The sequence below is a fragment of the Triticum urartu genome, chromosome 6 (assembly GCF_003073215.2).
Source record: "Triticum urartu cultivar G1812 chromosome 6, Tu2.1, whole genome shotgun sequence".
NCBI classification, from domain to species: Eukaryota; Viridiplantae; Streptophyta; class Magnoliopsida; order Poales; family Poaceae; genus Triticum; species Triticum urartu.
This window is the reverse complement of record NC_053027.1, coordinates 380,127,207-380,198,763: the sequence shown is the minus strand read 5'-3', so window position 1 is coordinate 380,198,763 and position 71,557 is coordinate 380,127,207. Positions and strand designations below refer to the sequence as shown.

General features: G+C 45.7%; 3 protein-coding genes across 5 annotated transcripts; 2 read left to right on the top strand and 1 right to left on the bottom strand.

Moving 5' to 3' along the window:
• The first annotated feature begins 19,847 nt into the window (after positions 1-19,847).
• LOC125517630 (AP2-like ethylene-responsive transcription factor PLT2) lies at positions 19,848-24,782 on the top strand. The gene is made up of 9 exons (XM_048682836.1): positions 19,848-20,280; positions 20,400-21,033; positions 22,184-22,266; positions 22,432-22,440; positions 22,531-22,619; positions 22,737-22,810; positions 22,906-22,956; positions 23,159-23,235; positions 23,725-24,782. Exons 1-9 carry the CDS (start codon positions 20,055-20,057, stop codon positions 24,459-24,461), a joined length of 1,980 nt encoding a protein of 659 aa, XP_048538793.1. The 5' UTR covers positions 19,848-20,054; the 3' UTR covers positions 24,462-24,782.
• Positions 24,783-28,423: 3,641 nt separating this feature from the next.
• LOC125513613 (protein TIC 20-I, chloroplastic-like) lies at positions 28,424-31,650 on the top strand. 2 transcript variants are annotated; one of them, XM_048678775.1, is made up of 3 exons: positions 28,424-28,608; positions 29,492-29,692; positions 30,704-31,650. In XM_048678775.1, exons 2-3 carry the CDS (start codon positions 29,521-29,523, stop codon positions 31,348-31,350), a joined length of 819 nt encoding a protein of 272 aa, XP_048534732.1. In that variant the 5' UTR covers positions 28,424-28,608; positions 29,492-29,520; the 3' UTR covers positions 31,351-31,650. The 2 variants fall into 2 exon arrangements, with proteins under 2 accessions (XP_048534732.1, XP_048534730.1); XM_048678773.1 differs by having other exon boundaries at positions 28,438-28,608; positions 29,486-29,692.
• A 778-nt stretch (positions 31,651-32,428) lies between these two features.
• Positions 32,429-35,851, bottom strand: LOC125513612 (UDP-rhamnose/UDP-galactose transporter 6-like). Of its 2 annotated transcripts, none has more exons than XM_048678772.1 (6): positions 35,599-35,851; positions 34,607-34,795; positions 34,298-34,482; positions 34,022-34,222; positions 33,755-33,916; positions 32,429-33,052 (listed from the first exon to the last, which is right to left on the bottom strand). In XM_048678772.1, the coding sequence occupies exons 2-6, from the start codon at positions 34,740-34,742 to the stop codon at positions 32,723-32,725; spliced, it is 1,014 nt and encodes a 337-aa protein (XP_048534729.1). In that variant the 5' UTR covers positions 34,743-34,795; positions 35,599-35,851; the 3' UTR covers positions 32,429-32,722. The 2 variants fall into 2 exon arrangements, with proteins under 2 accessions (XP_048534729.1, XP_048534728.1); XM_048678771.1 differs by having other exon boundaries at positions 35,603-35,849.
• Positions 35,852-71,557: the final 35,706 nt, after the last annotated feature.

Here is a 71,557-nt window from a genome sequence, read left to right as displayed (position 1 = left end):
GCGAATATCAAGACGTCTTTCCAGAAGAGCTTCCAGGAATGCCTCCGCACCGGCCAGTTGAATTCGTCATCGATCTTGAGCCTGGCACGGAACCGGTTTGCAAGCTTCCTTACAAGCTCGGACCTGAAGAGTTGAAGGAGCTGAAGAAGCAACTTGATATTCAAGAGCGAATGGGTCTCATCTGACCTAGTTCCTCTCCATGGGGTTGTGGAGTTCTTTTTGTGAAGAAGAACGATGGAACGGACCGACTTTGTGTTGACTACCGTCCATTGAACAAGAAGACTATCAAGAACAAGTACCCACTTCCCAACATCAACGAGCTGTTCGAACAACTCAAAGGTGCCCAAGTATTCTCCAAGCTTGATCTCCGTATGGGTTATCACCAGATTCGAATCCGTGAGCAAGATATTCCCAAGACAGCTTTCAGGACAAGCTATGGTTCATATGAATACACTGTCATGTCTTTTGTCCTCGTCAACGCTCCTCCAACTTTCTCTCGCATGATGAACTTCATTTTCAACGCCTACACCAATGACTTCGTTTTGGTCTATCTCGACGACATTCTGGTCTTTTCGAAGAACAAGGAAGATCATGCCAAGCACTTGCGTTTGGTGCTCGATAAGCTCAGGGAACACCAGTTCTACGCCAAGTTCTCAAAGTGCGAGTTTTGGCTCGATGAGGTTCTATATCTTGGGCATATCATCTCTGCCAAGGGCATTGCGGTGAATCCTGAGAAGGTGTCTGCAATTGTGAATTGGGAACCACCTCAGAACGTGAAGCAACTCCGTAGCTTCCTCGGTCTCGCAAGCTACTGTCGAAGGTTCGTTGAGAACTTTTCAAAGATCGCGAAGCCTCTTTCAAACCTTCTCCAGAAGCACGTCAAGTACGTTTGGTCTCCGGAATGTGACATCGCTTTCAACACTTTGAAAGAGAAATTGGTCACTGCTCCAGTTCTGACTCCTCCTGATGAATCCAAACCGTTCGAGGTCTTTTGCGATGCCTCTCTTCAAGGTCTTGGTGCAGTGTTGATTCAAGAGAAGAAAGTGGTGGCTTATACCTCTCGCCAGTTGAAGCCCAATGAGAAGAACTACCCCACTCATGACCTCGAGTTGGCGGCAGTTGTGCATGCTCTTTTGACTTGGAGACATCTCTTATTGGGAAGAAAAGTGGACATCTTCACTGACCACAAGAGTCTCAAGTACATCTTCACTCAGCCTAATCTCAACCTCAGGCAGACTTGATGGGTCGAAATGATTCAAGAGTATAATCCAAGTATCGAGTATACTCCAGGCAAGGCCAATGTGATTGCTGATGCATTGAGCAGAAAGGCTTATTGCAACAGTCTGATTCTCAAGCCTTATCAACCCGAGCTTTGTGAAGCTTTCCGCAAACTCAATCTGCAAGTTGTTCCTCAAGGTTTCCTCGCCAACCTTCAAGTCTCTCCTACCTTGGAAGACCAGATTCGCCAAGCTCAGCTTCTTGATGCTATGGTGAAGAAGGTGAAGATTGGGATTGCCAAGAGTCAACCCAAGTACAAGTGCTACCGCCTTGATGACAAGGATACTCTCTTCTTCGAGGATCGTATTGTTGTGCCCAAAGGTGATCTTCGTAAGGTTATCATGAACGAGGCTCATAATTCACTCCTCTCCATCCACCCTGGGAGCACGAAGATGTATCAGGACCTCAAGCAGGCTTATTGGTGGACTCGAATGAAGCACGAGATTGCTCAGTTCGTGAATGAGTGTGATGTCTGCAGAAGAGTGAAGGCAGAACACCAAAGGCCAGCTGGTCTCCTCCAACCTCTTGCCATTCCAGAATGGAAGTTTGACCACATTGAGATGGACTTCATGACTGGGTTTCCAAAGTCCAAGCGTGGCAATGATGATATATTCGTTGTCATCGACAAACTCACTAAAGTGGCTCACTTTCTGCCTATCAAAGAGTCTATCACTACAGCTCAATTGGCGGAGCTGTATACCTCTCGAATTGTCTCGCTGCACGGCATTCCTCGGGTGATCTCTTCAGACCGTGGCAGCATCTTTACCTCCAAGTTTTGGGATTCTTTTCAGAAGGCCATGGGCACCAACATCCGCTTCAGCACAGCTTTCCATCCTCAAACTAGCGGTCAGGTCGAGCGTGTCAACCAGATTCTTGAAGATATGCTCAGGGCTTGTGTGATCTCCTTCGGCATGAAGTGGGAAGATTGTCTTCCATATGCTGAATTCTCTTACAACAACAGTTTTCAAGCAAGTTCGGGCAAGGCCCCATTCGAAATTCTGTATGGAAGGAAGTGTCGTACCCCTCTCAATTGGTCTGAAACCGGTGAACGTCAACTTCTGGGAAATGACTTAATCACAGAGGCAGAGGAGATGTGTAAAGTCATTCGAGATAACCTCAAAGTAGCGCAATCGCGCCAGAAGAGCTACTATGATAGTAAGCACCGTGATTTGGCTTTCGAGATCGGAGATCATGTTTACCTCCACATCTCTCCAATGAAAGGTACTCGTCGCTTCGGTATCAAAGGGAAGCTTGCCCCTAGATACGTGGGACCTTTCAAGATCGTCAGCAAGAGAGGCGATCTCGCCTATCAACTCGAGCTTCCTTCAAACTTTGCAAATGTGCATGACGTGTTCCATGTCTCTCAGCTCCGTAAGTGCTTCAAGACTCCTGAACGCACCGTCAACTTCGAAGACATTGATCTCCAAGAAGATCTCTCTTATCGTGAGCACCCCGTTGCTATTCTTGAAGAGACTGAACGCAAGACTCGCAATAAGTCAATCAAATTCCTCAAAGTCAAGTGGTCACACCATTCCGACCGTGAAGCCACCTGGGAACACGAGGATCACCTCCGTTCTGAGTACCCGGCGTTCTTCCAGTCCTAGATCTCGGGACGAGATCCTTTCGTAGTGGTGGAGTGTTGTAACACCCCGGATATGATTTACCCAATATGTAATCCAACTCTTGCCGTTTCCAGCGTTAAGTTATTTTATTTTCTCGGGTTCGGGTTTTTGTCTCCGTGTGTTGTTGTCGTTGTCATACATCTCATATCATGTCATCATGTGCATTGCATTTGCATACGTGTTCGTCTCATGCATCCGAGCATTTTCCCCGTTGTCTGTTTTGCATTCCGGCGTTCCGTTCTCCTCCGGTGGTCATTTCTACCTTCTTCTCCTGTGTGGGGATTAAACATTTTCGGATTGGACAGAGACTTGCCAAGCGGCCTTGGTTTACTACCGGTAGACCGCCTGTCAAGTTTCGTACTATTTGGACTTCGTTTGATGCTCCAACGGTTAACCGAGGGACCGAAAAGGCCTCGTGTGTGTTGCAGCCCAACACCCCTCCATTTTGGCCCAAAACCCACCAAAACCCTCTCCATCATCTAGAGCGTTCGATCACAATCGCGTGGCCGAAAATCGCACCTCTTTTGGACACTCCTAGCTCCCTCTATTCCTATAAATACACCCCCTCTGAAATTCGCGGTTCCCCTCTCCCGAAACCCTAAAAATCGTCCCGCCGCCGCCGGACACGTCCGGCCGCCGCCGGACAAAGTCATTCGCCACCGCCAGCCGCTCCCGCGCCGCCATGTGGCCCCAGCCACCGCCTCCCGCCGCCGGCCCGCGAAGCCCGTGCGGGGCCCCCGCGGCCCAGTCGCCTCGCCCTGCCGCCCGGCTCCTCCCACCGCCCGCACCTACCGGGCGCGCCGCCCGCGCAGCTCGCCGGCGTCCTTCGGCCTTCGCCGCGCCGCCGCAGCTCCCAACTCCGGTGCCCTGCTCATCGCCGGCGCTCCGCGCGTCGCCCCACGCCGCGGTCGCCGTCCTCCACCGCCTCGCCGCCTCCTCGTGATTCGCGCCAGGTTCCCCTCCGGCCGGTGAGCTCCTCGGCAAGTCCGGTGACATCTCCGGCCGATACGGGGATTCCGGCGAACCTCGGGGCACGTGCACCCCGGATCTGGATCTGAGATTTGAATCTCGGGGTTGAGTTTTCGTCCCTAACCCTAATTATATTGCCATGTTCATCGTGTCATAACTTTGCATCCGTAGATCCGTTTTGGGCATATAGCATATCAAAATGTTCGTCTCAGAGAGTACATCATTTCATCTCATTGCATCATTTTTATTTGAGTTCATCTTGATGCCCGAAATACTGTTGGAAGAGTGTTATTTGAGATAATTGTCAGATCTGCTGCTCCATATAGCTATTTGTCATTTTTGCCATGTTTAATGTGTGCATGATATGCTCATGAGCTCTACATGTGTCTTGTTATATGCTTTGTCATCTTTCCAGAGGTGCTATCCGTGTATTTTTGTGATGTTTGTGGTGACTAGCACAAGCTTACAAAATGGTGCATTCGTTAATGCTGATTTCAGGGACTTAGCAATTCCACTAAGTCCTTGATCTGTTTTTATCAATATGCCATATGTTCATGTTGTTTCCTAGTGATCCGTACCTCTTTTGAGGATGATCAGTAAGGATGTTTTATTAATCTTGTAGTGTTATATCCATCCATGTATTTGTTTGCAATTATGGAGCACCCTAGCTTGAGTCAATCGAGCTCTACTTTTGCTATTTCGTGAATCTGCGCAAATTGTCTACTTGTTAGCGATTTTGCCGAGGATGTTGTAGTTGATCCGTGCATGCCATGTTGTTGTTCTTGCCATGTCTAGCTTGTATAATGTGTATTCTTGATGGGTGTATGATTAGATTGTCATGCCTTGCTCTGTAGTGAGTGCATCGAGCTCGTAAACATGCCTACTTGATATCTGATTTGCATGTTCCAGTTTTTTACTAAGTCTGTGATCTGATTATGTTTTTGCCATGTTCACATGCTTGCAATTGTATTTTCTGATCCCTTTTGGCTCAAGGTCACTAAGGGACTTTTGTTAACCTCTTTGATTACCTCCATGCCATGCCTTACTTTGCCATGTTGAGTTCCTGTAGCAAATAGTTTTCTTGCTCCAAAGTGTGCTACCTGATCTGAAATTCCAGACAAGTGTTAATTTCACCAAGTCTGAGATCTGTTTACCAATTGCACTTTTGCCATGCTTGTTTGAACCTGTTAATGGATGAATTGGTCGTAGCTTAGTGTTCATCTTTTGTTAAGGGATCCCTGCCATGTATTTTGTTGCCATGTTTGAGGGTTGTAGCATCTTTATCTTCTTGCATTTAGATGGCTACTTGCTGTTTATCGCATACCAGTGCCATATTTGAATTGCTTGCCATTTCCAAACCGTGTCTCCGATTCCGCTGTTCTTTATATCGATTTCAACCGAAATCACCTCACCTTTCCAGTGGCACTCTTAGATTTCCAAGTTGAGGCCAGGTTCATTCATTCCTTTGTCAAATCTTGCATATGCATCGCATATCGCATCCCGCATAGCATACCATGTTTGCATCATATTGTTTGAGCTTCGCACGTGGTTGATTGTGTTCCTTTTGCTTGTTTGTATTGTTTGGGTAGATCCGGGAGACGAGTTTGCTAACGAGGAGCCCGTTGAGTTTGCTTTCGAGGATCCAGTCAATTCTGACAACTTTGCAGGCAAGATGATCATACCCTCGAAATCACTTCTATCTTTGCTTTGCTAGATGCTCGCTCTTTTGCTATGCCTATGCTACGATGCCTACCTCTTGCTTATCGTGCCTCCCAAATTGCCATGTCAAACCTCTAACCCACCATGTCCTAGCAAACCGTTGATTGGCTATGTTACCGCTTTGCTCAGCCCGTCTTATAGCGTTGCTAGTTGCAGGTGAAGATTGGAGACCGTTCCTTGTTGGAACATTATTTTCTTGTTGGGATATCATTATATTATCTTGTTATCTTAATGCATCTATATACTTGGTAAAGGGTGGAAGGCTCGGTCTCTCGCCTAGTGTTTTGTTCCACTCTTGCCACCCTAGTTTCCGTCATATCGGTGTTATGTTCCCGGATTTTGCGTTCCTTACGCGGTTGGGTAATAATGGGAACCCCTTGACAGTTCGCCTTAAATAAAACTCTTCCAGCAATGCCCAACCTTGGTTTTACCATTTGCCACCTAGCCTCTTTTTCCCTTGGGTTTCCGGAGCCCGAGGGTCATCTTATTTTAAACCCCCCCGGGCCAGTGCTCCTCTGAGTGTTAGTCCAACCGAGCGATGTCCGGGGCTACCCGGGGCAACTCTGGGCTGGCCTACCCGACGTCTGGCTCATCTGAGTGTGCCCTGAGAACGAGATATGTGTAGCTCCTATCGGGATTTGTCGGCACATTCGGGCGGTGTTGCTGGATTTGTTTTAACTTGTCGAAGTGTCTTGTAGAACCGGGATACCGAGTCTGATCGGAATGTCTCGGGAGAAGGTATATCCTTCGTTGACCGTGAGAGCTTGTCATGGGCTAAGTTGGGACTCCCCTGCAGGGATTTGAACTTTTGAAAGCCGTGCCCGCGGTTATGGGCAGATGGGAATTTGTTAATGTCTGATTGTAGATAACTTGAACCTTAACTGAATTAAAATGAATCAACTGTGTGAGTTACCGTGATGGTCTCTTCTCGGCGGAGTCCGGGAAGTGAACACGGTGTTGGAGTAATGCTTGCCGCAGGTTGTTCTCTAGTTATCCGTCCGTGCTTTGCCTTCTCTTCTCGCTCTCTTTTGCGAACAGGTTAGCCACCATATATGCTAGTCGCTTGCTGCAGCTCCACATATTACCTTGCCTTACCTATAAGCTTAAATAGTCTTGATCGCGAGGGTGCGAGATTGCTGAGTCCCTGTGGCTCACAGATTACTTCCAAACCAGATGCAGGGCCTGATGACTCCATTCCAGATGATGCGCTTGAGCTCAAGTGGGAGTTCGATGAAGCTTCCCGTTGTTACTATGTGTCTTTCCCTGATGATCAGTAGTGGTGCCCAGTTGGGGCGATTGGCACCGTGTCGCATGTTGGGTTGATCTTTTATTTTGGCACTGTAGTCGGGCCATGAGTGATTGGATGATGTAATGCTATTTTTGTACTTTGTTTGATGTGGCGAGTGTAAGCCAACTATGTACCTTCCCCTTTTATTATCTATTTACATGGGATGTTGTGAAGATTGCCTTACTTGCGACATTGCTTTCAATGCGGTTATGCCTCTAAGTCGTGCTTCGACATGTAGGAGATATAGCCGCATCATGGGCGTTACATACCGCTCGGCGAAAACGGTACTACCGCGGTAGGTGCATGTGTAAAAAATTACATCCGCCCCTACTACCGCAAAGGGGCGGCACTAGCCTGGTGGGCAGCGGTACTGCGGCTCCAGGGGAGCGGTACTACCGTGGGCACCTACGGTACAACCGCGCCACCGCGCGGTACTACCGCGGATGCCTACGGTACTACCATTTTCCTGGGAGCAGTACTACCGCGACCAACCACAGCAGCCAGACAAGGGAGGTAAGAAAACGGAGGAAGCTCCAAGGAAAAAGGAGGGGATAAGAAGGAGACGTGTACGTGATGATTCCACCCAACCCTTTCCAACGCGGACCCCCTTTTAATAGTACAGCTTTCCTACGACTCAAATCCACTAAAAAGAAACGTAGAAAAGACGCCGTCTTCATCAGTCTTCGAGGGGCACCCAATCGTCTTGTGCCTAGCAATGAAGTGTCTGGAATACTCAAGGCACACGATTAGTCCGCAAATGCATTGTCATCAATCACCAAAACACTTAGGGATAAATATGCCCTTACACCTTGTTTTTATCTAGATGATGTAATGTTTTATTCATGTATTGTGTGAACTGGCGATTGTAAGCCAACTATGTACCTCTTTTCCTTATTCATTACATGGGTTGTGTGAAGATTATCCCACTTGCGACATTGCTTACAATGCGGTTATGCCTCTAAGTCGTGCTTCGACATGTGGGAGATATAGCCGCATCCTGGGCGTTACAGTAGCACACAAACTGTTACTCCGGTAAACAGGAGTTGCATAATCTCATAGTCATAGGAACATGTATAAGTCATGAAGAAAGCAATAGCAACAAACTAAACGATCAAGTGCTAAGCTAACGGAATGGGTCAAGTCAATCACATCATTCTCCTAATGATGTGATCCCATTAATCAAATGACAACTCTTTGTCTATGGCTAGGAAACATAACCATCTTTGATCAACGAGCTAGTCAAGTAGAGGCATACTAGTGACACTCTGTTTGTCTATGTATTCACACATGTATCATGTTTCCGGTTAATACAACTCTAGCATGAATAATAAACATTTATCATGATATAAGGAAATAAATAATAACTTTATTATTGCCTCTAGGGAATATTTCCTTAAGTATCTGGAACTCCTTCTCGACCGCCTAGCCGATGGAGAATGGGCTGGCAGCGTGGATCTTGCTGACGGCGGTCACCATCACCGCGTGTTGCTGTAGGAGGAAGACCTGCTGCTCCAAGGCCGGCGTGGACGCGATCACCCTGTGGCTCGAACGAGGCTGGTGCCCGTGGTCGAAGCAGGGGGCGGCGTCGGAAGCCATGCGCTGTGCTGCGCTCGGAGCGGTCGGGGAAGACGAGTCGCTCGCGAACGGGGCGGACCGCACCGGCCCACCGCCGAGGCCTACGGCAGGGAGACCCACTATCGCCATTCCTCTTCATCCTCGCCATAGACCCGCTGCAGCACCTGCTTGCGGAGGCAGTGGAGCAACGACTGCTGCAACAGATCCCAGGGCGAGAGTTGAAGCTTAGGGTTAGCCTGTACGCCGACGACGTTGTCGTTTTCATCAACCCAACCCATCAGGAGGTCGACTCCCTGCTGAACATTCTCCACGATTTCGGGCGCGCCACGGGGCTCTATATCAACACTGGAAAATCGACGGCTTCTTCGATCAGCTGCGACGATCTCAACCTTGAGGACGTGCTTCACAATTTTGGCGGCTCCATAGCGCACTTCCCCACTAAGTATCTAGGGCTACCGCTTACAACTGGCTGGCTCCGGCTCACGCACCTTCAGTTCATCATAGACAGAATCAAAGCCCGGCTTGCGAGATGGAAGGGTAGGCTGATCCACATCGCGGGACGGCGCGTGCTGGTCCGCTACGTCCTCAGTTCCATGCCTACCTTCGTGTTAACCGTTCTGCAGATACCCAAGAAGATCCTCAAGGAAATCGACAAGTGCCATCGCCGCTTCCTCTGGAAACAAGATGATGAGATCACCGGCGCCAGCTGCAAGGTAAACTGGGTGGCGGTCTGCACGCCAACGGCAAACGGGGGTCTGGGAGTCCCTGACCTCCAGCGCTTCGGTCAAGCCCTTCGACTCTGTTGGCCATGGTTCTCATGGCGCCACCCTGAGAGGCCTTGGGTGGGCTCCGATCTGCCTTGCAATGCCGACGACCTCTCGCTTTTCACGGCGGCTACCGCGGTCAGCATCGGGGACGGCGCGTCGGCATCCTTCTGGCACTCGCCGTGGCTGGGACCGGGCACGCTCGCCCAGCAATTCCCGCGGCTGGCCCAGCACGCCCGAAGAAAGAACAAGACGGTAAAGGCCGCCCTCGCGGTGGACGCCTGGATCGAAGACCTAGCTCACGGCCGCACCGCCGACCTGCTCCATGACTTCCTAGCCATGCACAGGAGGGTACGCGGCGCTGCCGGTAACCTACAAGTCGACACCCCTGACTCCATCAGCTGGACAAAAGAGTGATCGGGCCAATACTCAGCAAGATCGGCCTACTAGATGCAATTCCAGGGCATGACATCTTCGTGTTTCGACAAGATCATCTAGAAGGCTTGGGTCCCCAGCAAGATCAAGATGTTCGCATGGCTCATGCTCTAGAACAAGCTATGGTGCAATGACAGGCTCCAGCGCCGCGGTCGGAAGAATGAGTACTTCTGTCAACTATGCATCCGGAACCTCGAATCCTCAAATCACCTGTTTTGGGAATGCCCAATGGCAAGGAGGGTCTGGGAAACAGTCAGTACATGGACGGGCTGCTCCTCCCTGGCGCCAAACGAGAGTTGGCACAATCAACAACACACGTCCATTGTGCTTGGCGCCCTGGAAAGATCCGCAACAAAATGGCGTAAAGGAAACAACACGCTCGTGTTGCTCACCTGCTGGGAGCTATGGCAGGAACGAAACAACACCACTTTCAGGAGAAGTATACCAAGTGTCTCCAATATCATCAGGAGGATCACAGACTGCATCGAGCTATGGCGAGTCGCGGGCGCAACCTGCATCGAGAGCCCCTTCGCAGATCCGCCATGAAAAGTAAACCCTAGGTTACCTTGTCACTTGAGAATTGCCGGTATGTGGCAAGCCCTTGGATCCTCACCACCTTTGTTTTCTTCATTGCTTTCTACTAATGATCAATGAAATGTCAGCATAGATCTTTGATAGAAGCTGATTACCCTGAGGCGTCATCGGTCAGCGCGAGGCTGATTGCGGAATCCAACCCTGGCCAGCCTTCGACCGTTCTTGTAGATTAAGCAGCCAGTGCCCCGCGTGCGTGCAGACGGAACGCGTGGACACGCGCGCATGGACGCCAAAAATACAGCCGCTAGCATACAGACGAGCCAGCGCTTGATTTGTTAGACCATAGGCGCATGTGGTTCGGCCCGGCCGGCTTCGTCTCGTCTCGGCCTCTTTGGACACACAGGAAAAAAATAATAATTTTTAACAATTGATACTAGCAATTCTTAACACGAACTCGAGCTAGGGAGGTAAACGCGTTCCTTCACCGTCAGATTAGCTGGTCAACTTTTTGTTTGTTCAACGCATGCGACGCATGCATGCATGCAGGCAGGCACAAGGAGCGAGCCGTGCAATTTTTCACTTTTAACCGCTCCTTTTTGCAGTGTTTCCCGGCGCTTTGACGGTCAAAGGCTCAAAGCTTGGGCAGGAAGCACGGCAACCGAGCCCCCCCGGACGGACCCGACCTGGCGCTGAATATTCTATGGCCAGCGCGCCACGATTCGAATACTCTAGCTCGCGCCGTTGTACCGCGGCATAGAGCGCGGCCGAGGAGGATCCCATGTAATGTAAGCTAGGTGTGCATGCAGATGTGTTAGCACCCCTGGCTCCAGTGGGCCAGGGTCACAGCTAGATGCCGGACCTGACAGCTCCAGAGCCCAAGGCCCAACGAGAAGGAACCGGAGGCCCAACCAGAGAATGATGGGAGGGCAGTGGGTGAACGCGGCCCGAGCCTATAAGGAAGCAGCGAGTGAGACAGAGGAGGCATCGAAGATCGATCAAGGCACGGCACGGCACGGCGGCGGCTACCTACTACCTTAGAACCCTAGTTCCTCTTTCCCCATCTCCAATTCGGCACCTTGGTGCTTGTAATCTTCAAATCTTGTGAACCACCACCATATTCTGAGAGTAATACTAGTGCCGTGTTAACACTTGGTACTCAGAGCCAAGGCCCGATTTCGCTTCTGTCCTGGCGGCGTCCATCATCGAGACGCGGAAGCAGCGAGCTGACCGGATGCAGCGGGATATGGAGCCTATTACCAAGGGCGACCTCAAGGATTTCTTCACGGAGCTCCGAGCGGAATGGAGAGAGGATATCAAGTCAACGGTCGCCGCCGAGCTCGCATCCTGGAGGCCCGCGATCGACTCCCAGATTGCTGATCTGCAGGAGGCGGTCGGCCTGCTCAAGAGCAACAAGGGCACCGACGCGGGGGAGGCGTCAGCGACAGATCACCTCGATCTGTCGGCGCGGAAGAGCAATTTGTCTTCGGACGAACCTCAGGGGCGCACTTCTCCTCGGGCCGATGGCCACGGCACTGCCTCACCTCCACGGACGGCGGTCGACGGGGTGCTTGTCAGCCCGCCGGCCCCTCCGGCCAACGGTACGGTCAATCCCCAAACCCCGGTACCTGTTAGTGATCCAGCGAATTTTGCTCCGTTCTTTGCTTCCCATGCTCCTAGTCCACCATCAATGCCGTTTCCGGTGTTCGATGGTGAGAATCCCCTTCTCTGGAAGGACCTCTGTGAACAGTATTTCGCCATCTACTCGATTCACGAGTCTGTCTGGGTCCAGATGGCTACTCTGAATTTTTCCCCTACTACAGCAGTGTGGTTACAGTCTGTTAGGAAAAAAGTCATGAACCTGAATTGGGAGGGGTTATGCAATTTGCTATCCACCCGTTTCGGTCGGGATCGACACCAGCTCTTGATTAGACAATTTTTTGCCATTAAGCAATCTAGCACAGTCCAGGATTACATTGAGAGATTTGAGCATTTGATGAACCAATTATTATCATATTCTGATGAAATTCATCCTTTCTACTTTTTGACACGCTTTATCGGTGGACTCCGGGCGGATTTGCGAGCGGCGATCATGGTCCAACGCCCGGCTGATTTGGATACGGCATGTGCTCTCGCCTTGGTCCAGGAGGAGGTGCACGACGGGGTTCGAACAGAGGACTTCCGTCCCTCGACTTCGGTGTACCGCGCTGCGCCACGCCTTCCTCTTCAGGCGGTTCCAACCCATCAACCTCGGCCCCCTGCAGCACCAACCGCGGTTGATCGCCGCGGTGTCGACACGGCTCGCGCGGCACCGGTGGAACAGCCACGTCAAGCACCTGCAGAAACCAATCCGATCAACACTCTCCGTGCATACAGAAGGGCTCGTGGTTTGTGCTTCAAGTGTGGGGAGCGGTGGAGTCGCGACCACACTTGCCCGACAACAATTCAGATGCATGTATTAGAAGAATTTATGGATTTCATGGGGATCGCACCATCGGAAGGGGAGGGCCCGAGCACTGAACAAACTGAAACTGAAGAAGCAGTGTATGCAGTGTCTTTGCAGGCGTTCAATGGCAATGATTCTTCGAAACTGCTACAATTTACTGCAGTTCTTCAAGGACAAAATGTGGAGGTGCTTGTCGATTCTGGTAGTTCAGCTTCTTTTATCAATTCCCGTTGCGTTCCTCAACTACAAGGGTTGCAGGCGCTGCCTAGGCCGGCTCGGGTGAAAGTGGCAAATGGTACTGAACTCCGCTGTGAACTGGAAGTGCCCAACTGCCCCTGGACTGTACAAGATCATCAATTTTCCACTTCTTTCAAAGTTTTACCTCTGGGAGGGTTTGACGTTATTGTTGGCATGGACTGGTTGGAAGAGCTGAACCCCAATATTGACTGGATCCACAAAACAGTGACTATCAAGTCTGGGGATGATCTGATTCAGTTGCAAGGACATGTATTCACTGACAACACCTGCCCCACCATTTCTTCTGAGGAATTACACTTCATGTGCGTTCAAGGAGAAGTGGACCACTTGGTGTACCTTTGTAATGTTGCCGACAAACCCAAACAACCTGAGAAAGAATCAGTACCCCCACCGCCTGAAATTCAGCAGCTCTTACAAGAATACTCTGATGTGTTTGCAACACCACAAGGGCTTCCACCCAGCCGAGCGTGTGACCACCGGATCCCCCTATTGCCGGGTGCTACACCAATTAGCATACGGCCTTACAGACACACTCCCGAAACGAAGACAGAAATTGAAAGACAAGTCGAAGAGCTTCTTGCATCCGGCCTTATTCAGCACTCCCACAGTCCATTTGCTTCACCCGCAATCTTGGTTCGTAAGAAAGATGGGCAGTGGCGGCTTTGCATAGACTACCGTAAGTTGAATGCGTTGACTGTTACCCCAAAGTTTCCACTCCCAGTTATCGACGAGCTGCTCGATGAACTTTCGGGTGCTAGCTGGTTCTCCAAACTGGATCTCCGTGCCGGCTACCATCAAATCAGATTGGCAGAGGGGGAAGAGTACAAAACCGCATTCCAGACTCATTCTGGCCATTACGAATACACGGTGTTGCCATATGGAGTAGCTGGGGGTCCGGCTACATTTCAGGGAGCCATGAACCACACTCTGAAATCAGTTTTACGCATATGTGCTTTGGTCTTTTTTGATGATATATTGATCTTCTCAGCTACCTTCGAGCAGCACTTGCAGCACCTTCGAGAGGTTTTGCACCTTTTGCGCAAGGATAAGTGGCAAGTCAAGGCTTCCAAATGCTCTTTTGCTCAGCGAGAACTTTCTTACTTGGGGTTCATTGTTAGTGAACAGGGGGTGTCCACCGAACCAGACAAAATTCAGCAAGTCCAACAGTGGCCTGTTCCGCTCAATGTCAAACAGTTGCGTCAATTCTTGGGGCTTTCAGGATATTATCGCAAGTTCGTTCGTCACTATGGCATCATTGCCAAACCTTTGACACATTTGCTGAAGAAACATGTTCCTTTTGTTTGGACAAGCGATTGCACAACTGCATTTGACACCCTGAAGCACTCTTTGGTGACAGCTCCGGTTCTCGCTCTACCAAATTTTAGCAAGCAATTCATCGTCGAGACTGACGCAAGCGACCTGGGAGTCGGAGCAGTTCTACAGCAAGAGGGTCATCCATTGGCATTCTTGAGTAAACCTTTGGGACCGCGTAATAAGGGGCTGTCCACTTACGAAAAAGAGCTTCTTGCAATCTTGATAGCCGTTGAACATTGGCGACCATACTTGCAGACAGCCGAGTTCTTGATCAAAACAGATCAACGCAGCTTGGTGCATCTCGAAGACCAACGGTTAAATACCCCATGGCAACAAAAGGCATTCACCAAGTTGTTGGGTCTTCGCTACAGATTGTGCTACCGGAAAGGAGTTGATAATGGAGCTGCCGACGCTCTCTCTCGGCGCCCATTCACTGACGTAGATACCCTATATGCAATATCACTTTGCCAACCAGAGTGGCTCAATGAGGTGAAAGAAGCTTATGCCCAGGACGCGGCTACCCAGAAGATCATTGATGATTTGTGCAAGGATCCTCAATCCCACCAGCACTACTCCCTATCGGACGGCATCTTGCGCTATCAAGGAAGAGTTTGGATCGGGCGAAACAATCAAATGCAACAACAAATGTTACTTGCGGGGCACCAATCAGCAATAGGGGGGCACTCCGGAGCACCGGCCACTTATCAACGTCTGAAATCAGTGTGCGCGTGGCCACGGATGAAACGATCCGTTGTGGAATTTGTACAAGCATGTGATGTTTGCCAGAGAGCCAAGCCAGAGCGCTGCAAATACCCAGGCCTGCTTGAACCACTCCCTGTTCCTGTTCGTGCATGGCAGATGGTGTCTATGGATTTCATTGAAGGATTGCCACAATCAGGGCGGTACAACTGTATATTAGTCGTTGTTGACAAGTTCTCCAAATACAGCCACTTTCTTCCTCTGGTTCATCCATTCTCAGCGTCTCAAGTGGCTAGCACCTACATTGATCAAGTGTACCGACTACATGGCCTTCCTGACTCTATTCTCTCTGACCGGGACCCCATCTTCACGAGCAAGTTTTGGCAGGAACTCTTTCGTCGATCAGGTACAACATTGAGGATGAGCACACCTTACCACCCGGCTACAGACGGCCAGACGGAACGCATCAACCAGTGTCTAGAGACATTCTTACGATGCTTTGTCCACTCCTGCCCCAAGAAGTGGAGTACCTGGCTGGCATTGGCGGAATATTGGTTCAATACCAGTTGGCACAGCGCTCATGGCAAGTCCCCATTCTTTGTGCTCTATGGCCATGATCCTCGACATTGGGGAATCGAAGCAGCATCAGCCACCCCGGTCGTTGACCTCAACACTTGGCTTTCTGAACGTATAGAGATGACTGCTCTGATCCGTCAACACTTGCTGCGGGCACAAATGCGTATGAAGCATCAGGCCGATAAAGGGCGGTCTGAAAGAATTTTTGCTGTTGGCGATTCGGTCTACATCAAGCTTCAACCTTATGTGCAAAGTACTGTCGCTCGCCGTGCCTGCCATAAATTGTCTTTCCGCTACTTCGGCCCCTTCCTCATCCAAGAACGCATTGGCCAAGTTGCTTACAGAGTGGCCTTGCCGGAGACCTCGCAGATTCACCCGGTGTTCCACGTATCCCAGCTTCGCAAAGCTCTGAAGCCAGGTGTGTCCATTTCCCCAGTATTACCACATGATTCTAACCAGTTTGCTGTTCCTGTTGAAGTTCTTGACAACCGTCAGAAGGTCAAAGCAAGCTGTGTGGTGGATCAAGTTTTGGTGCGTTGGTCAAGTGATGGACTTGATCCCACCTGGGAGGACCGTGACGAGCTCCAGTCGCGTTTCCCCTGTGTGCAGCGGCTTGGGGTCAAGCCGCAACTCAAGGAGGAGAGGGTGTTAGCACCCCTGGCTCCAGTGGGCCAGGGTCACAGCTAGATGCGGACCTGACAGCTCCAGAGCCCAAGGCCCAACGAGAAGGAACCGGAGGCCCAACCAGAGAATGATGGGAGGGCAGTGGGTGAACGCGGCCCGAGCCTATAAGGAAGCAGCGAGTGAGACAGAGGAGCATCGAAGATCGATCAAGGCACGCACGGCACGGCGGCGCTACCTACTACCTTAAGAACCCTAGTTCCTCTTTCCCCATCTCCAATTCGGCACCTTGGTGCTTGTAATCTTCAAATCTTGTGAACCACCACATATTCTGAGAGTAATACTAGTGCCCCGTGTTAACAAAGATGTGATGTGCGTGCATGGGGAACCTACACGGCTCCTCACACCTCACGTGCACCGTGGAAAACACCAACGCCATGGTTAGTTTTGTGTGGATGGACGGGATGCACTTGCAGAGAAACGGCTGTTGGCTCTCACGGTCACAGCAGCAGGGACGCTGCTTTGGACTAACACTCACCGACCAAGTGCTGGATCGGCGCCGTCTGCTCTTCTTCATACTACTATACGCAAGCTGATGCATGCATGCATGGATGCATGAAGTAAGATCTACCAGATTCTTCTTCTACTTCATGCCGATGCATCTCCCTGTAATTACCAAAACATGTTTGATAAAACAACTAACCGTAAGTCTATGCGTACAATTGCAGCAAATATATACTAGCAGGTAGCAGCAACGATACTAGCCCAGCTGTGTGTAGCTATTTCATTATATCCAAATAATGGCCAACACATCGCCACTAGCAGCAGCTAGCTAGTTGCAGTAGGATGATTAACATTCTCCCCGTAATCATGTATGGTCCCTGGAGCTAGCGCTGCACATGACCGGCCGCGAGAGATCGAGGTCGACGGGCGGATCAGGCAGCATGCATGTTCGCAGAGACGTTTAGGGCACTCCTTTAGTGCGTGGCGGCACTGTTCATCTCCTCTGGTGTGCCCGGAAGACAAGGGTGTGTGTCCTCGTGGAGGGCACAGCTTGCAACCCCAGCTCGCCTACTTTATTCCGAGTCACCGTGAGCTTTCTTTAGGGCTAACCTTTCTCGCTCTTTGGGGCTGGACGGGCGCTTATCGACGATGCCCGCCCGACTGATGCGGGGAAGACAGTGGGTTTGGATCATTTGATTATGCTACCAAGGAATGATCACGAGATGGTAAATATAATATGCTCGGAGTGAGATCCACACTAGATTGACACTTTCAGTTCTACTCTTGCATTTTCCAGAAGAGATTTGGCAAGTAGCTATATATATATATATATATATATATATATATATATATATATATGTATATATATGTATGCTTCCATGTACGTACATGTACAGTACTTTCATCATTCAAATGGTGAAAAAGAACAGACTCTACAGGCCTGCTAGGTTCCACTTACAACATGAAATCAGATTTTCTACCAGCTCGGCCTGAATTTCTTGCGGTTTGCAGTGAGCCATGTCAGTCGCAAAGTTTGGGATAGCCAGTCTAGTCCAAGCAGGTCGCACCAGCAGTCCATGCGATCCAGTGATTTGCCTGGGAGACAGCGTATTATAAGGCGAGCAAGCCTAGGCTGCCGTCCCCTGGCCATGGCTCTTCCCGCGTGTAGCTCCTTGCGCCTATTCGTGTGGTGGGTGGGTTGGAACTAGCGGAAGAAGAGGGGATGGTGATGTGCACGCGCGCGCTCTCGCTCGGCACGACATGCATGTCAGAGGTCGATTTCTACAGGTGTGCGCGCGTGACGAGTTTGACCGTTCCGTTTCCCAGTTTCTTTTTCCGCGGGAATCTTTTCGCTGGATTCGTCTCCGTTGGACGGGACGAACCGTCCGCGCACGTACTATACTCCATATGCATGCACACGGGCGCATATCGTTGGTTATTGGATTCTTCTTGCCGCTGGGTTAAGATCCAAGGATATGTTGGCACATTTTGAGCTTAGGACCCTTTTCCATGCATGGCATGTCTGGCATTACTACTACTACCTGTCTACTTCAGCAAGTCACCTCTCTCTATATAGCCAGTGCATGAGCATATACGTAGTGCAGGACTGGCCTAAAAAAGAGACAAAAGGTGTGCTTATTTTAGTTGATTCTTCAGATAACAATGGCGTGGAGTAATCAGATAAACATCTGGAGCTTTAAAACCCAGGACAAAAGCTTTGTCTCATCGCATTAATCAAGGAAGAGTTTACAAACCAGAACAATGACAACCATTACATTTGCATGACAAGTGTAAGTCTAGCATGGTAGGTGTGTTCTTGGAGATGTTTGCATGTGCTTCACCTGCTAGTTTGTTGAATAACGTGTTTTCATGTCTTCTTCTTCTTCTTCTTCTTCTTCTTCTTCTTCTTCTTCTTCTTCTTCTTCTTCTCCTCAGCGGCAGACATGGTGAAGATCTCGTCCCCTTCGGGCTTCGCCTCTGCCCGCTGGCCGGGCAGCCAATGGTGGAGAGGGCCACATGGGCAGCTCTCAGGCAGATGGCGGCACTTCATCTTCAAGTTGGTCCTTCGGGCTTCCATCCTCCTCGAGTAATTTGCTCGTCATGATGGAGACAATGGAGATCTAATGTAGGTTCCTGTTGTCTTCTTGGGACGGCAAGGTTTAGGTTTCTCATCATGTGTATGCAACAACAAGATTTGATGCTAGACACACTTCGGATCGATTCAAGGGTTCAACGGCTAACAAAGGCTACAAACTAACATGCAAATGTACAAAGGATATACAGTGAAGTGTAACTTCATACCGGCGAAGCCCTGGTCCACTAAAATGCTCGCTGGTCTAGGTAGAAGCCTCATCAAAGTCAATGAATGGAAGAGGGCAAACTCAGGAGCAAGATGCATTCGTCAGCTTCAGCATGGGGACCTCATCGTTGCACCATCAACCTGTTGCCAAAGAGGACCTCCTACCCCCTCGCCCTGGCACGAAGGGCTTGATCCGTCAGACGATGAAGAGATCTTAAAGCACGAAAGTTAGCTAAACACCAGACAATCGAGGAAGAAGGGACTGTGAGCACGACCACCATCGCCAGCCATGCCATGCCACCGTGAACAACCCCCACGATGACGCAATGAAGAGACCTAGCAGGCTCCTCTTAATATTGTGATTTCACAATCATTTAAGCTTTGTATGAGATATTTAGGATCAAAACTCAATTTTGATCAATAGATGTACGCGTTGTATTCTGAAACAAATGAATATATGTTTATGCGACTTAAGAAATCCTAGCTGACCTTACGTTTCGATTCCTTTTCCACTTCTTTTCTATTCCTTCTCCTACTGCATTGTAGTAGTAACATTTTTCTTATTGTTATTTGTCATTTCTTTAATACAGTACAGACGCAGACACTCATACACACGCACATGCACTCATCCCTATGAATCCACGCACGTACAACCTACCCCTATGAGCATATTCGAGATTGACCCAGCAAATCATCTTGAGAATGACAAAGTCGCCATAAACGCCTTTGTAGTCGACGGGAATATTTTCCCCCTAAACGCGCTGGAAGGTCTAGAATAAATCCAGAAAAATGTGAGTCATGACCCGTAGATCTACACACAATTTATTTTCATGGAAAATTGTTTATATGTCCTATAGAGAACCAAAAACACAACTACCACCACTGTTACGTTCTCATATAAATACTTACCTCTCCTAGCACATTCCCCCCTTCTCTCATGTGGCCAGGATATTTTTCTGGCCACTGCTGCACTCTTCTCACGTTGACCCAAATGTAGCTAGTGTTCTAGGTGCTTCTCAAAAAGGGGTATACCCTCCTCCCCTATCAGCTTCCACCTTACCTCGCCAATGCTTCCAGTGCTCTGATCAGGAAGAAACCAACTATTGATCTATCGCAGCTAGCCCCGCGGGCTGTTCTATCAATCGCCCGTCCCATAATGGCTTCTGGGAACGACTGGTTGGGGTTCTCGCTCTCCGGCCAAGAGAACCCACAGCCGCATCAGGATAGCTCGCCGCCCGCCGACATCGACATCGCTGGCGCCAGTGGCTTCTATGGCCTACCCACGCAGCCAGCTCCCGACGCTCAACTCGGTGTGCCAGGTCATCATCAGCCTTCATACGGGATCACGGAGGCCTTCAATAGGGGAGCTCATGAAATCCACGGTGAGAGGAAGAAGCTAGCCAGTTTGCCGCGTGCACTCCGATCCAATGTTATCTAGCTAGGTTGTAGGTATGTATCACTTCTCCCGTTCAAGGTTTCTTGTTATTTGATGTGGCTGTAGATTGGAACATGAGGGGTGATCTGGACTACAACGGCGGTGCGTCCGAGCTCTCGATGCTCGTCGGGTCGAGCGCAGTCGGCGGCAAGAGGGCGGCCATGGAGGCCGAGACCGAGCCCAAGCTTGAGGACTTCCTCGTTGGCAACTCGTTCGTCTCCGAGCAAGATCAGGCCGGTGGCTTCTTGTTCTCCGGTGTCCCGATGGCGACCAGCACCAACAGCAACAGCAGGAGCAACACCATGGAGCTCTCTATGATCAAGAGCTGGCTCCGTGACAACCAGGTACCCCAAGCGCCGCACCCGCAGTCGCAGACCGGGGCGCCCGCGCAGCAGCCGCAACCCCACGAGGAGATGGGCACCGACGCGAGCAGCTTCGATCCGCTGGGGAGAAACGGCGCGTTGGTGGTGGCGGGGAGCTCGCAGAGCCTGGCGCTCTCGATGAGCACGGGCTCAGGATCGCACTTGCCGATGGCTGTGCTCGGCGGCAGTCCCAGTGGGGGAGTCTCAGAGAGCACCTCCTCGGAGAACAAGCGGGCCAGCGGCGCCATGGATTCGCCGGGCGGTGCGGTAGAAGCTGTCGCGAGGAAGTCCATCGACACATTCGGGCAAAGGACGTCGATATATCGAGGTGTAACAAGGTTAGAACATTATATTATTAATTACTGGTTGATTTCTTATATTGTTACTAGTCGATTTCTTCACATTAATTGTTGATCCATGACCTACACTAATTAGTCCATTTCCAATTGGGCTAGTACACTGGCATTTCAAATTGGGCGATCAATCTAGCGAGGAACTCTTTAAACAGACATAAGGGATCTATGCTAGTCAGGATAATACAAGCTAGAGTACTTTGATTTCGTGCCTGTAATTTGGTGATTATTTGAGCACATATGTATAATTCGTTGACCGAGAAAAGGTGACAAATCGACTTAGTTATTATATCCAATGATTAATATATAGATGCTCCCATTTTTCATCCACGAGTTAGGTAAAAGACTTTCACCCTGCTTAAAAGATATAAAAGAACCACCACATACATACAACAAAGTTCAAGCACAGGAAAAAATAAACATAAGCCCCGCTGGGGCAACAACACAAACGTGCCCTAATAAATAAATAAAATGAAAGGGCCACCAAGTGGCTGGCAGATCAATGGCTAGGGGGTGAAGCAATACGTGTCTCGCCGCAATCACCGCCCATCATGCCGCCTAACCGATCAATGGTCAGGTATATATAACTAAGAAGTAATATGTAGCTCACTGGCTAATTAAGAAACGACTTATTCATAATTGAATTGAATTACTTGTTCATACGAGTACACGACATGATTCATACTATAGCTACCACTTAGTACTTACCACACAATTTGAACTAGTATTAAGTGTTGTTCTTTTTCTCCGGAACTCTTATGATATCTTCTACACTAATCTACACCACTATAACCCGAGTGCACCAAAATAAGAGGTATAACTAAATTAACTGTTCTAGCTGACCCAAGTACCCAACACAAATAGATAGTGTGGCTCTTTGCTTTTTCTCTGGATAAACACAGAAGTTTTTATATAGAGCTCTTTTATAGACCTCTCAAAACGAATGTGCTTCAATGAATGATGAATACAAAGTCATATAAAATGAGAAAATGATGCTCTTTTTCTCTGATCAACATACTCTTGCACATACATCTACATTATATTAGAAATGGATGTATTTTTTTTTAACAACAACATGTACATTTTGAATGTGCTAACTATATATATTCTTATGTTCTTCAATATTCCTTTTCAGACATAGATGGACAGGGCGTTATGAGGCTCATCTCTGGGACAATAGCTGCAGAAGAGAAGGGCAGAGTCGCAAGGGTAGGCAAGGTAATAAAAATGGCTATATACTTCCTCTTTCTCTCTCCATTGCACAACAATATATACACCCGTGATGTGCTATTTACGCATTTTATCTTGTGTTTCCCTCAACACTCTGCATGACTGCATCACCATCGCCTCCGGGAATGATACTGTATTGTCCTCCACAATCAGTTTATCTGGGTATGCTTGCCTTACTCTCTGGCCATTTTTATTTATTGGAGTTTACCAATTTAGTTATTCCACCTTATGATTGTGATCATGAAACCTTAGGTGGCTATGACAAGGAGGACAAGGCAGCAAGGGCTTATGATTTGGCAGCACTCAAGTATTGGGGTACAACAACAACAACAAATTTCCCAGTAAGCAAGTTCTGATACTATTTTTATGGCGCTTTTTCCTTGCATTGCTATTTTCATTTCTGCAAAACATCTCAACCTATTTTTATTGGAACATAATAGTTTTTTTTACAATGGTAGATTAATACCTACGAAAAAGAGGTGGATGAAATGAAACATATGACTAGGCAGGAATACATCGCATACCTAAGAAGGTACTATCGCGAGCCGACGTTCATCTCATATTGAACTACTATCACACAAGTAAATGGAATATTGCACTATCAATAAGTTGATCCGACAAATGCAGGAATAGCAGCGGATTTTCCCGTGGTGCGTCAAAATATCGTGGTGTAACTAGGTATGTTACTAGGTAATTCGGTCTGTTATGTTTACCATAATAATTTATGTCATGTGGAAATAGCTAATGTCCGATATGTATTCTTAGAATTAGTAGGCATGCACGTAAGCAAACATGTATGTTAGATACGTTATCCAAATGGATGTTATATCTTTTTTCGATTTTCTAAGTTCTAACTATATAAGGCTGAGATCTTTACCAGGCACCATCAGCATGGGAGATGGCAAGCAAGAATTGGGAGGGTTGCAGGAAACAAGGATCTCTACTTAGGCACCTTCAGTAAGTTATTGATCAGATATAATTAACCCTCTCTTCGGATCCTATCTAATTGCTGGACTAATGAAGATCCTTAAGACTAAATTATGACTAGTCATAGTGTTATAGCTCCAAGATCTAAGTCATCGACCAGTACTACTTATTTAGTTACTTTTTTCTTGAACTCTTCGTCTCGTAAAGCTGAAGGTTAGATCTTCTATATGTTGCCCTATGGGGCAATAAAATAGTGGTCACTGCACTAACTATGTCCCAATGTACCTTTTCAAGTTTTTGTCTCAAAGTTGTCTAAGAAAAGAGAAAACCTTGGCATGGAGTCAAGGGCAAAGTTGAAAACCCTAGTGATTTGAATCACACACTTGCATCCTAGAGCCGCCTATGTATAGCTGCATGCATGCAATATGAAACATATATATACATCGTCACATATGCATGCAATGTGGGGGGACCAGCCCTAGCTAGCTAACCATGCATCCTAATCTCGTACATCCGTAGGCACCGAGGAGGAGGCGGCGGAGGCCTACGACATCGCGGCGATCAAGTTCCGTGGGCTGAACGCCGTCACCAACTTCGACATGAGTCGCTACGACGTCAAGACCATCCTCGAGAGCAGCACCCTGCCGGTGGGTGGCGCGGCGAGGCGCCCCAAGGAGGTCGCTGATCATCCAGAGGCTGGCGCCACGATCTGGCGGGCCGGCATGGACGGCGGCGTCATCTCCCAGCTGACCGACGTCGGGATGGGCACGTACGCGTCGTACCACCACGGCTGGCCAACCATCGCATTCCAGCAGCCCTCGCCGCTGTCGGTGCACTACCCATACGTCGCCCAGCCGTCTCGCGGGTGGTGCAAGCCCGAGCAGGACGCCAGCGTCGCCACGCAAAGCCTGCAGGACCTCCAGCAGCTGCACCTCGGGACCGCCGCTCACAACTATTTCCAGGCATCGTCGAGCTCCACGGTCTACAACGGCGGCGGGTACCAGCAAGGCACCAGTGGCAACGCCTTCTTGATGCCGGCTAGCACCGTGGTGGATGAACAGGGGCACAGCAGCACTGCCACCAACCAGGGAAGCACATGCAGCTATGGGGACGAAGAGGGGAAGCTCAATCTCGGGTACGATGCCATGGCGATGGCGAGCACCGGCGCCGACCCATACGCGGCGGCGCCAACTGTGAGCATTGCGAGGGCGAACGGGTACTCCAACAACTGGAGCTCGCCGTTCAATGGCATGTGATGATGGTGAAGAGGGCAGACGCTAGTAATAGCGGGATTCATTAGCTAGCAAGACAGTCGAAAAGTTTGGTCAGGGTGTTGCTCGTTGTTGCGTTTCAGCTCAGGGTTCCGGCTAGCTCTTCTTGGCCGGGTGGATGACACACGTAAAGGTGCTGTGCATGCATGCCTTCTGGAAGCTGGTAATGGCAAGTCAGGATAACTAAAGCTAACTTGTCCTGACTTGCTGTTAGTTTTGGGTAGTTTCAGAAGGATCAAGTTAATCTCTAGGACAAAAGCTGATTGTGCGATGGCAATAACTTTATAATTCCAGTGATTCGACTTACATTGGCTTTCCATTTAGTTAGCGCATCTACAGCCGTATACGATAAATATGACCCCTCAAAGAAAAGGGCCTGGTCATCCTTTATTTTGCATTTGTTGCAACCGTATACCAGAATTTGATACCTCAAATCCATACTACGCCATGTAATTACGTACTATCAAAACCTGCTTAATGTTTTTATTTAATAATATGGTTGCATGCATCGATTGATGCAGAGGCCGAGGTAATCTTCATTTTTCAAAAAAAAACTTGAAACATGCTTAAACTACTACTCGTCGGAGATGTATATGATGTACTAATGTCTACAAAAAATGTTAAACGTGTTAATCATGTATTAAGAAAATGTTAATCATTTATTTAGAAAATGTTAAATGTGTATACATAAAATGTTCCTAATGTATATAAAAAATGTGCAATGTTTATGAAAAAAGTGGACATAGAAATGTAGGTTTTAATAATTGTTAACCATGTATTTACAAAATGTTAAACATGTATATAATAATTGTTCCTGATGAATATAAAAAATTGTACAATGTGTATGAAAAAAATTAGACATCAAAACAATATATATTTTTTAGAAAATATTAATCATGTATTTGAAAATATTAAACGTAACAAAATTTTTCCTCATGCACAAGAAAAAAAAGGAAAACTTAAAAAACCAATAAAAATTGAAAAACTAAAACAAAGAAACAAAGAAAAATGAAGAAAGGGAAAAAAGAAAAAAAATGATAAAGAAACAAAGAAAACCAAACAAAAATCCGAATATAAATTGTGAAAGAATCGAAAAAACCAAGGGAAACAGAAAAATCAACGAAAACCATAATAAACAAAGAAAACCAAAAATAAAGAAGAGGAAAAAGGAAAGGGGAAAAAAGAAACGAGAGCAAAGTGCGCCGATAGTGAAGGAACGAACAAAAATGGAGCGACACAATACTGTTGAGCGCATGGAAAATCTTCATGAGAGGAAAGCATGTGACCCAGTTCTTTTGATTGTCTCCCAGAAGTTTGACAATTGGACCTCCTCCTAGATTCTCCCTGGATTGTCAAATCAAAAAAAAAACATGGATTCATGATTCGGGAAGAACCTGAGGGGGAGGTCCGATTCGCGAGTGCCCTCATGTCAAGGCGAGCGCCAGATGGGCCGGCCTAGCTTGCGGGAGGCCACATCCTCATTTGTTTCCTATTTTTTGTATTTTTACTTCAGAATATTCTATATGAAAACACTTTACATTTTTTATAAAAATGGTTAATCTTGTATGAAAAATATTAAATTCTTATAGAGAAAATATTTCTCATGTATACAAAAATTACAATGTGTACGAAAAAAATGATTATGTATTTAAAAAATATTAATCAAGCATTGGAAAAATGTTAAAAAAATATTTAAAAATATTAATCAAGTATTTGAAAAATGTTAAACGTGTACACAGAAAATGTTGAGCGTGTATTATAAAAATGTTAATCTTGCACTTGAAAAATATTAATCAAGCATCTAAAAAATAAATGTGTATAAAAATATTGACCTTGTATTAAATAAATATTAATTGTGTATTTGAAAAATGTTAAGAACACAAAATTTTAAAATGTTAAAATGTGTATAGAAAACATCTTTTTTTAACATAGTATAAACGCAAGCGCTCATATAAACGCGCATACACTCATCGTAATGAAAGCACACACGCACACCCTACCCCATAAGCACCTCCGAGAGACTGGGCCAACATATCATCTTTAGATTTTACGAAGTCACCGTAGGCGCCTTGTAGTTGACGGGAATGTCTTCTCACACTGAAAGCGTATCGCCGGAATTCTTGAAATAAATCCAAGATAAAATAGGAGCACCAGGACTTGAACTCTGATGGGCTGGGGATACCACTGTCCACCTAACCATCCCAACCACAAGTTGATCCGCGTATTGAAAACATGATGACCATGTATTTTTTTAATATTGTATTTGAAAAATGTTAGTGAAGCATTTGAAATGTTAAAAATGCGTATTTGAAAATCTTGACCTTGTATTCAAGAAAATGTGAAACATGTATGTTAAACATGTTTTTGAAAAAAATGTATACAAAAAATACATCATGAAAACGAAATAAAACAGAGAAAACAAAAAACCAATGAAAAAAGAAAAAGACAAAGGAAACCAAAGAAAAAACAAAAAATAAACAAGTGAAAACTGATTAGAAACAAAGATAACAACAGAAAACCATTGAAAACCAAAAAAGAAAAAGAAGAAAAAAAAAGTAAAATGGGAAAGGAAAAACCCATAGAAACCCATGAAAGAAGCAAAGAGAAATCAAAAGAACAAAAGAAAAAATAGAAAAACCCGATGTATAACGAAACCAAAAGAAGACCGAATAAGAAATACGAAAACCAAACAAAAAACAAAAGAACATGTAAGAAGAAAAAACCCAAAAAACACATCCGCCAATAGATTGACGACTGAGCAAACGGGTAACACGCTATTGGACCGCCCCCTACGCTTGCACGCTGCAGGGAAGTTTCAGGCGAGACATAATATAGTCGCGCCCTAAGCGGCTGAATCCTATTCGGCGCCTTAAGCACCGAATACAGTGCATTTCGTATAGAGCGAACACCTCCTCTGTACACTTGTTTTTTTAGCTGGGCCGGCCCGTTCTACTGATTTCTGTTTGTAAATGCACACCCCCTCTGTACACTTGTTTTTGTAGCGGGGCCGGCCCGTTTTACTGATTTCTGTTTGTAAAAACAAAAACTAGCGCGTGCCAGGTCTCGAACTGCAATACACGCTACGCAAACCACCCTGCTACGTCCACCTTACATGCTCAATAGAAACTTCTTCCTTCTTTTCATCTTACTTCTTTTTCTTTTTTCTATTTTTTTCCTTGTTCTTTTATCATTGTTCTTTTTTATTGGGAATGGTTTTGTTCGGTTTTTTATTCTTCTTTTTCTTAATGCTAATTGAAAGAAACTTTTTAAAACCATTGAACTTTTTTCGAAATTGATGAACTTTTATCAAATTGAACGAACTTTTTCAAAATCGAATGAACTTTTTTTCAAATTCAATGAAAATTTTCCAAATTTAATGAACTTTTCTCAAATTTGATAAACATTTTTCTTAAATTTGTGAACTTTTTTCTTCAAAATCGATGAAATTTTACCAAATCCGATGAACTATTTTGAAATTCGATGAACTTTTTTAAATTTGACGAACTTTTTTTTCAAATTCGATGAACTTTTTTTCAATTTTGATGAACTTTTTTGAAATTTGATGAACTATTTTTCTGAGTCAATGTTTTTTTTCAACTTCGATGAACTTTTTAGCAAATTCGATGAACTTTTTTCTAAGCACAAGAGTACATACTGTAGCCAACTGTTTTTTTTAAATCTAGCCAAATGGTTTTTTTCCTTAAGAAAATGAGTATGTACTGTAGCAATTTAGCCATAGAAAAAAAAAAAGCAATCGAGGGGAGCCAGGGATGAGGGAGCGGGGGGGGCAGCGAGCGGGCGAACGGGCGTTACTGGGCCAGGCCCAGTCAAGCTACGCAGCGGGCGCTGAAGGCGCCAGGGAGGAGCTCTCCTCTAAGCGAGACATAGCATTCGGGCCGATTCTCAATATTTTGAGAGAACTGGGATGAAAGAGGTGCTTGGTTGAGGGCCTGGCGTGTGTTTTCCCAGCCCAAATTGCCTAATCGCCTCCGATCCACGGGGCTAAAGAAATTCGAGTCCACGGAGCCGACACAAAAGCCTATCGCGAGGCGACGGAGCGGCGGCGCCAGAAATCGAGCGGAGCCGCGGTGCTGCCGGCGACGCCTCCGACCACGACGGTCGCCTCTCTCCGGTGAGCTCTCCATCTCCTCTTCCTCTTCCTCTGACGATGGATCCCTGAACCTCTTCGCCCCCTTCCTCCGCCCCGACACCGGCGGCTCTCTCCATCTCTCACCTCCTCGTCCTACTACGGCAGAGGCCTCGCCGCCGCGCGCGCACTTCCCCTCGCTGCCGCCATCGAATCGAACCACAGCTTTCCGGCACTGGACACCACGCACTCCGGCCGCGCCCTGTTCTCCTTCTTGATCTCTTCCTCCGCTCCTCCGGCGAACTTCTGTGGAGGAGCAGCTACCACTGCTTCCGGCGTCATCACCCGCGTGGCTTCGTCAACCTCGTCGTTAGAACTCTGGAACTTATCCTCTCCATCGTCACACCCTATCCATCGTTCCGTGTTGGTACCTTTTCTTGTCGCGAGTCCTGACCTACCCCCAAATCCCCAATGCGACTCTAAGCTGCCGCCGTGCCCTCCCTTGGCGTCACCGCCGGCGCCTCCCCCTTCCTCTCCACCTCGGCCTCCCACACGCGTCCCCATTCTACCTCGTCGCGTCCTTGCTGTCTCAACCCTGTCCGCAATTTTTGCCGTTGGTTCCGAGGCATGACCACTTTGTCACCAGTGAGTTAAAAATCACTGACCTTCAGATAATTTTGGCTGTGAGATGTATAGCATGCACATCATCCTGATCCGCCCCTGACTGCCATCATACTATGAGATTTAGTCATGCGTCCACCACTGGGTTTATCCATGTTAAGAGTTGGAATAATGGACACATTTTGATTACATATTCACTGCTATCATCCACTGTTTTCTGGTAACCCCTCATAGCCGGATGAGATGGTTTTGTCCATTAGTTGACACTGCTATTGGCTAGGCTAATCGAATTTTTTTACAGTTGCAGATTTTGTCCAAGATCCTGCTTTGCACACGATGCTGCCTTGTCAAGGAATAGCTACTGCAACCGCAAATTCTCAGCTATTTGGATTCCCTGCCGCAAGCCGCTATGGATATCCTGCAAGATCATCGGTTTCTTCTAAACAAGCGTTTCTTAAACTGCGGGCACCGGCACTTCGTTGTGACAAGAAAATCCCCCCTTTGAGAGGTATTCATTTTCTTGCTTATGGATATTTTACTCAGGCACAATGCTGTGACTGTACTCTGAGTTCCTGAGCTCTTGTGAAGGAGCTTTTATTTCTACATCATAAACTAGTGTTAGATAATCTTATATATTTGTCAGCTGAATAAATGTCTGGATATGGTTGGATGTAATCATATTGTGTTTAACTGCTTAATGATACCATTCACTTGGTGGGCCAAGATTTCCTAGGCTTTTATGAGTAACATAGGCTTTTAATATTGCACAATATCGTTGGAGAGCGATTCCTTGTCATGATTTTTATGAAAGCTCTTGAACACTTGTTTCTCAAATGATAAAATGGAAGTGCGAAGTTATATTATGGAAGCTTAAATTAATTTCAAGTTCTTTCGCCCTTGCTGGTAAAATAAGGACTGTAATGCTTAAGCTCACTGATAGATGCTATCAATAGAGTATATCAGGGATATACCATATCTTTACTTGCTGAATTATTTCCAAAGCTCCAATGTGCTTGATGGCCCCTGTGTTACTGTTCCTCTAAATATGAGGAAGGATGAAGATTTGGGGGCACTAATCTGTTACTGCAAAACCTTACTACAGTTTTGCCTGTACATATTCACAATGTTGTAGGATTGGCATTATATTGTTAGTGATACATGAAAAAAAATATTAGACTTGAAAGGAGAAGTTTCTAGCACAGTGCAGTTAAATTGTACATAATGCATGCATTGACAGTATCAGGCCTGCAGATCATGTCATGTCTATTGTCTTTATAAAGTTACAAGCAAATTATTTCATATTAACTCATAGTGGTATCTTGAAATTCAACTTGCATTACAAGTATACAGATGTATAGTTATCGTGAATACAACTTCCACATTATTTTATATTGGCTCTTTCCTGAACATTGAATACCATGTGCTAACTTTACTTATGAATATTTGGGAATCTAAATTATATTTATCCATAATTGATATTATGCTAACCTTTGCCTTACAAGATATTTCTTACTTTCAGCTTGTTTTGATTTTTCCGCTCGTGCCGTATCGTCATCCCTTGCAAAGTGTGATTCTGTAACGGGCAACAACCCCTTCAAGCCATTGCCATCAATCCGCAGCTCGCACCCAAGATCTCAAGTTAGTTGTCAGGCATCTTTAGCGTCTTTCAGCTACCCTGAGCTATCTTCTAAACCCAAATGGTGGTGGAGGACCCTGGCATGTGTACCTTATCTTCTGCCGCTGCACAACATGTGGTCGCATGCAGATGCTGTGTACCAGCTCCATCCATACTTGCAACAGTTTGGGCTGTTTTATGCCTTCATTGATACAATGGCACTAGTCCCTGGATGGCTATTCCTGATGATCTTCATGACTGTCTACTTCTTTGTGGTGAGACGGAAGTGGTCGCCGCACTTTTTGCGCTATCACATCATATTGGCCATTCTTCTTGACACGGGCTCCCAGGCTCTGGCGACCATGTGCAACTGGAATCCAAGCATCGTCTTTCAGGGTAAACCAATGGCGTATTTCTGGATGACACTGGCCTTCATTCAGATCTTCACAGTTGTCGAGTGTATGAGGTGTGCCCTTTCAGGAATGTATCCTAACGTTCCATTCATATCCCACACAGCGTTCATCCATTCTGATTTGAACCTGTTCAGGTAATTGGCTAGTGCAAATGTGCATCTGGAAATGTAAGAGGGGTTAAGGAACCGTGTGTGAGATAGAGAACTAGCTGAGGAAAAAATGGTTTGGAAGTGTATTTTGGGACATAAGAAGGGGATGCAAGTATATGCAATCATCACGGGTAATTGTAGTAGCTTCTCAAGACTCTGCAGTGTTGGCAGTGTTATACTGCATGTTTTCATGAAGTTCCAGGGGACACCTGACTTTAAATTTTGTGTGTGGCTTGGTTTGTAAACGACAAGCAATTCAAAATGATGTTTAATTTGGCCAGTATGCTTATGTTGGAGCTCCTAAGTCTATTCTTCCTCTTATTGTGTTTCCTTTGAGCTGTTGAGCCATTTAACTCTGGCAATCTTAGAATTTCGAGAATGGCATGTTAAGCCGTTCACTATGGTATAATTGCTTCTGAACACCTTTGGTAAATGACCACCATGCTATAATTACTGGAGGAAAGTGTAATCAGTAGAGGTGAAGGTGTACTTGCAGGGATCTAAGCCAGTTACTGGAGGAAAGTGTCATAATTACTGGATCCGGCTTGCCTGCTTCCTCCCTGTGCTCCCATCCGTGCTCCCACTTCATCCTACGACTGTCTTTTTTTTTTTCTAATCTAATCATCTCCCCCCCTGATTTTAAGGGGGTGGGGCCGGGCCTTATTTTGTTCCAATTAAATAAAGCCACGTAGACGAGAGCACTGATGGGCACACGACGGGGAGCAGACAAGTCTTGTCCGTACTTGCAGGTTGCTTATTTTGCCGCCCCTTAAATGAAGGCTAGAATCTGCCGCAGCTAATACAAAGCTAATACAAGTTTTTGCAGGACACAGGCCCAGATATGTTGTTGTAGTTGTTTTGAAGTTGAAACCGAGATGAGTTGGTGTATTAATCTGGACCGTACATCAAATTAGAGTTGAATAAATTCAGATATCCCATGGTTGACGCCTCACGTTTTCTCGTATGTTCAGAATCATCACGATATTATAAAGAAAAGAAGTTAGCTAGCCAAACAAGATTTTCATAATCCACCACACATGAAGTCTAAGTCACCTCTCTATGTAGTGTGCTGTAATAACTATATTTGGATAGCTTATACTATTGTGAAGATCTACAGAGTTACAAAATCAAAATGTTGTACAATTAGATTATCTTGCCACTATATTTGGCTGTGACATTTGCCAGAAAAGTAAAGTCAATTCCATTTCGCTCAGGTACTCTCCTTTAGCTATGGCTACAAAACGGAAACGTCGAAAAAGCGTATGAATGAAGAGAATAAATCGGATTGCCGCAACTTGATGCTCAATAGCGCTGCTACCCCTGCTATTAGTTCAACAACCCTGTATTTCTAATCTCAGTTCTCAGACTTTCAGATCAAGCTCAGACTGCGATGACAGTATGCCGTGCTTCTGTGTTTTCTCGCTGATTGGTATGTAAACCTGCCGCTCTTTGCCTCCTGGTTTGGACGACGCATACCCGTACCAAATCATGCCAATAACAGCTATGGTCATGCCGAGTGCGACATGGAAATTAAGGCCCTCTTTCCCGAAGAAGAAAAAACCCAGGGTCAGCACAAGAATAGTCTTCATGTGGCCTAGAACTTGAAACGAGACAGCTGTGAATCGTCCGATGCATATGAACTGGCTTAGATTGGTACCAACAGCAATTATGCACGACAATACAATGAAGAACTGAAAAAAGAGTGAAAAAGGAAACATTAGTCCCCAGTTTACTCTGGTAAAAGTATTTTAGGTCACACAACTATCAACCAAGAGAACGGTTACAAACCAAACCATGTTTCCCATGCTCATATCCTAGAATTTCAAGTAACTGGAGTACTTTATATATATCACAAGAAGCAGATATATGAAACATTACTCTGCCATTGACAGTAGAACTTCACTAGCTATTCTAAATCAGGCATACTTGACCTATATGCTTCTATATTATTTGAAGCAGCTCCTGTATTGTAATGACATATTTTAGCATTTCAAACGGCATCACATGTTAGCTTATGAAATACTATTTAGAGGGTTGATATGTACGATCTGTTTCTGTAAGATCTGTTTACTTCACAATAATCAAGAGGAAACAAATATACACAAAGGTGACTACTGAGAGTGACATTTTCTGTACTGAACACTAGATTATACCTGGGATAATACAAAACTGAAAATCATATAGATTGCAGTTACCCTCATATCAAACATCACTTCTCAGCAGTAATATATTCATAGTGACAGACATGTTATCCTAATCCCACGATGATCATTAAAAGCCTACAGATATAAATTATAATGCTACAAGAACTGGCGAGGACTAGATAAGTTTCTGATGCAACAAATTTATAAAGAAATAAGAAACAAACTGATTCAGAATAAAGCATCACGTACCGTAACTACCATGGTATAATCAAAAGTATCAACTCTTTTGTCAGTCAACCATAAATCCACAAAAGGACCAAATATTAACAACGACGCTGCCTGAGCAGGAGCAGTATGACCCAAGAGGTTGAATGAGCCAAGCGAGTACTTCCGTTGAAGATGATGAACATACTGCAGGAAAAAAAGAAGGGTAGATACATCACATATCCCATTAGGACAAGGCCTGCTAGGAATGCGCACAAACAAGGTACAAATTCAAGCACCCAGGATACTCACATGCTGTTGTAGTGCAGTGCTCCAGACTGCTATTATTGCAGCTATCAACCCTTGAGAGTTCACACTAACATCAGTTACAGTACACACAGCAACGCCAACTAGGACAAGCATTATACTGAGCTTTGTATCTCTTGAGTAACGAACTTTGTCAAAGAGGATTTCTAGAAAACACAAAACTGGAATGATACACAACTTGGCAATCTGAAACAGCAGAAAGTGCAATTTAGTATATGCATTACATTCTAAAATTGAATAGAATTTAGTTACTCTCTTCACCTGATAGAATCCAACAGAGTTCCACATCAAGCTAACATTCATCCCAACAATTGATAAGTTTGCAAAGAAGACAAATTTTACTAGTTCTGGCAATGGTAAGTAGGATGGCTGAATATATCCCAACCATTTCATTACTGATGTCATCAAGGTCGTGGTTAGGAAATGCAGCCCAGTTAACGTTGTAGCTGTACAAGCAAACCATGGCACACAACATTAGTAGAAGAAATCTGATACATTTGCTGCATAACCACAGTAAGTTATAGATCAGTGATAACACACGTGAAGTTGAACGTCTGAGCATTGTCTCACCAAAACTAAAACCATGTGTAGCCATTAAGGCCTTGTTGGCCATGATTATACCAACAGATGTCACAACATTGAACATCCATGCTCCAGCATCTAATGCAGCTTTTCTCTCTGCCTTGCTTCCTGGTGCCACACCCATACTTTCTTGTCATGTAGGGTGTAATCCAATTTTCTAAGTAGTGGAGAGTGCACCTTCAGTAGCAATTGCAATCAAGACATTAGTTTGATAACTACATGAGTATAAATAAAACTCAGCATCCCACAAAAATCTTAAGGTCCCAACTTTTGTTTTCGAAGATTTGTTAATATTAGTATAGAGAAGCTCCCTGATGTGGTGTATGTGAAATGGAGTTCAAGAATGGATGCATGAACTTTGATATTAAGACCACAAGTGAGGCCTGGAAAAGATACAAATTGCACACTAAACAAATAAGGCACATGGCATCAGTACAAAGTAACTAGCACCAGCAATTTATTGGAGAGTCCATATCATATTGTAGCTGGATCTGTGACTTTGTAGCTTTATAAATTTAAAGCCTTCGAAGAGAGCTAAAATAAGTGAACTGCACAAGTGGTGTATAATACGACAAAAGAAAACCAGGAGGTTAATCCACTACATGTAGCAACATATGGATTATTGCTCCAGCACGCCAATTCAAGACGATAGATGACTCGATACAAAAATATACTTTTTCGGCAGCAGAGCTGATCCAATTCATGAAATTTGTCTAAAACCTACTGATTTCTAAAAACATGAAGTTGGTTATAAATGATTAAACTTCCTCACATAAATGGCATTTAAGTTTAACAGGTCGATGGTGCATTACGCAACGAACACAGGGAATCAGGACCTAACACAGGGCATGGGGGCTCAGTTGAACCCCCGATTTCTCTTGAGGATGAACTGCAATTAGTACTCTACTATGCAGAAAACACATCTGCACCGAATGGTGGATCGGAGTGCCCAATCCAGAAAGAAAGTTAGGGTTCGTCACCTACAAAAGAAATCAATCCATTTCCGAGTAGATTTCCGCTCCACGCCTGTCCAGTGGAGGAGAGGTGGAGAACGGCGGCTTTGAGACCAGAATTCCTTCGAGGTGGCGCGCTACGGTGGAAGGAGGCCAGTGTTCGGGGGAGAGGGTTCGGCGACGGTGGCCTGGGTAGAGGATTCGACGAAGGTAGCCCGGGGGAGAGGAAAAGGAAGGAATGAAATGAAGTCTGGAGGAGTGAGGGCCTGAGCGAAGTATTTTTCGGTTTTTAGGAATGTGGATGTAAAAGGAGAAACTTGTAGGGCCAATTTTATAAGTTTATCACTACAGAGTTAGAGTTTTTTTTATTTCATTGAAGAAAGGAGATCTATTTATTAAACCGGGTGAGTCTGATCTGGAATGCATAAGTTTACAATCTCCTATGTGCCGGACCTTAACCACACCGTTATTTTAGGGCTAGTGCGTCTCATTGTCATCAATTCACGGTTAACTACATTCTCATCACGCCTCATAGATGTGATTTCAAACGTTATACCCCCGGCTAGCATGCTCCTCACCTCCTGATCTAGGATAGCCATGCAGACTTGTTTATTTCCGTCATATTGCGGCAATAAAGCCATCAGTTTCCATAATGTAAGGTAGAGTGCTCCACTCAATCGCAATGTGAGGCCCTCCTTGCATGCTTTCGTTTCTGCTTTCAGGGCACTTATCCAGCTGAACAAATGGCGGCAAGACAAGAACACGGTATTTCTTGTGATGTCTGTAAGAATCATGCCTGCACCATCGTTACCTTCAGACTCGGGGTATGCGTCGTCCACATTTAGTATCAACTAGGCCGTAGGCGGTGACTTCCATCGTTCTGGAGGGTGACCTTGGGGTGCGATCTTCCTTGAGCTAGTGCGTGAACCACTGCCATACGAAATCACCATCTTCTCTTCTGCAACATCGACCATCTGGTATTGTTGATGCAAAGCAACGAGTCGATGTAGCTCCCTAGAAATCGACACGGCGCCTCGATGGGGTGCAAGCATGAGAGAACCACTCCATTCCTAATGTACCATGACCACCACAAAATCATGGGCAGGGGAGCCACTCGTCTTCAATGCATGTGCCGTGATGAGGTGTAGTAGCCATTCGTGCTTGGTGGGGACGGCATTCTTCAGATGCAGCTTCGTCCTGTCATGCGTCATGGCCTCTCAAAAGCCCAATACCAATGGGTATCTGTAGAAGACATGGAAGGAGTTCTCTCGTTCCATCCCATAGACATGATAAATGTTAGAGACCTCGAGATATTGTTAAACTTTGTTGTCCATAGTGGAATTAGTTGCTAGCCTCCCAGAGAACATGTGTACCTTGGGAGGGGGGAAGGGCAACCCCACAATGCCTTCTAGACAGCACGACGACCGTCTAATGCCTTGGTCGTGGCGCACATATATATAGAGGTGCGAAAATGCTCCTAGAGAGCGAGTTGATATGTCAAACGGGAGGTGAATACTCCATTCAGCCCACGCCACGACATCCTCATACCTAGGGTTAGCTAGGTCTAGGGGTTTCACTCCAGCATCTCGATCATTTTCAGGACCCTCCCTTCTAATGGGCTTGCATGTACGTAAAAGGATAAAAATTATGACATCATCAAAGTTCCTCCCATATTCCAAAAAATCGAAAAAATATCTATATATTCTATTTTTAAAGGACTTTTATTACTCAATAATCGATATTGCAATCATGTTTACATAAACGAACAACGTCGTCTAGGCCGGACACAAGCCAAATTGCAGTCTGGCACTGAAATCTACCAAAGTTTGCCATATAATGGCTAGTATTATTTCGATAATGTCATATGTGAGTAATACAAGTTCTTTAGCCCTTCACACGATATTTGATCTCATGGATGAGGAGTGCATTTACGCTCCACACTTTTTCTCATGTTATTAGCTTCTAGGCAATGAGATTCAGTGTGAATGTCCAAGTGAAAGTGAAAGTTATCGACCAGAGGGGGTGAATGGGAGATTTTTAACAAATTATTCAAAGATCCGAGTTCTTTGAAGAAGAACAACACGAAGAATAACTGAACAGAAGATAGACTACAATATGCATGCAGATCAGAGTAGCGACAAAGTCATCATGACGAAATAGAACATGCATAGAAAGTAATTGATCATACAAACATGCAAGAATAAAGTAATATGAATTAAATAATGCAAAACTGGAGACAAACAGAACAAGGCATGAACTGATGAAATTTTGAAAGTTTTCAGACAAAGTCTTCAAGAGGAGGGAGACAAACTCTTCAACACATACGCGGAAATTAAGGAGTTGAAGAAATAGAACTAGATTGCTCGATGAAGACAATGGATTTGTTTGACCAATACCAGTTGCCGCGACAACTGTACATCTGGTTTTGGAGGCTTGAGATTTAACTCGGAAGACACATAGTCTTCACCTTATTCCTCTTAAGCTAAGTCACTTAGACCTCGCCTAATAACTCATGGTAAGTCTTCAAGGTATACTTCCAAAACCTTCGCAGACTCGTCCTATGGCACTCCATAAATTATTCTTGGGTTCTCAGAACATGACGTCTAACCGTCTGGAAGATCACAATATTCTAAGGTAACAAGCATCAGATCACACAGGAAATCTCCTTAGTGATGCTCAATCACTTTTGCTTTGGGTGTATGGGTTTGTCCTCACTTAGGATTCTCTCAGATTCGTCAAAGGATGTGTTGCTCTAGTTGATGTTGGAAATATGCCCTAGAGGCAATAATATTTGTATTATTATATTTCCATATTCATAATTAAAGAGTTTATATTTCATGCTATAACTGTTATGATCCTGGAATATGCTATTCAGTGGAAAACTCATATGCACATGTGGAATGATAAACGGTAAAATAAAAGGTTCATAGTCTCGCCTCTAAGACTAGCTCAAGTTTTGTTGGTGATCACATTTTCCGGATCTTACGATATCGTTAAGTGTAACAATGATCCTAAAACAACATTGAGATTATGACGTTGGAAGAACGATCATATTGAACCGACCCAATCTTGTTTGTCATGAATTGAGTTAATATCGTCTACATTCAATTGTAATAACACGGAGTGTTAACTTGTGAAATTGCTCCTTAGACCATGAGAGTATCATGATCACTTCTTACCGTACAGTGGGCTTTGGGGTTGCTCAAACGTCACTTGTAACATGGTGATCATAACGACAACTTACAGGATCATCAAAAAGTTTGACAAGTGATTGGATAGCTCGAGAGTGGGATTTGCTCGATGATGGAGAGATATTCTTAGGTCCCTCTCGGTGTGACGACATCAATTATCGTTTGGCCAAACACACAATAATGAGAAAGAAGAACAAAGTCGGTAATGAGGATTTCAGTATAACGAGCATAGTGACGACTCAGGAGGATACCGATGCATCCAGGGTTTTGTGAAGTATCGCGAAGCAAAGGGAAAATCACATGATAACCAAAGTTTCACTCGAATACCATTCATGTGCTCATAGGGACCGATACAAACGTCCACGGTCTCGTTGTCGGTCATTGAACGAACGGTTTCGTTCATGTCTATGAGTTACTGAACCTATAGGGTCACAAGCTTAAGGCAATCACGACCTGCTGAGTGATAACCCACAAGTGTAGGGGGTCGCAACAGTTTTCGAGGGTAGAGTATTCAACCCAAATTTATAGATTTGACACAAGGGGAGCCAAAGAATATTTGCAAGTATTAGCAGTTGAGTTGTCAATTCAACCACACATGGAGATTAAATATCTGCAGCACAGTGATCAGTAGCATAGTAATATGATGGTTTTGATAGCAGCAGTAACAGTAATAGTAATGGTAACAGTGGTAGCAATGATTTTGTGGCAAGTGTAACAGTAACAGCAGGAGTAGTAACTTAGCAAGAAGAATAGGTGGAAAACTCGTAGGCATTGGATCGGTGAATTCGTTGGATGATGTAGGATCAAAAGTATGTCTATAGGGGGTGATTAGACTACTTGACCAAACAATAATCTATCCTTTTCCCAATTTTAAGTCTTGGCAGATTTTAACAACTTAGCACAAGTCAAGCAATCAACCTACACATGCAAGTCTAAGAGTATAGCAGTGGAATGTAAAACATTGCACATGAAGGTAAAGGGAGGAGTTTGGAGGGAGCAAACGCAATGTAGACACGGAGATTTTTGGTGTGGTTCCGATAGGTGGTGCTATCATACATCCACGTTGATCGAGACTTCAACCCACGAAGGGTAACGGTTGCGCGAGTCCACGAAGGGCTCCACGCACGAAGGGTCCATGAAGAAGCAGCCTTGTCTATCCCACCATGGCCATCGCCCACGAAGGACTTGCCTCACTAGGGTAGATCTTCACAAAGTAGGCGATCTCCTTACCCGTACAAACTCCTTGGTTCAACTCCACAATCTTGTTGAAGGCTCCCAAATGACACCTAACCAATCTAGGAGACACCACTCTCCAAAAGGTAATAGATGGTGTGTTGATGATTAACTCCTTGCTCTTGTGCTTCAAATGATAGTTGATACGTCTCCAACATATCTATAATTTTTGATTGCTCCATGCTATATTATCTTCTATTTTGGACATTATTGGGCTTTATTATTCACTTTTATATTATTTTTGGGACTAACCTATTAACCGGAGGCCCAGCCCAGGATTGCTATTTTTTTGCCTATTTCAGAGTTTCGCAGAAAAAGAATATCAAACGGAGTCCAAACGGAATGAAACCTTCGGGAACGTGATTTTTGGAACGAACAAGATCCAGGAGACTTGGACCCTACGTCAAGCAACCAACAGGGAAGCCACGAGGTAGGGGGCGCGCCTACCCCCCCAGGCGTGCCCTCCACCCTCGTGGGCCCCTTGTTGCTCCACAGACGTACCCCTTCCTCCTATATATACCTACATACCCCCAAACAATCAGATACGGAGCCAAAGCCCTAATTCCACCGCCGTAACTTTCTGTATCCACGAGATCCCATCTTGGGGCCTGTTTCGGAGCTCCGCCAAAGGGGGGCATCGATCACGGAGGGCTTCTACATCAACACCATAGCCTCTCCGATGAAGTGTGAGTAGTTTACCTCAGACCTTCGGGTCCATAGTTATTAGCTAGATGGCTTCTTCTCTCTTTCTGGATCTCAATACAATGTTCTCCCCCTCTCTTGTGGAGATCTATTCGATGTAATCTTCTTTTGCGGCGTGTTTGTTGAGACCGATGAATTGTGGGTTTATGATCAAGTTTATCTATGAACAATATTTGAATCTTCTCTAAATTCTTTTATGTATGATTGGTTATCTTTGCAAGTCTCTTCGAATTATCAGTTTGGTTTGGCCTACTAGATTGATCTTTCTTGCAATGGGAGAAGTGCTTATCTTTGGGTTCAATCTTGCGGTGTCCTTTCCCAGTGACAGTAGGGGCAGCAAGGCACATATTGTATTGTTGCCATCGAGGATAACAAGATGGGTTTTTTATCATATTACATGAATTTATCCTCTACATCATGTCATCTTGCTTAAAGCGTTACTCTGTTCTTATGAACTTAATACTCTAGATGCATGCTGGATAGCGGTCGATGTGTGGAGTAATAGTAGTAGATGCAGGCATGAGTCGGTCTACTTGTCTCGGACATGATGCCTATATACATGATCATACCTAGATATTCTCATAACTATGCTCAATTCTGTCAATTGCTCAACAGTAATTTGTTCACCCACCGTAAAATACTTATGCTCTTGAGAGAATCCACTAGTGAAACCTATGGCCCCGGGGTCTATCTTCATCATATTAATCTTCCAACACTTAGTTATTTTTACTTTGCTTTTATTTTACTTTGCATCTTTATCCTAAAAATACCAAAAATATTATCTTATCAGATCTCACTCTCGTAAGTGACCTTGTAGGGATTGACGACCCCTTATCGCATTGGTTGCGAGGATTTATTTGTTTTGTGTAGGTGCGAGGGACTCGCGCGTAGCCTCCTACTGGATTGATACCTTGGTTCTCAAAAACTGAGGGAAATACTTACACTACTTTGCTGCATCACCCTTTCCTCTTCAAGGGAAAACCAACGCAGTGCTCAAGAGGTAGCAAGAATGGCGCCGTTGCCGGGGAGGTTCGCGCAAAAGTCAACACACCAAGTACCCATCACAAACCCTTATCTACCGCATTACATTATTTGCCATATGCCTCTCGTTTTCCTCTCCCCCACTTCACCCTTGCCGTTTTATTCGCCCTCTTTTCTGTTCGCCCTTTTTTCCGTTTGCTTTAATGTCTTACTTGGCTCATTTGCTCGTTTGGTTGGAATAGTTGTTTATTTATTACTAAACAGAGAACCTAAGATCTATGAATCCTCATCTGCTTGCTAATCTTTTTAAGAGATCCAATTATGATGAACCAATTGCTAGTGAGTTTTGTGCACTAGATTATCTTTATGAAATTTTGCTTGAAATTCGTGAATCTGAAAATTGTGATGAAGTACTTTATGGAGTGATTCATGATAGATCTTTGAATAAAAAGCATGATTGCAATGATTTTACTATAAATTCTCTTGATGTCAATTGTGCTAATAATATGCAAAACCCTAAGCTTGGGGATGCTAGTTTTGCTATGTCTACTACTGGTTGTAATGATCATGATTGGGGTGATTCTTCTTTTGATCTTGAAAATTTATTTAAGCCCCATGATGAATATGAGATTGATAATAGTACTTGCAATATTATTGAAAGTGGGTTTGGAAGAGTTTAAACTTTATATCCCACATATTTGGAGAATGTTCAATCTTATGAAGTTTTTGATAAAAGTAGGTTTGGAGAGGTCATGACTTTAGTTAATGTTAATCCCACTATTTTGGAAGAGTGTCAACTTTGCATGCATGTGGATCGTGTTGAAAATATTTTATGTGATAGCTATTTTGTTGAATTTGCTTATGATCCTACATGCAATTATTATGAGAGAGGAAAATATGGTGGTAGAAATTTTCATGTTACTAAATTACCTCTTGTTATGTTGAGATTACTATTGTTTCTTTCCTCTTCCATGCATATGCTAGTTTTTGATTGCCATGTTAATTTGTTTGCCTATAATATGCCTATTCATAGGAATTATGTTAGACTTAGATGTGTTTGTCACATGTTTTATGATGCTCTCTTTGTGCTTCAATTCTTTTCTTTCATGTGAACATCATTAAAATTATCAATGCCTAGCTAAAAAGGCTTTAAAGAAAAGCGCTTATTGGGAGACAACCCAATATTTTTCCTTGATGTTATTTAATAAATAATTTATCTAGACTCTATTTGGGTTGTGTTTTTTGTGTTTAGTTAGTGTTTGTGCCAAGTACAACCGTTGGGAAGACTTGGGGAAAGTCTTGTTAATCTTGCTGTAAAAAACAAAAACTTTAGCGCTCACGAGAACTGCTGCCACTTTTATTTGGAAAGTGATATTTAGTTAATTATTTTTGCAAATGATTAATAGATAAATTCCTCACGTCCAACAATTTATTTTAGAATTTTTGGGGTTCCAGATCTTGCGTTAGCTACAGATTACTACAGAGTGTTCTGTTTTTGACAGATTCTGTTTTTTGTGTGTTGTTTGCTTATTTTGATGAATCTATGGCTAGTAAAATAGTTTATAAACCATAGAAAAGTTGGAATACAGTAGGTTTAACACCAATATAAATAAATAATGAGTTCATTACAGTACCTTGAAGTGGTGTTTTGTTTTTTTCGCTAACGGAGCTCACAAGATTTTCTACTTTAAGTTGTGTTGTGAAGTTTTCAAGTTTTGGGTAAAGATTTGATGGATTATGGAACAAGGAGTGGCAAGAGCCCAATCTTGGGGATGCCCATGGAACCCCCAAGATAATCTAAGGACACCAAAAATCCAAATCTTGGGGATGCCCCGGAAGGCATCCCCTCTTTCGTCTACTTCTATCGGTAACTTTACTTGGAGCTATATTTTTATTTACCACATGATATGTGTTTTGCTTGGAGCGTCTTGTATGATTTGAGTCTTTGATTTTTAGTTTACCACAATCATCTTTACTGTACACACCTTTTGAGAGACACACACATGATTCGGAAATTATTAGAATACTCTATGTGCTTCACTTATATTTGAGTTATATAGTTTTGCTTTAGTACTTCACTTATATCTTTTAGAGCACGGCGCTGGATTTTTTTATATAAACTATTGATATCTCATGCTTCACTTAGATTATTTTGAGTCTTAAATAGCATGGTAATCTATACCAATATAAAAAGACCCAAAAGGGCAGATCCAACTGATCTCGGCCATCAAACTAAGTCAATCCAACGGCCTAAACTGCTCCAATGGCGAGCGTTCAATGTGTTTAATGTACAATTAATATCATACCAAATATTGCACTAATCACAGAATTAACACACAAATAATAGCATACATAATATTCGCGTGCAATTAATATATTGCCTAAATATTAATGTGCATTGCACGTGCACATTTACTAGTATATACTCCCTCCGTTCGGAATTACTTGTCGCAGAAACGGATGTATCTAGATGTATTTTAGTTCTAGATACATCCATATCCAAGACAAGTAATTCCGAATGGAGGGAGTAGAAAGGAGGCGAGCGGCGGAGCAGGGGAAAGTATGAGGGAACAAAGGAGCCGTCGTCACGGTCACACGGACGGTTGGCGCGATTCGACGCCTGCCTTGCATCGGATGGGGTGCAAGCAGCGCCGCCCAGCCGACACGCACGCGTGGCCAACACTGCTACTTCGATAACTTCTTTTTTTTCCTATCCCGCGTGTCGTCCAGATGGTGGGGGTGGCAAAGGGGAGGTCAGGTGTACCGTGTGAAGGGGGAACGTATTGACAACCATTGTATTCGTATCACACCAACATGATCAGTGTGCAAGCATCCACTTAGCTGATGTATACAAGCCACCCTGGAAAAGTGAGGTATTGCAAAGGGGAGTCCCGTCCCATGGCCGTGACATTGCTGCTGCAGCCATGGAGCCCATTGCCCATAGGAATGTTTCTATTCTATGTCCTTCCGTTTCATATTATTTTCCCACATGTTTCTGTGTCACGACTAATTCGTCTCATGAATCAACGGAAATTTTGACTAGTTTGCTTAAATAATCCTAATATGCTAGGTATACAAGATTAGTAAAAACTTTCTTATGAGTGTATTGAATACTAAGAGAAGTTTGATGCTTGATGATTGTTTTGAGATATAAAGATGGTGATATTAGAGTCATGCTAGTTGAGTAGTTGTGAATTTGAGAGATACTTGTGTTAAAGTTTGTGATTCCCGTAGCATGCACGTATGGTGAACCGTTATGTGATGAAGTCGGAGCATAATTTATTTATTTATTGTCTTCCTTATGAGTGGCGGTCGGGGACGAGCGATGGTCTTTTCCTACCAATCTATCCCCCTAGGAGCATGCGTGTAATACTTTGCTTTGATAACTTGTAGATTTTTGCAATAAGTATATGAGTTCTTTATGACTAATGTTGAGTCCATGGATTATATGCACTTTTCTTCCTTCCACCATTGCTAGCCTCTCTAATACCGCGCACTTTTCGCCGGTATCATACACCCACCATATACCTTCCTCAAAACAGCCACCATACCTACCTATCATGGCATTTCCATAGCCATTCTGAGATATATTGCCATGCAACTTACCACTGTTCCGATTATTATGACATGCTCCATCATTGTCATATTGCTTTGCATGATCATGTAGTTGACGTCGTATTTGTGGCAAAGCCACCATTCATAATTCTTTCATACATGTCACTCTTGATTCATTGCATATCCCGGTACACCGCCGGAAGCATTCACATAGAGTCATATTTTGTTCTAAGTATTGAGTTGTAATTGTTGAGTTGTAAGTAAATAAAAGTGTGATGATCATCATTATTAGAGCATTGTCCCAAGTGAGGAAAGGATGATGGAGACTATGATTCCCCCACAAGTCGGGATGAGACTCCGGACTAAAAAAAGAGAGAAAAAAGAGGCCATAAAAAAAGAGAAAAGGCCCAAATAAAAAATGAGAGAAAAAGAGAGAAGGGACAATGCTACTATCCTTTTACCACACTTGTGCTTCAAAGTGGCACCATGATCTTCATGATAAAGAGTCTCCTATGATATCACTTTCATATACTAGTGGGAAATTTTCATTATAGAACTTGGCTTGCATATTCCAATGATGGGCTTCCTCAAAATGCCCTAGGTCTTCGTGAGCAAGCGAGTTGGATGCACACCCACTTAGTTTCTTTTGTTGAGCTTTCATATACTTATAACTCTAGTGCATCCGTTGCATGGCAATCCCTACTCACTCACATTGATATCTATTGATGGGAATCTCCGTAGCCCGTTGATACACCTAGTTGATGTGAGACTATCTTCTCCCTTTTTTGTCTTCTCCACAACCACCATTCTATGTCCATGGCTCACGCTCATGTATTGCGTGAAGATTGAAATTTTTTGAGAATGTCAAAAGTATGAAACAATTGCTTGGCTTGTCATCGGGGTTGTGCATGATTTAAATACTTTGTGTGGTGAAGATAGCGCATAGCCAGACTATATGATTTTGTAGGGATAACTTTCTTTCTCCATGTTATTTTGAGAAGACATAATTGCTTAGTTAGTATGCTTGAAGTATTATTATTTTTATGCCAATATTAAACTTTTGTCTTGAATCTTTCGGATCTGAATATTCATACCACAATTAAGAAGAATTACATTGAAATTATGCCTAGTAGCATTCCGCATCAAAAATTCTATTTTTATCATTTACCTACTCGAGGACGAGCAAGAATTAAGCTTGGGGATGCTTGATACGTCTCCAACGTATCTATAATTTTTGATTGGTCCATGCTATATTATCTTCTGTTTTGGACATTATTGGTCTTTATTATTCACTTTTATATTATTTTTGGGACTAACCTAATAAACGGAGGCCCAGCCCAGAATTGCTGTTTTTGCCCATTTCAGAGTTTCGCAGAAAAAGAATATCAAACGGAGTCCAAACGGAATGAAACCTTTGGGAACGTGATTTTTAGAACGAACAAGATCCATGAGACTTGGACCCTACGTCAAGCAACCAACAGGGAAGCCACGAGGTAGGGGGGCGCGCCCTCCACCCTCGTGGGCCCCCTGTTGCTCCACCGACGTACTCCTTCCTCCTATATATACCTACGTACCCCAAACGATCAGATACGGAGCCAAAACCCTAATTCCACCGCCGTAACTTTCTGTATCCACGAGATCCCATCTTGGGGCCTGTTCCGGAGCTCCGCCGGAGGGGGCATCAGTCACGGAGGGCTTCTACATCAACACCATAGCCTCTCCGATGAAGTGTGAGTAGTTTACGTCAGACCTTTGGGTCCATAGTTATTAGCTAGATGGCTTCTTCTCTCTTTTTGGATCTCAATACAATGTTCTCCCCCTCTCTTGTGGAGATCTATTTGATGTAATCTTCTTTTGCGGTGTGTTTCTTGAGATCGATGAATTGTGGGTTTATGATCAACTTTATCTATGAACAATATTTGAATCCTCTCTTAATTCTTTTATGTATGATTGGTTATCTTTGCAAGTCTCTTCGAATTATTAGTTTGTTTGCTCTACTAGATTGATCTTTCTTGCAATGGGAGAAGTGCTTAGCTTTGGGTTCAATCTTGCGGCGTCCTTTCCTAGTGACAGTAGGGGCAGCAAGGCACGTATTGTATTGTTGCCATCGAGGATAGCAAGATGGGGTTTTTATCATATTGCATGAATTTATCCCTCTACATCATGTCATCTTGCTTAAAGCGTTACTCTGTTCTTATGAACTTAATACTCTAGATACATGCTGGATAGCGGTCGATGTGTGGAGTAATAGTAGTAGATGCATGCAGGAGTGGGTCTACTTGTCTCGGACGTGATGCCTATATACATGATCATACCTAGATATTCTCATAACTATGCTCAATTCTGTCAATTGCTCAACAGTAATTTGTTCACCCACCGTAAAATACTTATGCTCTTGAGAGAAGCCACTAGTGAAACCTATGGCCCCGGGGTCTATCTTCATCATATTAGTCTTCCAACACTTAGTTATTTTTACTTTGCTTTTATTTTACTTTGCATCTTTATCCTAAAAATACCAAAAATATTATCTTATCAGATCTCACTCTCGTAAGTGACCGTGTAGGGATTAACAACCCCTTATCGCATTGGTTGCGAGGATTTATTTGTTTCGTGTAGGTGCGAGGGACTCGCGTGTAGCCTCCTACTGGATTGATACCTTGGTTCTCAAAAACTGAGGGAAATACTTACGCTACTTTGCTGCATCACCCTTTCCTCTTCAAGGGAAAACCAACGCAGTGCTCAAGAGGTAGCAATAGTCTCCCCAACACTCAACTCTCTCTCTCTCTCACGGATTTGGATTTGGTGGAAAGATGATTTAAGTGGAAAGCAACTTGGGGAAGGCTAGATATCAAGATTCAAATGGTTGGAATGGAATATTTTGGTCTCAACACATGAGTAGGTGATTCTCTCTCAGAAAATGAATGTTGGAAGTGTAGGCATGTTCTGATGGCTCTCTCCACGAGTGAAGAGTGGGTGGAGGGGTATTTATAGCCTCCACACAAAATCTAACCATTACACACAATTCACCAAACTCGGTAGGACCGAATCAGAAAACTCGGTGGGACCAATTCAGTTCAAAATGTGAACGTTAGGCTTTTCGGTGGGACCGACATGTCAACTCGGTGGGACCGATTTGATTCAGGTTAGGGCATAACGTAATCTCGGTGAGACCGATTACACAAACTCGGTGGGACCGATTTTGGTAATAAGCTAACCCGAGAGTTGGTCAGGCAAACTTGGTGGGACCGAATCGCTCATTTCGGTGAGACCGAAACGTTATGAAAGTGAAACGGAGAGTTTGCATTGCGAACTCGGTGGGACCGATCGCTCATCTCGGTTGAACCGAAATGTTATGTCGGGGGAAACGACACCTACGGGATCATGAAGAATCCCTTTTTCTACGGTTGGCAGGCGCGGGGCTGTGGAAAGAGCGGGTTTGAGAGATCAACACGGGGGGATTATCCAGGTTCGGGCCACAAGTGATGCGTAATACCATACTCCTGCTAGTTTATGTTTATATGGTGTTCTTGGACTAGCTACAAAGCGTGTAGGGTCCAAAAAGTCTGAATCCTTCCTCAGTACGCCGCGGGCCTCCTTTTATAGTCAAAAGGGGCTACCACAGTGGCACATAGGAGGTGGAAAGTTGTACAGTAGTTGAGTCTATCTCCTGGCACCGTAGGACAAACACATTTAATGCGCTGCCGACGTGCCCTTCTTGCTTTATCGGGGACGGCAAGGAAGCTCGTCCCAGCTGTCGCTACCTCGCCTGGCTTTGACGCGCGTCCGAACTGATGAGGCGTGTAGTGCCACGCTGGCTGGCTGCTTAGTTGGTGCGGTGGAAGAGTCTTCACGAAGATCTGCATGCCACCACGTAGGTGCTTGCTGAGTTGGCCTGGAGGCCGCACGTCGCCACGCAGGTGCTCGCCTGGTTGGTGGGCTGGCAGCTGTGTGGGAACAGCGGTGGAGTCTTGGCAGGTGTGGGCCTGGCTGCGGCCCCGCGGATGTCTTCGGCAAGGTTCTTGCCGGGGCCCCGGCAAGGTTCTTGCCGCGGCGTCGTGGGCGTCCTCGGCAAGAGTCTTGCCAGGGGGTCTCGTGGGTATCCTCAGCAAGGATCTTGCCGAGGATCTTCGTCTTCTGATTCTCATCTAGTCTTGTATGCTCTTGGTCTTCACAAAGATATGCATGCCACCATGGAGGCGCCTCCCGGGCTTTGGTTCCAATGTGGTTGAGGGCGTCGGAACCCTTAGGCTCAAGGGTAGAAGCCCTGCTGGCGTTGGGCAAGTTGCCCCGGCAAGGTTCTTGCCGGGGCCGTGAAGGCCACCCCGACAAGGAGCTTGCCGGGGGAGTTTCACCTCGCCCCTCAGTTCTTCATGCTTCTGGTCTTGAGCACGGCTCTGGTAACCTTGGCTTCATCTGCCCCGCCAAGTGTGGCCACGGGCGTGGGGCTGCGACTGCCTGCGCACAAGTAAAGGGGTACAAAAAAGGCCCCCTACTTTTGTACACCGATAGGAGCCCCTGGGCCTGGGCCACATATAAGCGCGGGGTGTTATTGGGCCAGGCCTAGAATGGTGCGCGGGTGCGCGCACGGTGGAGATTTTACTGCAGTAACTCCCTCGCTTGTTGCGCTTCCCCACGACATGCGTTGAATGCGCGACGTGGGTGTCGTGCGTGGGGCGGTTGCTGCACTCATGCGTCACATCGTGGTAAAGAGGCGGCCCGCGCCTTCCCCATAAAAAGGAAAAAACGCAGGTGGGCTGCTCATTTACCCTCTATGCCTTTTCCAATCTCGAAACCTCCGTTCCCTTCTTCTTCCTCGGGCGAAAGATTCGAAGCTCTCGCCTCTGCTCGCCGCCGCCGCGCCCCCATTGCTCTTGATCCTTCACTCTCTCCCAGCCGCCATGGCACCCAAGACCAGCAAGGGCAAGGGAGCGGCCAAGGATGCCGAGGAGAAGGAGGTGCCGGAGAGCGAGTCGGCGGTGCGGCGGACGTAGTTCGCCTACTTCCCTTCGACGGTCGACGCGGTTCACCTCAATAACTATTTCTTGCCCCTGTGGGGGAGTAAGACGATGGGGCACCCTGCCATGCGTGTCGTCCCTGCCGATTTCGCCAAGGCCGGCCCAAATCGGTACCCCTTCTTCGTCAATTTCTTCTCCTGCAGGCTCTGCCCCCCTTTCTCTGACTTCTTCAAGGACGTCATGCACACCTACGGCTTCCATCTTCTGATCTTACGCCGAATTCCGTGGCGTGCATGGCTCTCTTTGCCCACCTCTGCGAGGGCTTTGCCGGAGTGCTTCCCAGCACGACACTCTTCCGCCACTACTTCTCCCCTCGCCTTCAACCAAGGGGCACCATGTCCGACAGCATCGCCTGGATCCCGAGGACCCAGGAGAAGGGCACCCATCCGAAGGGTGCCCAGAAGGAGAGGTGGGAGGAGTGGCGGGGCCGGGGGTGCTGGATCGAGAAGGACCCGCAGGAGTTCTGCCGAGTTCGTCAGAGCCCGCCGACCCATCACAAGGACTGGAGCGACCTCGACGCCAACGATGAGAAGCTCACGGTCGCCACCACCAGGATCCGTCGCCTCACCAGGGCCGGGCTCACCCTTGAGATGATCGGGGCCGACTTCAACCGGCACCGAATCGCCCCGCTGCACAACAAGGGGAGGCCGACTTGGGATTTCAGGAACGCGGCCGACATCATGAGGCTTCGACCTGGCCTGAAGCACAACTTCACGGTGATGGGGCACGCCCATTTATGTCAAAGGCTCTTTCGGCTTGACGTGAGCAGCGACGGCAGGGCCTAGAGGACCGACAGGGCCGCGAAGGCCGGCAAGGTCATCAAGGGGCCCCTGTTTGGGTTGCCGGCGGGAGTGGTCCCACTGAGCAACAACTCTCGCCAATCCGCCATCATCGCCATGATGCCAGACTTCAATGCGCATGGCCTTGACCCGGCCTGGGCCGAGCCGCCAGTGAAGAAGGTGCAGGAGTTCTTCGACACTTTGTCGGAGAGCTATGTCCATGAAAAGCCACTGCTCATCCAAGACACCACCAAGGCGGAGCTGGACTATATCGCCGCCAGGGCGGCGGAGGCGGCCCTCGCCAGAGGGGCCGGCAGTGTTGGCGCCGTAGAGGAGGAGGCCGACGAGGCTGCAGAGGAGAAGGAGCTCGCCCAGCGGGCGGAGTCTGCCAGGGAGGCCAACGGCGCCGGCGCCGACGCCCCCCTTGTTGAAGACGCGGGCGACGAGTCGTCCGAAGAGGAGGTCGAGGCGAACGACCCCCCTGGCCGTGGGGTGGCAGCGCGTCCTGCGGTGGGCCAGCTCTGGTGAGCCGGTCCGGCCCGGCAGGGCCACGTAGTGGCAGCCGGCCCAGGAGCAGCTCGTGCGTGAGACGAGGGCAGTGAAGGCCGCGGCAGCGAAGAAGGCGGCGAAGGCCGCTGTGGCGAAGAGGATAGCGACTACTTCCTCCTCATCCAAGCGGCACCGGACCCCATCCCCTTCCCCTTCTCCTTCGGATAGCACCTTGGGGGCCGAGTTCGACCTCAGATCTTTTAGCCCGGCGAGGAAGAGGAAGCTAGTGGAGGAAGAGTAAGTATTTCGGCCCCCACATCATCTCCTGACTTTAATCCTATGTTATCCTCCTTTGATTTCATGTTATCTTCACAGGGACATGGAGACGCTAGCCAAGAGGGTGGCAAAGAGGGCCAAGGCCTCGACGGGCGACAAGCCCTCGGCGGGTACTTCACGTACGCCGTTGCTAGTGGAGAGCAGCCTAGATAGCAGCCCCCGGCGTAGCCCCCGCTTTAGCCCCCAACGTAAGCTCATCACTCACTCCTCCACTGATGAACATTGGGGGTGTGAATCCTTGATGTTGACCTTGCCGGGTTTGCAGGAGAAGAACGACAGCAGGAGGAGCCGTCGAGGGTCACCCCCAACACGCCCTCCCCTCGACTACGTCGCCCCGAGGGGCGTCCCCAGCAAGGGCATCCACCACCGAGCCCACACATATGGAGGAGGAGGAGGCGAACTTGGGTGCCGGGGGCTCTGCCCCGGCAACGAATGCTGGTGGGAGGGCGCCACTTCTTCCCAGCCTGGTGTGGGTAAGTCGTTTGTTTCCCGTCCCTGTTCTTTCTTCTTCTTTTTGAACCTCGACCTTGGCTCCGCCTCATTCCCCTTCTTGGTATCCAAACCCTTGCTCGGCGGACTGGGAGGACATTGACACCGTCATCGAGGAGGTCGCCAGGGACGCCGAGGCCAAGGCCGACAAGATCGCCGCTGAGGAGGCCCCCAAGACCGTCGTTGAGGGTGCCGCCAAGGGGCCTGCCGGGGAGGCTGGCAAGGCCGCTGCCGAGGAGGCCGGCAAGGCCGCTGTCGAGGAGGGGGTGGTTGACAACCAACCTTCCTCCTCTGCCGCCTCTGGCTCGGGCAAGTACTTGAGGGTGGCCGACGACCTATTCGTCCACCTTCCAGGAACGGCGAGCACCAGGGCACCAACCAAGGGGGAGGTGTTCGACGACGAGGCGCTCGCCGCCGCCGGGCTTGAGGTTGTTGATAAACCGAGCGCCAGTGGTGGCAGTTCCCAAGAGGAGCAGCTCCTTCGGGCCATGAGCGTCAACTTCCAAAAGCTCCAGGCACTCCACCGTGCCCGTCTGGACAAGGCAAAATCTAGGATGGTGGCGGTGGACAAGGCGGAGATGGACCTCGGGGAGCACCTCACCGAGACGTAGGCCTGGTTCCACTAGGCCCACGAAGAACTGAAGGTTGCCTAGGATCTTCTGGCTGAGCGCAAACAGGAGCTCATCCTGAAGCAGGGTGATGTCGAGAAAGCCCAGGAAGCGGCGAAGGAACAGGCCGCCAAGGACGAGGCCGCTTGGCACCAGCATCAGGCCGAGATGAACTCCCAAGAGGAGGACCTTGCCGCTCGTGAGAAGGCGCTCGCCGCCACACTCCGCGGCAAGGATGAGGAGGTCGAGAAGCTTGTCGCGCACCGGACCCAGGAGTTGGAGCAGAGGCACAAGGAGGCACTCAATGCTCAAGCCCTGGTCCATGCTGGCAAGGTGAAGGAGCTGGAGGTGGATCGGGATGGGCTGAAGAAACAGGTCCTGGAGCTGACGGAGGAGAAGGACGCGGCCAGTGGCGCTTTGGCGGAAGCGCATGCCACAGTCCTTGGCAAGGCCGAGCTGCTCTCCAAGGCCAACGACACCATCAATGACCTGAAGCTGAAGCTGGAGGGCCTTGAGGGGACGCTTTCGGAGGTCAGGGCCCGGGAAGAGACCCTGACCAAGGACCTGGAAGAGGAGAGGCAGCTGCGGAGGAATGATGCCGCCGAACACAAGGAGTACGCGGAGGGCATAAACCGTTGGGTCAGCCGCCTTGCCGATGTTGCCGGCAGGACCACCACGAAGCTGGCTGCCATGGGGGTGCCGAATGTGAGGTACTCCCCGGATTCGAACATGATTCCCAATGCCAAACCGACCCTGTTCTTCGAGGGCGTTTTTGGAGCCCTGGAGCAGCTCCGCTCCAACCCGGCAACTTATCTGGCCAACGAGTCCCGGAGGCTTTGCCGGGGCACCCTGACCAAGGTGTTCACCAAGGTGGCGTTCTGGAACCCCACCGTCAACTTTGCCAACGCGTTGGAGAGCTTGCCGGAGGAGGTGGACCTCGTGGTGCTCAAGGAGCGTATCAAGCCCATCATCGACTGCGTCGATGGAGTTGAGAGGGTGGAGGGCGAGCGTCGGGACTAGGCACCCCATTTCTCGTTGCCGCAGCGAGTTCAAGACCAAGACAATTTTATCTTAAGTTAGAACCGCAACGATTATTTGATGTAATATAACTCTGCAGTACTTCAATATCACGCATGCTATCTTCCCGTTAGATCTTTCTTTGTATGTTTGCACCCTACGCTTGGTGAGATAAGGCTACCGGCGCGTAAACCCATGTCGTGGTGCTTTGAGGAAGGATCCTTAGCACCCTGCCAGGAGGGTGCTTGCTACCGGGCAAACCACCTTGCCGTTCTCGGCGCGGCCGCCTGAACTGTCGAGCGGACTCGAGATAGAGACAAGGGCCTTGCCAATAGCAGATAGGCCACCTTGCCGTTCTCAGCGCGGCCGCATGAACTGTTGAGCGGACTCGAGACAGAGACAAGGGTGTTGCCAATAGCGGAAGGGTCCCATTGCGTGCAGGTTTCCCATACAAGGAACGAGATCTTTCGAGGAATATAGACTTATATAAATGAAATTAGCCAAAATTTTGCATGACTTAGCTTTTCAGGGCCATGCGGATGGCTGTCGGAGCTGCGGACGGCACCAGAGGGCGGCTGATCGACGTCGCCCTCTCCCTTCGAGCCATCCCCATGAAAGAGTCGATGCGCTGACCCTCAAGCTAGATTTTCACAGCTTGTGCCCCCTACCTGGCGTGTCAAAGATGTCAGGGGAAACAACACCTACAGGATCACAAAGAATCCCTTTTGCTACGGTTGGCGGGCGCGGGGCTGTGGAAAGAGCGGGTTTGAGGGATCAACACGGGGGGATTATCCAGGTTCGGGCCGCAAGTGATGTGTAATACCCTACTCCTGCTGGTTTATGTTTATCTGGTGTTTTTGGACTAGCTACAAAGGGTATAGGGTCCAAAAAGTCCGAATCCTTCCTCACTATGCCGCGGGCCTCCTTTTATAGTCAAAAGGGGCTGCCACAGTGGCACACAAGAGGTGGAAAGTTGTACAGTAGTCGAGTATATCTCCTGGCACCGTAGGACAAACACATTTAATGCACTGCCGATGTGCCCTGCTTGCTTTATCGGGGACGGCAAGGAAGCTCGTCCCAGCTGTCGCCGCCTCGCCTGGCTTCGACGCGCGTCCGAACTGACGAGGCGTGTAGTGCCACGCTGGCTGGCTGGCTGCTGAGTTGGTGCGGTGGCAGAGTCTTCACGAAGATCTGCGTGCCACCACGCAGGTGCTTGCTGAGTTGGCCTGGAGGCCGCACGTCGCCACGCAGGTGCTCACCTAGTTGGTGGGCTGGCAGCTGTGTGGGAACGACGGTGGAGTCTTGGCAGGTGTGGGCCTGGCTGCGGCCCCGCGGATGTCTTTAGCAAGGGTCTTGCCGGGGCCCCGACAAGGGTCTTGCCGCGGTGTCGTGGGCGTCCCTGGCAAGAGTCTTGCCGGGGGGTCTCGTGGGTATCCTCGGCAAGGATCTTGCTGAGGATCTTCGTCTTCTGATTCTCATCTAGTCTTGTATGCTCTTGGTCTTCACAAAGATCTGCATACCACCACGGAGGCGCCTCCCGGGCTTTGGTTCCAATGTGGTTGAGGGCGTCGGAACCCTTAGGCTCAAGGGTGGCATCCCTGTTGGCGTTGGGCAAGTTGCCCTGGCAAGGACCTTGTCGAGGGAGTTCCACCTCGCCCTTCAGTTCTTCATGCTTATGGTCTTGAGCACGGCTCTGGTAACCTTGGCTTCATCTGCCCCGCCAAGTGTGGCCACGGGCGTGGGGCTGCGACTGCCCGCGCACAAGTAAAGGGGTACCAAAAGGGACCCCTACTTTTGTACACCGACACTTTACGAAGGGAAACAGAGAGTTTGCAATCCCATCTCAGTGAGACCGAGATCCCTATCGGTGCGACCGATATGACTAGGGTTTCTGGGAGTGGCTATGTCAAGGGAACTCGGTGGTGCCGGATAGAACATTTCGGTGGGGCCGAGTTTGACTTTTGGTTTGGGACATATGTGGAGATGAGAACATGGTTGAGGGTTTTTGGAGCATATCACTAAGCATTTTGAGCAAGTAAGCCATTAAGCAACACCTCATCCCCTTTTAATAGTATTGGCTTTTCCTATGGACTCAATGTGATCTTGGATCACTAAAATGAAAAAGGTAGAGTCTTGAGCTTGAGCCAATGTGTGTCCTTAGCATTTTGAGGGGTCCACATTCTTAATCCATGCCATGCCAATCATTGAACTTTCTGAAATGATCATCTTGAAATAGTATTAGTTCAATGAGCTATATGTTGTTAATAATTACCAAAACCACCCAGGGATAGTTGCACTTTCAATCTCCCCCTTTTTGGTAATTGATGACAACATATAGATCAAAGCTTCGACAAATGATAATAAGATTGAAATACATCATCGCTTTGAGAAGTATGTGATAAGCAAGAGCTCCCCTTAATTTGTGCACTATTTAAGATTTGATTTTGAATGCAAATGCACAATCGATTAGGATCACGGGTCACTCTTCCATGTCACATACATCTTGGTGGAGCGCTCAAAATGATATGAATTAAAACATGCACTCATCACCAAGCAAAGTGAGTGATCTTATAAGGATATAAAAGATAATGTCATCCAAGCAAGCATTAAGGTAGCATATGATCAAACACATGATCATACAAGTATCTCACACAAGGACATAGAGTATCAACCAAGCACACAATAAAGTTCAACCAAAAACAAGAGAGACAAAGAAGCAAAACACTCTCTCTCGAAGCCTATGATCTATACATTTCTCCCCCTTTGGCAACAAGTTACCAAAAAGACAAAAATGCATAGTGCTATGCGTCTCTCAGGCTTGGTCTTCGGGAGGTGGTGTATAGAGAACTCCAAGGACGAAGGCATCAGTGGATGATGTTGGAGCTGGTGCAGTAGGTGCTGGAGGTGGTACTGAAGCTGTTGCTGGTGTAGATGAAGTAGCTCTTGTATCTGATACTGGCACTGCAGCTGACCTCTGACTCCTTGGCACACGCTGAAAAGCATCCGTAGTTGCCCTTCCTCTCCTCTCCTCAGCTTCCTCTTGGAGCTGCTCAACTGCAGTTTGTATCTCAGTCACCTTGAGGTCAAGATCATAGAACTTGGTCTCTACGATCCTCCCCAAGCTCTCCTGATTCTGAGTTAGGGTGGCCAAGCCCTTCTCAATCCTCAATGTAGCTTGAATTAGATAACCCAATTGATCTTGTTTGCTCTTCAGGAACACCTGAGATGCTTCCTCAGCAGTTGGCGTCCTTGCAGCCTTTTATGCCTTTGCCTTGGCTCTCTTCTCCTGTGCTTGTGCTGATGAAGGTTCATTCTCATTCATTATAACTTCATTATCTTCAAAATCTGGGTATAAGGCTAAATGCTCCTTATCCAACAAGTAAGTACATGTGCCCATTGATGACCCACAAGTATAGGGGATCGCAACAGCTTTCGAGGATAGAGTATTCAACCCAAATTTATTGATTCGACACAAGGGGAGCCAAAGAATATTCTCAAGTATTAGCAGCTGAGTTGTCAATTCAACAACACCTGGAAACTTAGTATCTGCAGCAAAGTGTTTAGTAGCAAAGTAATATGATAGTGATGGTAACGGTAACAAAAGAGTAACAAAAGCAAAGTAATGTTTTTGGTATTTTGTAGTGGTTGTAACAATAACAATGGGAAAGTAAATAAGCGTAAACCAATATATGGAAAGCTCGTAGGCATCGGATCAGCGATGGATAATGCCGGATGTGGTTTCATCATGTAACAGTCATAACATAGGGTGACACAGAACTAGCTCCAATTCATCAATGTAATGTAGGCATGTATTCCGAATATAGTCATACGTGCTTATGGAAAAGAACTTGCATGACATCTTTTGTCCTACCCTCCCGTGGCAGCGGGGTCCTAATGGAAACGAAGGGATATTAAGGCCTCCTTTTAATAGAGAACCGGAACAAAGCATTAGCACATAGTGAATACATGAACTCCTCAAACTACAGTCATCACCGGTAAGTATCCCGATTATTGTCACTTCGGGGTTAACTGATCATAACACATAATAGGTGACTATAGACTTGCAAGATAGGATCAAGAACTCTCATATATTGATGAAAACATAATAGGTTCAGATGCACTCGGGCCCTAGTGACAAGCATTAAGCATAGCAAAGTCATAGCAACATCAATCTCAGAACATAGTGGATACTAGGGATCAAACCCTAACAAAACTAACTCGATTACATGGTAAATCTCATCCAACCCATCACCGTCCAGCAAGCCTACGATGGAATTACTCACGCACAGCGGTGAGCATCATGAAATTGGTGATGGAGGATGGTTGATGATGATGACGGCGACGAACCCCCCTCTCCGGAGCCCCGAACGAACTCCAGATCAGCCCTCCCGAGAGGTTTTAGGGCTTGGCGGCGGCTCCGTATCGTAAAACATGATGAATTCTTCTCTCCTATTTTTTTCTCCCTGAAAGCAGAGATATAGAGTTGGAGTTGGAGTTGGGAGGTCTCCAGGGGGCCCACGAGGTAGGGGGCGCGCCCTAGGGGGGGCCACCCTCGTGGACAGGGTGTGGCCCCCCTGGTATTCATCTTTGGCGAGGATTTTTTATTATTTATTGTAAGATATTCCGTGGAGTTTCAGGTCATTCTGAGAACTTTTGTTTTCTACACATAAAACAACATCATGGTAGTTAAAACAGCGTCAGTCCGGGTTAGTTCCATTCAAATCATACAAGTTAGAGTCCAAAACAAGGGCAAAAGTGTTTGGAAAAGTAGATACAACGGAGACGTATCAACTCCCCCAAGCTTAAACCCTTGCTTGTCCTCAAGCAATTCAGTTGAAAAACTGAAAGAAATAAAGAAAAACTTTTACAAACTCTGTTTGCTCTTGTTGTTGTAAATATGTCAAGCTAGCATTCAAGTTTTCAGCAATGATTATAACTAACCATATTTGCAATAATTCTCAGGTCTCATGATTACCCATATCAATAGCACAATCAACTAGCAAGCCATAATAATAAATCTCGGATGATAACACTTTCTCAAAACAATCATGATATAACAAGATGGTATCTCGCTAGCCCTTTCTGAGACCGCAAAACATAAATGCAGAGCACCTTTAAAGATCAAGGACTGACTAGGCATTGTAATTCATGGTAAAAGAGACCCAATCATAGTCACACCCAATATAAATTAACAGTGATGAATGCAAATGACAGCTGCGCTCTCCAGCTAGTGCTTTTAATAAGAGGGGGATGACTCAACATAAAAGTAAATAGATAGGCCCTTCGCAGAGGGAAGCAAGGATTTGTAGAGGTGCCAGAGCTCGGTTTTGAAATAGAGATAATTAACATTTTGAGCGGTATACTTTCATTGTCAACATAAAAACCAAGAGATGGCGATATCTTCCATGCTACACACATTATAGGCGGTTCCCAAACAGAATGGTAAAGTTTATACTCCCCCTCCACCAACAAACATCAATCCATGGCTTGCTCGAAACAACGAGTGCCTCCAACTAACAACAGTCCCAGGGGGAGTTTTGTTTTGCAAATATTTTGTTTTAGTTTGCATAAAGCATGGGACTGGGCATCCCGGTGACTAGCCATTTTCTCGTGAGTGAGGAGCGGAGTCCACTCCTGTTGAGAATAACCCACCTAGCGTGGAAGATACAGAAAACCCTAGTTGATACATGAGCTATTCGAGCATACAAAACAGGATGATTATTTGAAGGTTTAGAGTTTGGCACATACAAATTTACTTGGAACGGCAGGTAGATACCGCATATAGGAAGGTATAGTGGACTCATCTGGAATAACTTTGGGGTTTAAGGTATTGGATGCACAAGCAGTATTCCTGCTTAGTACAGGTGAAGGCTAACAAAAGACTGGGAAGCGACCAACTAGAGAGCGACAACATCCATGGACATGCATTAAAATCAATAAACATTGGATGCAAGCATGAGTAGGATATAATCCACCATGAACATAAATATCGTGAAGGCTATGTTGATTTGTTTCAACTACATGCGTGAACATGTGCCAAGTCAAGTCACTTAAATCATTCAAAGGAGGATACCACTCCATCATACCACATCATAACCATCTCAATAGCATGTTGGCACGCAAGGTAAACCATTATAACTCATAGCTAATCAAGCATGGCACAAGCAACTATGATCTCTAATTGTCATTGCAAACATGTTTATTCATAATAAGCTGAATCAAGAATGATGAACTCATCATATTTACAAAAAAAGAGGTCAAGTTCATACCAGCTTTTCTCATCTCAGCCAGTCCATCATTTATCATCATAATTGCCTTTCACTTGCACGACCGAACGATGTGAATAATAATAAGAGTGCACGTGCATTGGACTAAGCTGGAATCTGCGAGCATTCAATAAACAGGAGAAGACAAAGCAATATGGGCTCTTGGTTAAATCAACAATAAAGCATATAAGAGCCACTTCAACAATTTAATCATGGTCTTCTCCTACTGACCCCCAAAGAAAAGAAAAGAAATAAAACTATTTACACGGGAAAGCTCCCAACAAGCAAAAGAAGAACTGGAAATATTTTTGGGTTTTCTTTTTAATTATTACTACAGCAAGAAAAGTAAACTACTACTAATTTTTTTTGGTTTTTCTTAAGGTTTATCAAACACACAAGAAGAAAGCATAAAAGGAAATAAACTAGCATGGATGATACAATGAAAAAGTATGAACATCGACATCTAGCAATGAGTGCGTGTGAACATAAATGTAATGCCGGTGAGAAATACGTAGTCCCCCAAGCTTAGGCTTTTGGCCTAAGTTGGTCTATGGCCACGGCTGGCCTGGCTGATATCCATAATAATAGTTGTTGGGGTCGTACTGTGATGCAGCGGCTATCGCCTCCTGAGCTGCAGTGTGGCGACGAGCGGCCTCCGCCCTCCTCTCGTACTCATCTGCCTCCTGTCTGGTAATAGTATATCCTCCTCTTGCCTGATAATCAAAGAAAGCAGGAGCAGGGAGAGTAGTACGGACAGCACGACGTCTATCAAAGATTAGTCGGTACTGGAGAGGTGATTCGTTCCTCTCGACAAAATGGTGGTGAACCATAGCATTAAAATCTAGATAGACAGGAGGTAATTCAATATCATCTTCGCGTACATCTATACCAAGAAAATTAGCTACGCGAGTTGCATAAATTCCACCAAAGAAATCTCCATTAAGTCTATTAAGATGCAACCTACGTGCAACAATGGATCCCAAATTATATGTTTTGTCTCCTAACACAGCACTCCTAAGAATACTGAGGTCAGGGACACACACGTGACATGCCTCATCTTTACCATTTATGCATCTACCTATGAAGAGAGCAAAATAATGTATAGCAGGAAAGTGGATGCTCCTTATGGTAGCTTGTGTAATATCTCTAGATTCTCCCACAGTTATATTAGCAAGAAAATCTCTAAATTCAGATTTGCGAGGATCCCTTATACTACCCCATTGTGGAAGTTTGCATGCAGTGGTAAAATCCTCTAAGTCCATGGTATAAGATTTATCATAAAGATCAAACAGGACAGTTGGAGAATTACGTGAAGTGGAAAATTCAAACCTCCTCACAAAGAAACTAGTGAGGTTATGATACTGACTGCACCTCTCTTCCTCGAAGCTCACAAGATCAGTGTTATGCAAATATGCATTGAATTCTTCTTTTATTCCCGCTCGATCCATAAAATTTTCAGAAGGCCACTCACAAGGACGCACTGGAGCGTCTCTTGGTGGCTCTTCATCAGCATCACGCATTGCAAGCCTGGGTCCTTGCTTCCTTGAAGAACCACCTTGGAACATTTTCCTAAGCATATTTCTTCCTCTGAAAAATTCTGAATTTTTTTAGTAACTTCAAAATAAAAGTAAACTAAACTCAATAATATTGATAGCAACTACTCCTACAAGTGCCTAGGGCCTATATCATGCATCAAAACTACTTTTGACCATATAAATTTGACATGCAAGCTCAAGAACAGGGTCACCTAAGCAGCAAAAATTTGCAATGAATAAAGCACTAGAACAAAAACTAATTGGACCAATGGAGGAGTCACATACCAAGGAACAATCTCCCCAAGCAGTTTTGTGAGAGGTGCTTTGAGCAAGGAGATCGAAAATGGCAGCAAAGAGGGCTGGAACTCGTGCTTGAGTTGGTTTTTCGTGTTTGTGGGAGGAAGAAGAAGAGGATGGGTGCAGGAATAAGTGGAGGAGGGCCACCGTGGGCCCACGAGGTAGGAGGACGCACCCAGGGGGTAGGGCGCGCCCTCCACCCTCGTGACCAGGTGGCAGCTCCCCCGCGGTAATTTTTGCACCATAAATCCTCAAATATTCCCGAAAAAATCATATTAAATTGGCATGTCATTCTGAGGACTTTTATTTTCGGGACATTTTTATATTGCACGGATAAATCAGGAAACAAATAGAAAAATACTATTTTTACTTTATTTCAACTAAATAACAGAAAGTATAGAGAGGGTACAGAAGGTTGTGCTTCTAGTTTCATCCATCTCATGCTCGTCAAAAGGAATCCACTAACAAGGTTGATCAAGTCTTGTTAACAAACTCATTCCGATTAACATGAAACCGGAGAAATTTCGAATAACACTAGGTTACCTCAACGGGGATATGCACATCCCCAATAATAAGTATATCATATTTCTTCTTGACAGTAGGAAGAGGAAATTCAAAACCTCCAAATATAATCGATGGAATTTTTCCGATAGAATTGATACTATGAACTGTTGGGTTTCCTAGTAATTTCAAAAAATTTCCTACGCACACGCAAGATCATGTGATGCATAGCAATGAGGGGGAGAGTGTTGTCTACGTACCCAACGCAGACCGACTGCGGAAGCGCTGACACGACGTAGAGGAAGTAGTCGTACGTCTTCACGATCCAACCGATCAAGTACCGAAACTACGGCACCTCCGAGTTCGAGCACACGTTCAGCTCGATGACGATCCCCGGACTCTGATCTAGCAAAGTGTCGGGGAAGAGTTCCGTCAGCACGACGGCGTGGTGACGATCTTGATGAACTACAGCAGCAGGGCTTTGCCTAAACTCCGCTACAGTATTATCGAGGTATATGGTGGCAGGGGGCACCGCACACGGCTAAGGAATAGATCACGTGGATCAACTTGTGTGTTCTAGGGTGCCTCTACCTCAGTATATAAAGGAGCCAAGGGGGGAGGGGGGCGCCGGCCAGGGAGAGAGGCGCAGGAGGAGTCCTACTCCTTCCGGGAGTAGGACTCCCCCCCCCAATCCTATTCCAACTAGGATTCCCAAGGGGGAAAGGGGGAGAAGGGTGGCCGGCCACCTCTCCTAGTCCTAATAGGACTAGGGGAGGGGAGAGGTGTGCAGCCCCCTTGGGCTGCCCTTTTCTCCTTTCCACTAAGGCCCATGAAGGCCCATATGGCTCCCGGGGAGTTCCGGTAACCTCCCGGTAACCCGGTAAAATCCCGATTTCACCCGGAACACTTCCGATGTCCAAACATAGGCTTCCAATATATCAATTTTTACGTCTCGACCATTTCGAGACTCCTCGTCATGTCCGTGATCACATCTGGGACTCCGAACAACCTTCGGTACATCAAAATGCATAAACTCATAATGAAACTGTCATCGTAACCTTAAGCGTGCGGACCCTACGGGTTCGAGAACAATGTAGACATGACCGAGACACGTCTCCGGTCAATAACCAATAGCGGGACCTGGATGCCCATATTGACTCCTACATATTCTACGAAGATCTTTATCGGTCAGACCGCATAACAACATACGTTGGTCCCTTTGTCATCGGTATGTTACTTGCCCGAGATTTGATCATCGGTATCCAATACCTAGTTCAATCTCGTTACCGGCAAGTCTCTTTACTCGTTCCGTAATACATCATCTCACAACTAACATATTAGTTGTAATGCTTGCAAGGCTTATGTGATGTGTATTACCGAGAGGGCCCAGAGATACCTCTCCGACAATCGGAGTGACAAATCCTAATCTCGAAATACGCCAACCCAACATCTACTTTTGGAGACACCTGTAATGCTCCTTTATAATCACCCAGTTACGTTGTGACGTTTGGTAGCACCCAAAGTGTTCCTCCGGTAAACGGGAGTTGCATAATCTCATAGTCATAGGAACATGTATAAGTCATGAAGAAAAGCAATAGCAACATACTAAACAATCGGGTGCTAAGCTAATGGAATGGGTCATGTCAATCAGATCATTCAACTAATGATGTGACCTCGTTAATCAAATAACAACTCATTGTTTATGGTTAGGAAACATAACCATCTTTGATTAACGAGCTAGTCAAGTAGAGGCATACTAGTGACACTTTGTTTGTCTATGTATTCACACATGTATTATGTTTCCGATTAATACAATTCTAGAATGAATAATAAACATTTATCATGATTATAAGGAAATAAATAATAACTTTATTATTGCCTCTAGGGCATATTTCCTTCATGAACTTGAGGTTGTTTCCTCGGAAAGTGTATCGTATGCTCATTACCATTAACATGAAAAGTGACATTGCCTTTGTTGCAATCAATAACAGCCCCTGCAGTATTAAGAAAAGGTCTTCCAAGAATAATATACATACTATCGTCCTCGGGAATATCAAGAATAAGAAAGTCCGTTAAAATAGTAACGTTTGCAACCACAACAGGCACATCCTCACAAATACTGACATGTATAGTAGTTGATTTATCAGCCATTTGCAAAGATATTTCAGTAGGTGTCAACTTATTCAAGTCAAGTCTACAATATAAAGAGAGAGGCGTAACACTAACACCGGCTCCAAGATCACATAAAGCAGTTTTAACATAGTTTCTTTTAATGGAGCATGGTATAGTAGGTACTCCTGGATCTCCAAGTTTCTTTGGTATTCCACCCTTAAAAGTATAATTAGCAAGCATGGTGGAAATTTCAGCTTCTGGTATCTTTCTTTTATTTGTAACAATATCTTTCATGTACTTAGCATAAGGATTCATTTTAAGCATATCAGTCAATCGCATACGCAAAAAGATAGGTCTAATCATTTCATCAAAGCGCTCAAAATCCTCATCATCCTTTTTCTTGGATGGTTTGGGAGGAAAAGGCATGGGTTTCTGAACCCAAGGTTCTCTTTCTTTACCATGTTTCCTAGCAACAAAGTCTTTCTTATCATAAAGTTGATTCTTTGATTGTGGGTTATCAAGATCAACAGCAGGTTCAATTTCTACATCATTATCATTACTAGGTTGAGCATCATTATGAACATCATCATTAACATTTTCATTAGGTTCATGTTCATTGCCAGATTGTGTTTCGGCATCAGACATAGATATACCATTTGGATTATCAGGTGGTTCAGCAATAGGTTCACTAGAAGTTTGCACAGTTCTATCATTTTTCTTTTTCTTCCTTTTAGAAGAACTAGGTGCATCAATATTATTTCTCTGAGAATCTTGCTCAACTCTCTTAGGGTGGCCTTCAGGATACAAAGGTTCCTGAGTCATTCTACCAGTTCTAGTAGCCACTTTAACAGCATAATTATTTTTCTTACTATTCAGCTCATTGAGCAATTCCTTTTGAGCTTTAAGTACTTGTTCTACTTGAGTGGTAACCATAGAAGCATGCTTGCTAACAAGTTTAAGTTCACCTCTAATATTAGCCATATAATCACCCAAATATTTAATCATATCAGCATTTTGTTTTAATTGTATACCAAAATAAGCATTGAAGTCTTCTTGCTTAAACATAAAATTATCAAACTCATCCAAGCATTGACTAGCAATTTTAGCAGGAGGGATTTCAGCTTTATCATATCTATAGAGAGAAATTACCTTTACTACCTGTGTCAGGTTATCGAGGTCTGGAGGTTCTTCAATAAATAAAGGATTAAGATCATATGTTTCTTCAATAGGCGGTAAATTAAGACCATGTATTTCTTCAATAGGAGGTAAATTCTTAACATCTTCAACTTTAATACCTTTTTATTTTGTAGATTTCTTTGCCTCTTGCATATCTTCGGGACAGAGAAATAGAACACCTCTCTTCTTCGGAGTTGGTTTAGGAATAGGATCATTAATTGGAGCAAGAGCTGGCTCAGGAGGTGCCCAATTATTTTTCATTTGTCAACATATTATTCAATAAGATTTCAACTTCATCCGGTGTTCTTTCCCTGAAAAGAGAACCAGCACAACTATCCAGGTAATCTCTGGAAGCATCGGTTAGTCCATTATAAAAGATATCAAGTATTTCATTTTTCTTAAGAGGATGATCAGGCAGAGCATTAAGTAACTTGAGAAGCCTCCCCCAAGCTTGTGGGAGACTCTCTTCTTTAATTTGCACAAAGTTGTATATTTCCTTTAAAGCAGCTTGTTTCTTATGAGCAGGGAAATATTTAGCAGAGAAGTAGTAAATCATATCCTAGGGGCTACGCACACAACCAGGATCAAGAGAATTAAACCATATCTTAGCATCACCCTTTAATGAGAACAGAAATATTTTAAGGATATAAAAGTAGCAAGATCTCTCATCATTAGTGAACAGGGTGGCTATATTATTTAATTTAGTAAGATGTGCCACAACAGTTTCAGATTCATAGCCATGAAAAGGATCATATTCAACTAAAGTAATTATATCAAGATCAACAGAGAATTCATAATCCTTATCAGTAACACAGATAGGTGAAGTAGCAAAAGCAGGGTCAGGTTTCATCCTAGCATTTAGAGATTAATTATTCCATTTAGCTAATAACCTTTTGAGTTCATATCTATCTTTGCAAGCTAGAATAGCTAAAGAAGCTTCTTGATCAAATAAATAACCCTCAGGAATAACAAGTGATTCTTCATCATCACTTTCATCATCATTATCAGATTCAATATTTTCAATCTCTCTAGCCCTAGCAAGTCGTTCCTCGAGAAAATCACCAAGTGGCACAGTAGTATCAAGCATAGAAGTAGTTTCATCATAAGTATCATGTATAGCAGAAGTAGCATCATCAATAACATGCGACATATCAGAACGAATAGCAGAAGCAGGTTTAGGTGTCGCAAGCTTACTCATAACAGAAGGTGAATCAAGTGCAGAGCTAGATGGCAGTTCCTTACCTCCCCTCGTAGTTGAGGGATAAATTGTTGTCTTGGCGTCTTTCAAGTTCTTCATAGTGTCTAGCAGATATAAATCCCAAGTGACTCAAAGAATAGAGCTATGCTCCCCGGCAACGACGCCAGAAATTAGTCTTGATGACCCACAATTATAGGGGATCGCAACAGCTTTCGAGGGTAGAGTATTCAACCCAAATTTATTGATTCGACACAAGGGGAGCCAAAGAATATTCTCAAGTATTAGTAGCTGAGTTGTCAATTCAACCACACCTGGAAACTTAGTATCTGCAGCAAAGTGTTTAGTAGCAAAGTAATATGATAGTGATGGTAACGGTAACAAAAGAGTAAGAAAGCAAAGTAATGTTTTTGGTATTTTGTAGTGGTTGTAACAATAGCAACGGGAAAGTAAATAAGTGTAAACCAATATATGGAAAGCTCGTAGGCATCGGATCAGTGATGGATAATTATGCCGGATGTGGTTTCATCATGTAACAGTCATAACATAGGGTGACACAGAACTAGCTCCAATTCATCAATGTAATGTAGGCATGTATTCCGAATATAGTCATACGTGCTTATGGAAAAGAACTTGCATGACACCTTTTGTCCTACCCTCCCGTGGCAGCGGGGTCCTAATGGAAATTGAGGGATATTAAGGCCTCCTTTTAATAGAGAACCGAAACAAAGCATTAGCACATAGTGAATACATGAACTCCTCAAACTACGGTCATCACCGGTAAGTATCCCGATTATTGTCACTTCGGGGTTAACGGATCATAACACATAATAGGTGACTATAGACTTGCAAGATAGGATCAAGAACTCTCATATATTGATGAAAACATAATAGGTTCAGATCTGAAATCATGGCACTCGGGCCCTAGTGACAAGCATTAAGCATAGCAAAGTCATAGCAACATCAATCTCAGAACATAGTGGATACTAGGGATCAAACCCTAACAAAACTAACTCGATTACATGGTAAATCTCATCCAACCCATCACCGTCCAGCAAGCCTACGATGGAATTACTCACGCGCAGCGGTGAGCATCATGAAATTGGTGATGGAGGATGGTTGACAACGACGACGAATCCCCCTCTCCGGAGCCCCGAACGGACTCCAGACCAGCCCTCCCGAGAGGTTTTAGGGCTTGGCGGCGGCTCCGTATCGTAAAATGCAATGAATTCTTCTCTCCTATGTTGTCTCCCCGAAAGCAGATATATAGAGTTGGAGTTGGAGTCGGGAGGTCTCCAGGGGGCCCACGAGATAGGGGGCATGCCCTAGGGGGGGGGCGCCCCCACCCTCATGGACAGGGTGTGGGCCCCCTGGTCTTCATCTTTGGCGAGGATTTTTTTATTTATTGTAAGATATTCCGTGGAGTTTCAGGTCATTCCGAGAACTTTTGTTTTCTGCACATAAAACAACATCATGGCAGTTCTGCTGAAAACAGCGTCAGTCCGGGTTAGTTCCATTCAAATCATACAAGTTAGAGTCCAAAATAAGGGCAAAAGTGTTTGGAAAAGTAGATACGACAGAGACGTATCACCCATCTTTGAGTTGATGAGCACCTGAATGTGTGGAGCATACCTACAAGATCTTTTCTGGTCAGCAGCTGTCCTCTTGATTGTCTCCACAATCAGACTCATGATCTTGAATTTTTGTGGTACATCACAGATTTGCAGCAAGTTGATGGAATGTCCCCTTATCATCTTGTGATCTCCAGATTTGGGTAACAGAGTATGCCTTAAGATGGTGTTGATAGTGGGCCGACCAGACAACAAATAGTGCACAGATCCAAGCTTGTGTGTTTCCAAAGCTTTATCGGGGATCTCCTTGTACATATTTCCCATTGAGTTGTGGTCCTTCTTCTTCTTGGCATACACATCCAAATCATCCTCTTGCTCTTCTGGGGCATTGATCAATGATACGTCTCCATCGCATCTATAATTTTTGATTGTTCCATGCCAATATTATACAAATTTCATATACTTTTGGCAACCTTTTATACTATTTTTGGGACTGACATATTGATACAGTGCCCAGTGCCAGTTCCTGTTTGTTGCATGTTTTTTGTTTCGCAGAAAATCCATATCAAACAGGATAAAAACTTACGGAGATTTATTTTGGAATATATGTGATTTTTGGGAAGAAGAATCAACGCGAGACGATGCCCGAGGGGGCCACGAGGCAGGGGGCGCGCCCCAGGGGGGTGGGCACGCCCCTGACCCTCGTGGCCACCCCGTAAGGTGGTTGGTGCCCTTCTTTCCCCGCAATAAAGCCAATATTCGGATACAAATCGTGTTAAAATTTCAGCACAATCGGAGTTACGGATATCCGGGAATATAAGAAACGGTGAAAGGCCAGAATCTGGAACGCAGAAACAGGGAGAGTCAGATCCAATCTCGGAGGGGCTCTCACCCCTCCGCCGCCATGGAAGCCATGGAATAGGGGGTAAACCCTTCTCCCATCTAGGTAGAATGTCAAGGAAGAAGAAGGGGGGCTCTCTCCCCCTCTCTCCCGGTGGCGCCAGAACGCCGCCGGGGCCATCATCGTGTGACGGCGATCTACACCAACACCTCCATCATCTTCACCAACATCTTCATCACCTTACCCCATCTATCTACAGCAGTCCACTCTCCCGCAACCCGTTGTACCCTCTACTTGAACATGGTGCTTTATGCTTCATATTATTATCCAATGATGTGTTGCCATCCTATGATGTCTGAGTAGATTTTCGTTGTCCTATCGTTAATTGGTGAATTGCTATGATTGGTTTAATTTGATTGTGGTTATGTTCCATCCTTTGGTGCCCATCATATGAGCGCGCGCATGGATCACACCATAGGGTTAGTTGTATGTTGATAGGACTATGCATTGGAGGGCAAGAGTGACAGAGGCTTCAACCTAGCATAGAAATTGATGCATACGGGATTGAAGGGGGACCAATATATCTTAATGCTATGGTTGGGTTTTACCTTAATTAACATTAGTAATTGTGGATGCTTGCTAATAGTTCCAATCATAAGTGCATAGAATTCCAAGTCAGGGATGACATGCTAGCAGGGGCCTCTCCCGCATAAAACTTGTTATCGGTCTAGTAAAGTAGTCAATTGCTTAGGGACAATTTCGCAACTCCTACCACCACTTTTCCACACTCTCTATACTAACTTTATTGCTTATTTACCTAAAGCAACCCTAGTTTTTATTTACGTGCTCTTTATATTCTTGCAAACCTATCCCGTTACACCTACAAAGTACTTCTAGTTTTATACTTGTTCTAGGTAAAGAGAATGTCAAGCGTGCGTAGAGTTGTATCGGTGGTCGATAAAACTTGAGGGAATATTTGTTCTACCTTTAGCTCCTCGTTGGGTTCGACACTCTTACTTATCGAAAGAGGCTACAATTGATCCCCTATACTTGTGGGTTATCAATCAACTTGGCCCATTCATCTACAGTTGATTGGTACCTTGTACCTTCAGACATCCACACTATCCTCCCATCTGGATAGAAATGAGTAGTGGAGTAAAATTGCATGATTAGCTCATCATTCCATTTTGTGAGCTTCTGTTCAACAAACTTGTCAACTCCACAAGCTTTGAAGCTGTCATGTACACATGGGAAGTGATCCTCATTCTCATCAATAAATTCCCAATCGACCCATCTCATATCACTGATAATTGGCTTCTTGTCAAGCAGAATGGTCTCATAGAAGTCTTGTTGTTCTTTGGTGTGGAACCTATAGTCCACTGCAGTTTTCCTCCTTATTGCATATGGACCAGACTGCCTCCAAAGTCTCAATCCTGCATCCTTTCTGATGTTCATGTCCTCAGCCACTGGATGAGCATCATTGTGATCTGGAATCTTGGGTTTTAGTTTTCTCAGCACTTGGGCTTCATCATCTTCTTCTTCAACTTCAGGCACTGGGGCCTTGTTCTTCTCTTTAGCAGGAATGTTTCTGGTGCTTCTCTTGGGCTTAGAAGGCTTCTAAGCTTGAGCTGTTGCTTTGGGAGCAGTTTTGGGCTTTGATGTTGTAGCCCCTGACTTGACTACATATCCCATGAGCTTCTGAGACTTGGGAGCTGGAGCAACATCCTCTTCCTCTTCATCTTCTTCTGTCTCTCTCATGATGGAGGATCTACCAAGCACTCTGGCAGTGGTCTTCTTGACCCTCTCCTTCCTCTTCTTGCCATCTCCAGCCTCTTTGGGTTCAAGAGTGAACTCCATAGTTTCTTGAGTGGAGGCTCTGGCCTTAGACATAGGAATCCTTTTTGCAGGTGCCTTCTTATGTAACCCTGGCTTGGTTGTTGCAGCAATACCATACTCTTTCTTTAGCACCTTCTTCTTGGAGCTGACTTCCTCTTCAGTGGCCACATAGTCCTCATCTTCAAAATCTGAGGTTTTCTTATTCCTTGACCTGGTGGCTGCCTTTGGCAAATTATTGGGAGTGCTCCTGCTGCCATCATC

What these genes read in the sequence shown, in the direction of transcription:
- LOC125517630 (XM_048682836.1), top strand. Translation starts at nt 20,055, where the DNA reads ATGGCTTCTGGGAACGACTGGTTGGGGTTCTCGCTCTCCGGCCAAGAG. An exon ending in TACATCGCATACCTAAGAAG is followed by an intron (nt 22,811 to 22,905) that starts GTACTATCGCGA and finishes CGACAAATGCAG; the next exon opens with GAATAGCAGCGGATTTTCCC. An exon ending in AAATATCGTGGTGTAACTAG is followed by an intron (nt 22,957 to 23,158) that starts GTATGTTACTAG and finishes GATCTTTACCAG; the next exon opens with GCACCATCAGCATGGGAGAT.
- LOC125513613 (XM_048678775.1), top strand. Translation starts at nt 29,521, where the DNA reads ATGCTGCCTTGTCAAGGAATAGCTACTGCAACCGCAAATTCTCAGCTA. An exon ending in GAAAATCCCCCCTTTGAGAG is followed by an intron (nt 29,693 to 30,703) that starts GTATTCATTTTC and finishes TCTTACTTTCAG; the next exon opens with CTTGTTTTGATTTTTCCGCT.
- LOC125513612 (XM_048678772.1), bottom strand. Translation starts at nt 34,742, where the DNA reads ATGGGTGTGGCACCAGGAAGCAAGGCAGAGAGAAAAGCTGCATTAGAT. An exon ending in ACTCTGTTGGATTCTATCAG is followed by an intron (nt 34,223 to 34,297) that starts GTGAAGAGAGTA and finishes CTGCTGTTTCAG; the next exon opens with ATTGCCAAGTTGTGTATCAT. An exon ending in GCACTGCACTACAACAGCAT is followed by an intron (nt 33,917 to 34,021) that starts GTGAGTATCCTG and finishes TTTTTCCTGCAG; the next exon opens with TATGTTCATCATCTTCAACG.